Source organism: Pinus tabuliformis, chromosome 3_1 (assembly GCF_031772625.1).
Source record: "Pinus tabuliformis cultivar Carrire ecotype Pingquan chromosome 3_1, CPIR1, whole genome shotgun sequence".
NCBI lineage: Eukaryota > Viridiplantae > Streptophyta > Pinopsida > Pinales > Pinaceae > Pinus > Pinus tabuliformis.
In genome coordinates this window covers 670,796,069-670,868,157 of record NC_142301.1, presented here as the reverse complement: position 1 = coordinate 670,868,157, position 72,089 = coordinate 670,796,069, and positions in this window count along the sequence as shown.

Below are 72,089 nucleotides of genomic sequence, written 5' to 3'. Positions count from 1 at the left end.
ACAACAATTGGAAGAAAAAGGAGAAAGAGGGCTTTGTTACAATGTGGAAAGCAAAATTATGCCAACAAGGAAGTCTACCCCTCACAACTATAAGGATGGAAGTGTTTTTTCTCCTAGCTTTCCACAACCTACAATGGTTACAGCACAACAACTGGAAAAAAAACAGAAAAATGGCTTTGTTACAATTGTGATAAAAAATACATTAAAGGTCATAAGTTTCTTGAGAGGAAATTATTTTACATTGATTGTGGAGAGGAGGAAGAAAAGGATCAAGAAATTTCAAAATAAGAGTATATACACTAGGAACCAACCCCAGAGAAAGAAAAAGTGAATCCGACCATATCTTGTAAAGCATTGGAAAGAATTACCACTCCTAAAACTCTCAAGATAGAATGACATATCAAGAAGAAAAAGGTTCAAGAAGTGAAATATCACATCGAGAAAGAAGAAATGAATCCAACCATATCTTGTAATGCATTGAACGAAATTACCACTCCTCAAACTATCAATATAGAAGGACATATCAAGAAGAAAAATGTTCAAGAATTGAAAGATCACATCAAGTCTCAGGAAATAAATCCAACCATATCTTGTAATGCATTGGAAGAAATTATCACTCCTTAAGCTATCAAGATAGAAGGACATATCAAGAAGAAAAAGGTAAGAGTATTGATTGATTCGGGCAGTACCCATAATTTTATTGATTGTAAGGTAGCCAAGGAATTGAATTGCTTCCTATATCCAGCACTGGAGTGTCAAGTGATGGTTGCAAGTGGAGGAACCATAAATTTCTCTAGAAAGTGCCATAATATCAAGCTATCCATGGGAGAATATGTATTGAATAGCCCAATGCTTTCCATTCCAATGGCTACAGTCTTTGGGTATGATAGCTTTTAATTTTCAAGAACTTTTCTTGATTTTTTTTGGGAATGAAAGGAAGTTGAATTGAGGGTTATCGAAGGAAAACCTGAAAAGATAATCAAATTTAATAGCATGAAAAAGCTTCGAAATAAAGAACAATGGGGTGTAATTGCACAATAATGTTCACTAGAGGATCCCACATCGAAATCATGTATTTCTCTAGATCTCCAAAACATTTTAGACAATCATTCCAAGGTATTTGAGACTCCCAAATTCATCCCACCTATTCGTGATCATGATCATGCTATTCATTTGATTCCACGAAGTGTTCCTCCAAACATGAGGCCTTACATGTATCCATATGGCCAAAGGAGTGGGAACTCATTCAAAAGTTTCAGAAGATACCAGTTCAAACATTATTGTGAGAACTTGACAAGGAAGGAAAAATCATATTGGAACCTGAAGCAGTCACCGAACTAAGAAATTGAAAGCTACAAAAAAGATCAATTTGAGAGTATCTCGTCAAGTGGAAGAACTTACCCACTGAATATTCCATATGGGAGGACAAGAATTTATACAGAAGCATCAAGAACTACTCAAGCATTGATGACAACACTTTTTGAAGTAGAGGGGCATGTTAGGTCCCTATACTACTAGTGTAACCCATCATTGTTATTAGTAAAACTCCCTTATTATATTGTTGTGCCCATGTAGTTCCCATATTGTTTTTATTGTGCCCCATAGAAGCCCACTATTGTTATTATTGTGCCCTTACATTATTATTGTTATGTCGGTTATGATTATATTATCACCCCTTAGACTCCTATATATAGAAAGGAGGTCTTGTCATTTGTATCATCCAAGAATTTTTCATTTGTGTAATGTAAAGGAGGTAGCCCGCTCGAAGAGGCTTATTTCTAAGGCATTGATCTATCTTTTCTATCTTTTTGTGAGCTGGTTTCATAATAGTCATCATCATTCCTTGAGAGGAGGACGTCAACGAAGGTTAGAATACCATTACTTTCAAATTCCATGGTGAACTTTATGGAACTATATTGATTGTTAAGATGGAGGAATAACAGTTCCAACTGTTCCTTACCATGGGACCAGATGAAACAAGTGTCATTCGCAAACCTCTTCCACATCTTAGGAAAAAGACGAGAAGAAGCTAAGGCCTTTGATTCAAAATCCTCCATGAATAGATTAGCTACCATATGAGAGAGGGGGGAACCCATGGTGACACTGTAAGTTTTCTCATGGAATTCCCCATCTAATAAAAAGAAAGTAGAAGTCACATAAATACCAACTAAATTAGTCGTATCGAGATCTGTAATGCACTTGGTGACTTCCATGGCCTCGTTGATAGGGGTATTAGTGTAGAGGGAGACCACATCGAAGCTCACAAGATTGTTAGCCCGATCAAGCTTAAAACTCTTTAACTCATTGACAAACGATGCAGAGTCCTTGACGAAGGATTTTGTATGGCCAACAAGGGGCTTAAACTTGTGGGCTAAATATTTAGCAAGAAGATAAGTTGGCTCTTCTATCGTGTTGAAAATGGGTCTCAAAGCAGCCCCTTCCTTATGAATTTTTGGCAAGCCATAGATTCTGGGGGTAAGAGGGAAACTTTCTATAAGCTTATGACTGAACAAGCTAACCAAGGTACTAGCCTTTATAAAAAGAGCCACATGTTTGCAATTCTTCTTCAGGGCATCCTTGTTGAATTTCCTGTAGCTCCTGCTATTATCGGGGCGGTCCAACATCTTACGATGGTAATCATCTTTATCAAGAATAACCATAACACCACTTATGTTGGATTTGAGAACAACAATATTCTTATTATTGTTTAACAATTTGAGAGTGTCAAACTCAAGTCTGTCGATGTTGTTCTTGGGGGTATTTTCTTTTCTAAGAACAATCACACATTCTTGATGAATGATATCTTTAGTGACATCTTGTAAGTACCTAATACCATATTCAATGTCATAGATGATATTTTCGACCGAGATCTTTCTAGAAGCAACAACAAAATTTAAATCTTTATCCAAAAGACTAAAGACACAGGGATCAAAAGAAAAGCTAGAGAGATTGACGACCTTATTACTAGAAGAGAAGCGAGAATTGGAACAAACATTATTATCCAAACCTAGAGCCTTATTACCAATCCAAATTAATATAGTCATTACTTATTAACCTTTGATTTTAATAAATTAATAAATTAATATCATAATTTAAATATATATTTTTTTAAACTAGAAGTTTAATATAGTCGCTACTTAATAAAATTTGTCTTTAATATATTTATAAATTAACATCACAATTTAAATAGTATTGCTCAAATATAGCGGTCCTCTTCATCTGGTCTTGATGATGAACCACACTTATTGGTTCGAAATGTGTCACCAATTTTTTTTATATAATTTCTACCAAAAAAAACCCTTCTTACTATTATTTTCATTAAAATAAAAAATAAAACAAAAAAATTATATATTATGGTAAAACCCTATTATATTATTTTCATTAAAATAAAACAAAAAAAATAGATGACTAGATAAATAACCTATTAAAAATGCATGAATATATAAATATTAATTATTATATATAATCTCAAAATGCACAAAATTATAAATATAAATCCGCAATATTATATTAAACTAAAAAAATTATTAAAAAGTATTTTAAAATTAATCAATAACATATAATATGCTAAATTCATCATTTTCAATATGTATACTTTCATTTTCGATAACATGATTTTTTTCTTGAACATCATTTTATAATTCAATTGAACTCTTCTTTAATTGCAATTTATCCAAAGCTATCTTTTCTAAACATCCCTTTTGATTGTAGTTGAGGCTATTTGGTATTTTTGTCACATTTAGTGCGTTAAAATATCTTTGTTTCATTTTTTTTTGTATTTTATTCGGAAGATTTTTATTAATATTCATAAAATTGCATTGTAATATACCTTTTCAATGGATATGTAATTGTTTTTTGTTTTTCACAGTGGTATGATAATGTTGTAAATAATTATAAAATACAGAAATAACTAATTAAAATAATATGATCACCCAATTGAACATCTTATTTGAGAGAGAGGGAATTGATGGCGTCCACTGCCTGTGTTGTAGAACTCATTGAAGTTCTGAAATATGGCACCTCATTTGCTGTCAGGTAACCTGTGCCTTTGCCATTCTTCCATGGTGCCAAGCTTGGCTCAGCCCTGCGTGTAGATTTGGCCAGATCGCACCGGGTTTCCATGACCACAACGCAGCCTCCCAAAGCCAAATATGGAATGAACGAATTGGGGCTCGAGAGTGCCTTTGTGGGAGATAGGGTTTCAGCTATACCGAAAGCAGGAGAGGGTGCGACGGCTCAGACTAGGCCCAGAGACAAAGAATGCATTGAAGTTCCCAAATATGGCACCTCATTTGCTGTCGGTTGCCGTGCACCTTTTCCTTTCTTCCATGGTGCCAAGCTCGGCTCGGCCCTGCATGTAGATTTGGCCAGATCACATTGGGTCTCCATGACTGCAACACAACCTCCGAAAGCCAAATATGGAATGAATGAACTGGGGCTCGAGAGGGCCTTTGCATGAGCTAGGGTTTCGACTAAAGCTAAAACAGGAGAGGGTGTGACAGCTTAGACCAGGCCTGGAGACAAAGGTAAGGGGCAGCTCAGTCAAGCAAGAGGGAGGATTGTTGTCAACACTAGTGTAGATTTGGCAGAGCTAAACAGGCCCTCCCAGGGCTCAAGGACAAGAGGGATTGATGGACAATGTGGTGAATGGGGCGACCATGGGCTCTCCCTGACCTCCATTCTAGTATCTTCCCAACAAAGCAACCGGTGCAAGTCAGTCGGAACCAGATCTCACCCATTCTTGGTGTTTTCATTCCCTGAGGGAAAGCACTGGGAATACAAAGTTGTGCGGTGAATCTGAGGAGAATGGGAAAATTTTCACTCAGATAGAACCAGAACCTGAATCACTGGTAAACCCTCTTCCCTTTCAATTTTTTATTAAAACCCCTTCTGGGGGGACACATCTAACTTGGGTGCAGGTTACCAAAACTATAGAGAATCTGAAGCGCAGCATCCTCCGGCACGTTGGTTATCCTAAAGGATCACAGGTCTTGATCTTTGGAGGTAGAGTACTCCAAGACAACAAACTTCTTATGATCTACAAAATTTTACCAGAGTCTACCATTACTCTCAATCTAAGGCTTAGGGGAGGTGTGACAGACCAATGCAAAACAAATCCTTCAGGTAGTGGCATAGGCTGCAACACAACAAAAATCCTAGAAATGCATCAAAAGCAAAAAAGCGAAGGGTTATCTTTCAAGAACATTCTTGAAGGAAAGAAAACAACAACAACATCAACAAATCAAGCTGGCACAGAACCTGCCCCATACATTGTGGATCTGTTGGATACCTATACTAATAGGTTTCATATTTCATGATTGGCCAAGGAAAGTCCAAATATGCTCTGCTTTGGTATAACAAAGATCCCATATTTCCCAGAGAACAAGAGGTGTGTAATCTGTTTCAAATATTGAGGACCTTATTTCAATTTTGTGGATGATTCAACAGTTTAAACTGGATCATGCCATGTTTCAATTTTGAGTTATAGAATAGAGAAAGAAGTCTGTCCAAACTGTTTAATCTTGGCAGACAAGTAGTTTAGGTAGAGAAGTAAAGGTTCCCAACAGCTTAATCTGGGACCTTGGAAGAGATAAGGGTAGAAGTAGATAGAAAAGAATAAAGAAAAAGCCAAAGAAAAGAAAAGGCAAGTAAGGGTTTGCAAGCCTAAATGCACCCTCCAAGGAGAAACAAAAAATGTTAGGAAAGTAGCTGGGTAAGCACTTGTGGTTGCAGAAAAGGTATTTTCACCATTTCACACATGTCAAGAGGTGTTTTGCCAAGGCAAAAATCTATCAATGTACAAAGTGGTGAATTCCATCAAATTACAGCAAGGAGCATGACTAACCTCCCTCTCCCCCTTCATTCCATTACTAACATTCCCTTTCTTTAGCTGAGATTTATGAAGAGAGATCATGGTTTTATGATGGTTCTTGTTCTTTCAGAAGCCACATTTCTTGTCTAAGATCTTTTCATTTTGATCTACTTTCAAAACTAAATCAACTTTACATAAACTCAGTAAAATCCCCTTCATTTGCTCCCCTCATTCATATTAACCTCTAATTCTACTATATAGCTCCCTTATCTTACCCTTCCCCTAATAATACTAACACTATGGTGTATAAAGCCCCAAAATCTTATAAATACCCCTTCCTTTGGCATTATAGCCATATGTTCTTCAAAAGGGACCAAAATGACCTCTGGTCACTTTGGTGAACCTGTCCCACCCCACTCCCCCTTGCTACAAACCAACTTGCTCTTCAAACCACCATTTGCATTGAAAAACCCTTGTAAACCCTCTTTTACCCCTAAAAAACCTTTGCAAAAATTACCCAAAGTCAAAAACCCGCCTCTGGCGCATTTCCAAAGGGTTAGCGCGTAGTTTGATTTTATGGAAAACATTGAAAAACCATTTAAAAAACCCACAACCCAAAGTTTTGCCAGCGCATATAACCCGAGCATGTTGTTGCTCCGCCCACCGTCGGATCAAGTCCCAATGATCCGACGATCCGCGATGATATCGGAGGGGCTCCCATGCTGGTCTTTTACCGCCCGAGAAAGTGACGTTGCGTCACGTCACGGGCAGGCCACGCGTCAAACGTTAAGGACTCTCGGAGCCGGGTCTGACAGTTCTGAGACCGTACCTAAACCGCCCCGAGAGACCGTAGCGGCCAGCCCTAACCGTAACCGCTACGGTCCTAACCGCCACCTGTTTCCCATCAATGCATCGCCACGTCATGTCCGCTTGTCCTCGCCCCTGTTATTCGTCCACCTGGCCGCTGACATGGCTACCACCTCATCGCCCCCATGGACCAACAGTGTATTGACACGTCACCCGATGACGTCAGCTGACGTCACCTCACCTTGACCCACCAATGACGTCATGCTGACGTCATCACTAAACAGCGCCAAAATCATAAAAAAAAGCCCATATTAAGCCAAAAAAACGTCTATTTTTCCATTGTTTGCGCATTTCTCCACTGTTTTCTCTGCATGAGCGTTTACGTCCTAAAACTCTGCCAACCTGCTCAATTGACCAAGGCGACCTCCAGAGCTCCAACCGTGCATGCCTATGCGACCTCTGTTCGTCAATTAACAGGTATTTATCGTTTTCTGCCCTCCATACGCCTGTTATTGAAATTGAAGTTACTCAGAAGGCTAAGGAGACCTTAAAAATTATATTTTCACCGGCCATTTCCCTCTGCACGTCCACATTCGCAATTGTGAAGCCCAAAGACACCAGCCGAGCCTTAATAAGCTGTAATTTCGCTCAAAAACAACATTCACTGCGTATTCCCGGCTAATTTCTTGTTAAGCTCAATTCACCCGCTGAAAGAGGACACAGTGAGACCATAGAGAAGCCCTGCTCCTGAAACAAACAGTATTTCAACTACTGTTGTGTAATTTCCTCCTCTGGTTTCTGAGAAACAAACTGTTTTTACAGAAAAACACTTCTATTCTGTGTTGCTTCCATTTAACTATCTACCTACAATTGTTGAACTTTGAAGAAGGCCATGGAGACTCCTATTGCTCTAAATATCAAGCCCCTCAATGCTCCTCACCAGGAATTAGCATGGAAAGCCCTGGGAGACATGGACTATCAAATGCTGGACTGGTTCCTTATGGGATCCAAATACAATATCCAGATGATGAACGAGTTGAAAGCCCAGCACATGAGTGGGGCAGACATCCTGGGAATTTGGGACTCAAACTTGCCCATCTACAACCTCCCCCAAGTAAATCCTATGCCAGAGTTGATCTACAGCTGCCAGGAATGCTATGACCCAAACCAAAGAGCTGTCATCAGCCCCACAGGCTCAGTCTTGTTCCACATCACCTCAGAGAGTATTAATGAGATGTTGCACTTCCATACTGCCAAGCAATTGACCCCCCTCCATATGCAGGATTTGATAAACAAAGGGAGCAAGCTGTCAGGTGACCAAATCATTAAGATTAATCAGCTGTTTGTAAGGCCAGGCTCTGACACCATCAGAACTCCTCCTATTGGGTATCACTACTTGAATGATTTGGGCAGGATGTTAGTGGATTTAATCAGTTATGTCCTAGGATTCAGGGGGATGGAGGATGTGGATGATAGCCTAATGGCAATGTTGTCTATATTCTCTCCTGGTAAACCCCCAGCTGTACATTATGACTATGCAACCTACATTGCAGATAAAATCCATGAGCAGTTTATGAACTTGAAGAGGGAAAGACTATTCAGGTATACTTCATATATATACCATCTATTCTTGTTCTATCTGCCAGCCACCTTCTCTTTTCCTTTGAAGCAACTCAATGCCCAGGGAAGTCCAAGGTCAGTTGTGTTCTGGACTTTTGTTTTTCATCATACCTCTGTATCACCTTACACATACACTGAGTTTATTGACTTATTCATTTATCCAGTCATGACAGTATTGCATGGTACTCCTCCTCCTAGACTAACTGATGACATGAGAAGAATTCTCCATTTGAATAAATCCTACAGCATTGGTAACTGGTACCTCTACCAGAACCACACAGTCATCAGAATATATGGCTGTGAGTTGACCCCTTTTAGGTTGCCAAGGTATGTCCCCATGAGGCTTTTTGCCTTGGAATATTTCAGACAGTTTGGGAACTCAGACTACCTCCATTTTCAGAGCAAGAACAAGAAGTCACAGCTAAAGGTGAGGAGCCAGCTGGGTCCTTTCCTATATAATAGAAAAGAGGAGGGGTGGAAAGAGGCAGACAGTATCCTGGAGGGCCTCAAACTGCAAACCAGCTTTGAATGGATACCCTATGACCCCAATCATTCTGTCTCCCTCAGGAGGATAAAATTTAAATTGGGTAGCTATGCACACAAGAGACAACCTGAGATTGAACAGTATGCCAATGCATCAAGTTGGGAAGAGGGTACCCTAGAGGAGGAAGTTACTAATGAAGAGCTACTAGAAAGAGAGGCTAGAAACATTCAAAAGGAAGCTGACTTAGAAACTTGTGGACAGGTTCCCCTCTCATACAAAAAGCAGCTTGGAGCAACTACTACATCATCAACAACACAGCAGCAAGCTGCCGGGAAAACACCACAAACAGCCAGTCAAGATAAAGGGAAGCAGGTGGAGCAGCCAACCCCATTGACAGAAGAACAAGTGGATACATTGCTACAGCAGCTAGAAGAGATGGAGCAGCAGGAACAAGAGCAGCAACAAGAAGAGGTACAATATAGTGAACAGCAGCCCTTGCAGCAAGAAAAAGTGATTGAGGCTCCAAGCTCCACTGAGCAACAGGCTCAGACAATAGTGCCTCCTAGGGCAGAGACTACTGTTGATACCTCGGTCCTCCAAACCCCACAAAAGGAGGACTTAACCAGGAAAAGAGATAGAGAGACTCCCCTGACTTCATCCATCAATCGGGGAGAGAAAAGACAAAGACTAAATGACTTTCCGGAGGATGACATAGCAGTGAGGCAAGCAATGGGCATGGGCCCACCCAGCCGAGAAGTGTCAGCCAGTTCATTCCAGCATGAACATGATAGAGCTATGGGAGGAGAGGTCAGCTCCTCCAGCCAGCACAGAGAAGGACAGTCAAGCATCAAACAACAATTTATTGACATTAAGAGGAGAAGTGATCCTATTAAAGTACAGCTGTACAATCATTTGCTGAACCTGGCTCCTACCAATCAGCAAAGACTCATGTCTGCCTTTGATGTAAGTGAAGGCAAGATGATCATGAGTCACTTCATGCCCACAACACTGCATCCTCAATCTACCTCGGATTATCTAAGAACCAACATGGAGGTTATGGCTAAAGACATACACCCTATGGATAAGATCGAACTGCATAAACAAACTGGTGAAATGGTGTATGCCTCCTTGGCAGATGAAACATTGGAAAATTATAAATTGAAGAGCAGCCTGGATAATACAGCCTCTCAGCTAGAATTGGAGAGAGCATCATCACAAGCCAAGGACAACAGGATCAAGTCCTTGGAAGAGGTAATTATAGAAATAGGACATGATCCTAAAGATGTTAAAGGCATCCAAGAACTCTTGAAGCTAAGGGATGCAGACATGGCGGCCTTAAGAAAGAAAATCAAGCTCCCAGCTACCATCCATCCTCAAACAGATGAAGTTGCCCAGCAAAGGCAGGAAAAGGATGCTACAGACCTACTGATATCCCTGTACAAGGAGCTGGTTCGGACTCAAGACCAGCTAGGACAATCAGAAGCTGCAAAGGCAGCATTACAGACAGCTTTGAAACAAAAAGAAGAGGGCCAACCCTCCCAGCCTCCTCCGGTGATAATCAACCTTGAGGAAGTCCAGCCAACAACTACTCCTCCTCCTCAACAGACAGGGCCTACAGCACCATCTACAGCAACAACTACACCAACAACAGAGCAGACTCCTACTCTGGATATGCAGAAGCTGCAGGCTGAAATCCAAGTCCTTGAATCCCAAATGAAAGAGCTTGATGAAGTCAAAAAATCTTTGGCCAAGGTGAATGAAAAATTTGACAAAAGCAAGCAGAATGAGGCAGCAAAGGAAAGAGAGGTAAAAGCTCTAAAAAAGAGAATAGCTGAACTAGAAAAAGAGCTTGCACTAGAAAAAGTAACAGCAGAATTGAAAGCAGTCCTCTGGGGCAACATTGGTCGATCCATCACCAATCAGTGGCAGTATATTGAGACTATGGATGAGCAAATAGCACTCATCACGAAGGCAAACAGGGAGGTACAGAGAGCAAGAGCAAGCCTTGGCCACATGCCAGATGCGGCCAGCAGAATGATCAATATTTTAAATAACAAGACAAGCTCTCAGCTGGCCACAATAGGAATTACCAACAGGACTGAAACAATCTCAGTAGTTAAAAGAGTCTTGACACTAAGAAGCCTAATTGGAACGCTGGAGAGGAGAACACAGGATATGCAGACCGAGATCAACAAATTCCTGGACAGATTTGTGGCATTACAAAACAGAGGCCTCCCCAGCATATTAAGCAGTGTAGGAAGGCTGCTTACCCTGGAAAATTACATCAAAAGGGTTGATGCGCATGCTGCAGCACAAATAGCAAAACAACCCAGTACCTCAGCTGAAACAGGGCTAGCAACAGGGCAGAATTTGTATGATAGGGTGGATAACCTGTTCTTTATTATGAATGAAATTGATCACCTGTTTGATACCCCACCAAATTTCTTTAAGTATACAGAGGCAGATGAAACTTTGGGGGCAATCGTAAGACACCAATTGCCCACACAGGAAGACTGGAGGAATTTGACACAGGTAATCTTATCAGGCCCGAACCTGTAGGGTTGGTTTTTTCTCCAGTTTATGGGCAGTCATGCACAGGCTGAACTTTGATAGATAAAATCTACAAGGAAGAGACAGATGCTGAGCCAATTCAGCAGAGCTATTTACTCACCACAGCAGCAGTCACAATCACAGGTGACAAACCCAGAATACAGTGTACAAGCCATAAAGTCGGGTTCTCCAGCATTTAATCAAAGTATCTCAACCGACTCAGCAGATCCCAAAGGCCAAAATATCTTCTGACAGAACATTAAGATGCCTTTATTTTGTATTCAATGCTGTAATAAATTTCTGATAATAATATCTCAAAAGTTGGTGAGAATATTAAGTTTGAGATAACTTAGAACTCAGATATTTTGTAAAGAATCGCAAGTATATATTCACCCCTCGCAGAAGCTGAAGGGGTTGTTGTTATTTTCATTTTGGGCATCTCATTTGCTGTAAAACTCTCAGAGAAATAATACAAAGGGTGAATGGAATTTCCGAAGCTTGGTGTACCTTGATGCATTGTGATGAATGGTGGATGTTGCAGGATTCCAGAGTGTTTCATAAAACAATAAGTCTTTCTTAAATCTCTGTGTTACATGTTTTCGAGTCTTTTGTTCTCTTTTATTGTCTAAATGTTTTACACTTAATAGCAAAGTAGAAGAATAGTTCCAGGATTTAATCACTGATTACCCTGAACTCAATCTGAGCTATTATCCATGTTTTCTTCAGATACAGTGAATGAAGTGTAATTCTTAATTGCTGCACTTTAAAACTATATCTTTTACAGTGATAGACATCCCCAGGGATTCCAGTTTTGCTCCTGAGGCATCTATCTATTTCTCATACCTAGTTTGGTGGAAATACTCGAATACTTTAGTGAAAATTCTTAATTGCTTTCACTGGTTTTTTCACCTGTTCGTGTTATAAAACAAAAATTTTGTTGTATGAAGTATCCAAATGGCCCTGTAAGTTTCACCAGTTCACCTCAAGGTTTCTAGACACCTATACAGCCATAGACTCCATTGCCCAATGATATTTGACTCTTTGAATACTACATCATAAGACCTAAAAGAAACTCTTCAACCAAAACATAAACAAAACCTGTGCATAATAGCTAGCCTAAAACCCTATCATAAACAGTTACAAATCATAAAGAGAGAGCCCTCTCTGATCACAGTTTGGCTAGAGACAGTGATCCAAAGATTGGTTAGTGGTTACCCCGGCCGTATTCCCTTGGGAGTCATAGGGAACAACCTGGGTGCTAACAGGATCAACTTAGTTTCACCCCATAATTAAATACGGATACTCCAAAAATAGATGAGTACTGTTCTACAATGGAAAAACAAGCGATAATATGCAAATTCAACTATTTTTGGCCCAAATCTATGGACCTTTTCCATTGGGTCTTTAGAACATGGACTAATACATGTGACATTTCTCTTTGTTCCAAAGGATTCTTCATTATTAAATTTCGTACATTAGAGGAAAGGGACATCATTATGAGGGGAGGACCATGGTTCATGGGATCCACGGGTCTCTTCATTACTCCATGTTTTCTAGATTTTGATCCAAATATAATGGTTGTATCTCGGATGTTGGTTTTTGTCGCCTACACAACCTACTACTACATTTTTGGAGCCATGGAGTCATGTCTAGTATAGGCAACACCATTAGGCATTTCATTAAAATGGACACAAAAAGAATGGAGGAAGGAAAATACACATTTTCATGCATTGGTGTGGAAGTAGATCTCAACAAAGGAAGCTAGACCAAAATCATCTCAATTATAAACAGCGATGCTCGATAAAGATACTAGATTACGAAAATATTGCATTCATATGCAGAATTCGCCGCCAAACAGGACATCTTCAAAATACGTTCCCAGAAGCTAAAAAAGATGTGCGTAGGACAAAGAAAGTAGGAAAATAGCCCAAGGGATGGAAATTCCCCCCACTAGACCCTGATGTCCTTGATGTGGAGGAAGAAGAGGAAAAGGAACACCCCATTCCCAAAGAGAACAACCCGACATTCAAGGAACCAGAAACAGAGGAATTTGTATCACATGATCTGATGGACACTTTGTCGGGGAAGATCCTAGATACAATGGATACTAATGGTGCCAAATGACATCGTACTTCAAATCACTCAGATTCAGGAAAGGAAAATCCTCGCCCTATGGAGGACACTTCTCTAGCGCTTGTTTCGTCCTTGCTGACTCAAGGCAAGTGGCAAAAGGTCGAGAAGAAAAAGGGGAGAAAAATTTAATTTCTCCCCAATTGTACATTATTTCCTTTCTGTTTATTTCTATCTTTTGAACAGCAGTCTTTGACTTGCTTTTTGGATATGTGCTTCAGCATCTACAAAATGTAATTTTGTTATTATTAATAAAATTACGATTTTTCGTAAGGGAAAAAAAATTTAAAATAATATAAGTATAAACTAATAATAATGAGCATGGAAGAACATTAAACAATGTTTTGATGTTTAATATAGAATAGCACTTACCTACGCCATTAAATAGATGTAAAAAATCAATATCTCTTGGTTGACCATGTAGGTATAAAATATTTAATTACTTTTGTAAATATTTATATTTTTTATTCAAATCACATTTTTAATAAATTTATGATTAATTAGATACACAAGGACATGTGAATATGTTTATTGTTGATTGTGCTACTGCAAACCAATCATATTCTTAATAGATAATCTTTCTAATCACAAAATTTTAAATTAGTAACTAAATATATCGATTTCCAAAATTTTCCTCAATAAAAATAGTATCAAAATCATCTCATATTTTTCAACACATAAAATATAAAATATATGCTATTAATATTATTCTTAAATAGACAATAATTGAAGTTATATATATTAGGTTTGTATTAGTAAGTGTTCAAATTTGAAATTATGTTTCAGGAAAAATTGCATAAAAATTTATAGTTTACATATGTCAATGCTAAATTAATATCTTTCAATAAGTAATTTAAATTCTATAGTCTTATTTTGGAAGGAACTAAAAAGTCTAAATGTGAAGTGGATAAATCATTTGCTTGATCGAGCACAAACTTGAACAAATTTTCAAATACTTTATTTTTAGATAGCATTGTACAAAAATAAAAAATAAAAAATCATTACATAAATATCTAAAAATGATGCATGAATACTACAACCATATCCATAATTTATAACATGAAATATGTGAGACAATTATATTGTGTAAAAATTGCAATAAAACTTTATACAATAAAAAAATCAATAACCCATTTATAAGTAATTAAAATTTTCTTTTACCTTTAAATGGTAAAAGATAAACTATATATTTCTTCTTACGAAAGCTTTTGTTTAAATTTACCCTTGAAGGTTGCTAGCACAAATGATATGAATATTAATAGCACCAATCATATTTATAACTCTAAATAAAAAAATACAAGTTGTTGTGGTCGTGACATTGGGAATTTTAGGAATTTCATAACCATTTTATTGAATCCTTGGTCAGTATGATGGCTATTATCACTGCTATTTGGATATTGTAACAATGAAGGATATTTGAAACAAGTGAGAGGCACTCCCTTCTCGGACAATATTTGTAATGCTTTCAGTGACCTAATATTATTTGACATTGGATGGTGCACCATTCATTCTAAATGCAATGTTTTTGGGTATCATCAATTTTTTTTCTTTCCTAGTTAAGACTAACCTAAGTACCGACAGGGGATTTGAGCTAGTGACCTATCTCAAGGAGTGTCTTAATAGCACACCCATTCACCGTCAATCCAAAGCCCCGTGGGCGGTATCATCAAGTTTATTATCTCCTATAAGTTATTTATTTTATTTTTAAATTTGAATATATATATATATATATATATATATATATATATATATATATATATATATATATATATAATTTATTTATTTAATTTATTTTGGAAAAAACATAAATAAATTTACTTTAATAAATAAAAATTGATTATCATATAACTAAAGACAATAAATATAAAAAACTAATAAATGTTTTTTAATACAACAAATAAAAACATCATTCTTACTATCTTCAATCACAGTGGTAACCATTATCTCCTATATTTTTATATAAACCTTTTAATTAGATACATAAAAACAAATAATAATAATAATTATATATATATATATATATATATATATATTTTGGCTGGTTAGAAAATATTATATAAAAAAATAGAAAATGAAAAATATAAAAAATTTGTAGTAAGACAAAATATTTAAAATGTAATGTGTAAAAAGTGTGTCTTAATTTAGTTTCTTTAGATGTTATAGTTATATATATATATATATATATATATATATATATATATATATATAACATCTAAAGAAACTAAATTAAGACACACTTTTTACACATTACATTTTAAATATTTTGTCTTACTACAAATTTTTTATATTTTTCATTTTCTATTTTTTTATATAATATTTTCTAACCAGCCAAAATATCTTCAATGAAATCCCATGCATATATAGTTATAAATTCAATATAAATATAAGAATATATCACTTCATATGATTTTTTTCACTTTTCACAAACTTTCTTTATCGATTGAGGAGCCTATTTCTATACAACATTGCTCATAAGAAATTGAATCAAATTTCAAATTTTACCTATCATATGAGCATCTTATAATCTCTATTTATCTTAGAATACCTATTGGCATTGATGTGTTCTGTAGTGTTGCAGATGTGTGGCAGATTGTCATTGATATCAACTTGGTTGATTGGGCTCTAGGTGAGTTGGTTATGCATGTGTATGTGTGGTTGTAGGTGGCTTGTGTATGGATGAGTTGTAGATGGTCCTTAGCATGTCTACTTGGTTGGACTAGCTTAGAGATGGTTCTAATCTTGTCTAATAGCTTGGAGATGATGGTTGAGGTGTAGATGGTCCTTAGTTGGATGATGGTGCATTGCACTAGCTTGGAGGTTCGATGATGGTGTGATGCACTAGCTTACAGGCCTTCCCGTGATGATGGTCTTCATGGTCATGTTGCTACATATAGATATTTGTGGCTACTATAGAGTCTAAAGTTGAGTAGCCTTGATGTTTAGGTCTCCTTGGTCTTCTTGGTCCCCATGTTCCTGGATTAGGTCTCATATGATGATCATGTTATGCTTTGGTCTTGAAGAGGATATACATGTGTTTGTAGATGATTAAGATGGTTTCGTAGATGTTGGAGGATGTCTCATAGATATGGGGGCTACATACTTATGGTAGAGATGTTTGTGGAGAAGTTTGATGGCTCACTTGTTTAGTATGGTTGATGGTTGACATCCTAGTCAACCTTGTTTCAGTTGGGATGATGATGGAGTTATTGTAGTGACTTGGTGAAGTGTTGTAGAGGTTTCAGAGATATCTAGAGGTCCCACTAAGGATTTTCAATCTCTGAAATAAGTTTCAGTAGTTTTTGAGACGTGTTGACACAGTTTTGACCATCCTCTTCCCTAGTCACATGCTTGCTGAGTCAAGGGAGTGGTTTTAGAGCCATAGTCTCATGGAGAGAAACCTGTGGGAATGAATATAGCTCTAGGAGGCTAAATTTGAATGTATACTAGTGCTAAGGGAGTGACTATGGGTTTTGACGGGAAAAGCTCTGCATTCCTAGCATTGCTCAACCTATTTTGGGGTTGTGGAAATGTTACTGATTGAGAATTTTTGAAATATGGTCGAAAAACATTCATGGGCCCTCTAGAAATTGATCAAGGTTGAATATATAAAAGGGCTAGTGGATATAGTGATTAAGTTGGTCAATATTCCTTCCGCAACCAAATTTGAAGCATGTGAACAGATTTACTAAAGCATGTGAAAATGTTAAATAGAAGAGGGCATTGAATTCATTGAGTTTATTGCTTGGAGAATGAGTGAGGATGTTATAGTGAGAGAATTTTGAGTGAGTACGATATGTTATAATTGTTCACATATTCTATGTAGAGATAGATCATATATTTGTGAGTAGAAATTAGAGTTTGAGTTGAGAAGAAGACTCATACTTTGTGTGTAGTTTGTGGCAGAAAATGTGCATTTGGTTGTGTGGTTGAGATAGGTGTTTGATGTGTTGAAGTTGTGAAGAAGTTTTCTTAACTAGGAAGATATTTGTGATTGAAAATTGATGATTAGAATGCTAAAGTTTTTGGGTTGTTCATGTTGAGTATATTCAGAACCCAATTTGAAAATATATGAAAGGTGGTTCGCTTGGAGGAACTGAAGGCATGGAGGCTTCAATAATGATAGTGATTTGCTTAGTTTGGTAGTTGGAAGAGTTTTATCCATCTAATAGGATTTGGATAGTACAATTGTGGTTGAGCGAGCATCCTTGGTCATGGGAGCTTCTAGCAGACTGTAGTCCATAGATCCATGAGAGAAACAAATTTCTAAAATTGATAGTGCCATCATACTGTAGAGAATTCCAAGTCTTCCGGCTATCGGTATAGCTAATCCATGTAACAATTTGCTTAGAATAATAATAAAAAGAATTTAACAATGCATCGATATCAAAGTGGTTTTCTCCCGAAAGGGTTTCCACTAGAAATACTTGTGTGCTCATGTGTGCATTCTTGTGTTGATGTTTCTCGTGGTTACCTCTCATGGTTATTGTGACTTAAGTATATTGTTTCTTACATGTTTTGATGATCTAATGTTGTGCATGTGCATGGATAATTGAAGTTTGGGAAAAACATTTCTAATATGGTGAAAATTGATACAAGGCCATCACTACTGATTCACCCCCCTCTCACTAGTGAATATATTTCCAACAATTGGTATCAGGGCTAGTGCTCTTCAGTGAAGCTTGACTGCATGGAGAGTAGATTATGGATCATGTCTAGAAACAAAAGGAGGATTTCTCAAAAGGAAAAGAATTCATAGAAGGAATAAAATTGATCCATTGCAAAAGAAGCAACAATTTCTAAAATTTCAGTTAAATTAGATGCCTCATGAGGTAATATGTTGGAAGAATTTTTAAATTATAATTTTGATGATTCTTTTGAGTTCAATAGTTATGATTAGAAATATATTGCTCACATTAAGGCTTAATATGAATCGATAATGACTGTAATTAAGGAATTAGCTATTGAAGTATGAAATCTAACCACAACATGTAAAGATCAGAAAAGACTTTTGCATATTTATGGTTAGAAGGAAAATTGCCTAAGAGAAGAGATCAATGGATTGAAAACTCGACTTGGGGAGGAAAAGAAGATTAAGGAAGAAATAACAAAGCAATATCGAAATAAGGAGGAGGAATGTGAGAGATTGGAAGTAGAATTGGTTTCACTAACAAATTATTTAGAGAAGAAAAACACTTCCTCACCTATCAAATCATATTGCAGCATGCACAATGAAGAAACAAGTTTAATTGCACCTACTAGAATAACCGATATAGCAATAGAGGAAGTAGAAAGAAAAAGAGCCATCAACACAACCAACAAGCAAAGATGGAGCACAAGAATAATAATCAAAAAAGGCCATAGGAGTTGAATAAAATAAATGGATGCTACAATTGTCGAGTAAATGGATATCATGCAGAAATTTGTGACAAAGAGATAAAATCTTCTCACCCAACAAGAGGAGCTAAATGAAGATTAAAAGGGAGAAAGTTCTATAGTTATTGAAAACATAGACATATGGCAGCAAATTGCAAAAGTGATGAGATCATGCCTTCTCATCAAAAGAAGAAGCCAAAGGAGAAGCAACCTCAAGCATGCATGCAAAGAAGTTCAGCTAAAATTATGTATAATAGTCATTTCTATGGTTATTGCTACTCATTCAATGGTTTTGGCCACAAAGCTATTGACTGCAGGTTGCAAACAATGATGAATAAAGGAAGATGAAAAGATTCAAATATTTTCTTCCATTTCATGGTCATATTAGATGCTACATATGTGATAATCCTAGTCATATGGCTAAGGATTTCAAAACTCCAAGACACTTGAGGCCACCAAATCTAAGAGTGAAGAATATGCAAAGTAGGCCAAACATGAGGACAGTTGGACATCTGCATTGAATAGAGAAACCACTCAAAGTTTGGAGGAAGAAGGATCAACAAGAATCGACAAGAAGAAGATGAGGTTTGGATGGCCTCATGTGAACTATGGTGCATCTTGTTTTTGCATGTAGAATCAATTATGATATTCCCATAGCTAGTGAAGTGTGTGTGAATAGTTTTATCTGTTGAGAAGTTTTTGTTGGTGATGCTTATGTTTTCTTGATGATGGATTGTAGCTACTAATGTTGTATTTTCTAATATGTGATCATGAGGAGAGATGGTACATGATTAGGGGGGAAGCTTATATGCTTCCAATATTTCGATGGGATTATGGGTTCTTGGTGGAGTTGTCTATGCATCTTATGTTATGTGCTCATCTATTAAAAATGTTTATGTTTGATCATATATGTTGTCTATATGGTTTGACATGCATTCAACATGTATTATGCATATTGGTTTGATGATTTTATGCATGTGGTGGTGCCATGGAGATTAGTATGATGATGATATTTTTCATGTGATGTTTCTATGGAGTAGTATGATGGTGGATGATGTTTATAGTTGTTGATGTGATGTTTCTGTTGTCATTACATCATTTTCCTCATTATTGCTATCAGCTCTTTCTTATCTTGATGAGGTTCATGCTCCAAATGATGATTATTGTTGCTCCCATAGAGAGATGATATATTTGACAACTTGATGTGATATGTAGTTGCTTTATGGTGTTGCATATATATGATAATTAATGGGACACTATGTATTATTGTATTTTGATGGTTCTGATGTTGATATCTAAATCCATCGTCACTGACTTGGGGAGGTTGATACATGTCACTTATGTGATTTTTATTGACATTATCCTGTTGCCATAGAGAGGACATGTGGCTCGCCATATGCTTTATGTTCTTGCATTATGACATTGTATTATAACATTATATTAGACATGCATTGATGAGAGGATTTTTATGATAGTAGTTTATGTAAAAGTCTCATTCTTATATGTGTCATCCATAGATTTTTGATCCATGATTAGCCTATGCTGCAATATGAGTTATGAGAGTTGGTTTAGATATGTATTGGATGCTAGTAGTGTTGGTAAAACCATGTATTTCATGCAATATTTTTTTGTACACTCTCATACTTATCATGGTGGGACGTTCTTGAGTCATGTATGCATTGAGAGAGAGTCATGTGAGTTATTGTTCATCCATGTATGGGATCATTGATATACTTTTACAGTCATGCATTATCATTCTGGTAGCCATGTAGTAGGCCTATGAAGCCGTGTACTTTGTTGGATATCTTTTGGTCATAGTCTTTGGTCCACATGGAGTAGCCTCATCATGTGACAAGGAGGCATTAGCAGTGATACATATCAGTTTAAATTTAGTCTTGGAGATGTCTTGCATCCAATGTAGTATGCTTGGTGCTAGTGTTGTCACCTATCACCATGATGTTTTGCTACCATGTTCCCTTCAGAGAAATGTTTCTTCTGGAAAGTTATTATTGTTGTTGATGTATGGGTTTGTATGCTACTGGAGAGTACATTGTGGAGAGGATGTATTTGATGTTGTTGCTTCAAAGTAGGTTGGATGTTTGGATGATGTTGTTATGGGGCCGATCAATGTTGTTGTTGCTAGCAGATCACATTATGCGTCTACTACTATGTGTTGATGATATGATCTATTGTCGTCATTATGACATGGATTATGTCGTTGCTGCTTTAGGGGAGAAAGCACATGTTTCAGGTTTTGATGCTACTGAGTGAGAGAGTTTATTGGTTTTGTTGGTAGGAGATGTATATTGTTGCTCTAGTGTGTTGATGTTTGGACATAGCTTGTGTCTAGGGGGTGTTTAGCGACACATATTTTCTGGGGGGTTGTTGTCGTATTTCAATATTACACTCCATTTTTTATCATCTGCATATGATTGTGAGTGGAGTTTCTATTCTCGTTGATGGAGCCCGTTGCATGTCAAGGAGTATATAGAATTCTTCCTTGATATGTTTAGCCCTTTTCCATTATTGTCAAAGGGGGAGAATATAATGATAATTCTCAGTTGATTATTTCATCTCGCAGGTTGAAATCAATGCCAAAGGGGGAGATTGTTAGTAGTGATGTGTGATGCAGTGTTGTAGATGTGTAGTTGACTGTCATTGATGTCAACCTGGTTGTTGGGGATGTAAGTGAATTGGTTAAAAATATGTATTTGTGGATGTAGGTGGATTGTGTATGGATGAGTTGCAGATGGTCCTTAGCATGTCTACTTTCTTGGACTAGCTTGGAGATGGTCCTTCACTTTTATACTAGCTTGGACTAGCTTGGAGATGAGGATTGAGGTGTAGATGGTCCTTGGTTGGATGATGGTAATTGCACTAGATTTGAGGTTGGATGATAGTGTGCTTCACTAGCTTGGATGCCTTCCCATGGTGATGGTATTCATGGTCATGTTGCTGCATATAAATATTGGTGGCTTCTACAAAGTCTAGAGTTAACAAGCCTTGATGTTTAGGTCTCCTTTGTCTCCTTGGTCTCCATGTTCTTGGATCATGTCTCCTATGATTATCATCTCATACTTTTGGATTCGACATGATATACATGTGTTTGTAGATGATTTATATGGTTGTGAAAATGTTGGATGATGTCTCACAGGTGTGGGAGCTGCATACAGATAGAAGAGATGTTTTAGGAGAAGTTTGATGGTTAAGTTGCTTAGTGTGGTTGATGGTTGGTATCTTAGTCAACCTAGTTTGATTTGGGATGATTATGGAGTTATTGTAGTGACTTGGTGAAGTTTTGTAGAGGTGTCAGAGATATCAAGAGGTCCTACTCAGGCTTTTAAATCTCTAGAAGAAGTTTTAGTAGTTTGTTACATGATTTGAGTGAGGTTTGACCATCCTCTACCCCAGTCACATGCTTGTTGAGTCAAAGGTGGAATTTTAGAGCTATAGTCTAATGGAGAAAAACATATGGGAGTGACTATATCTTTCAAAGGCTAAATTAACATGTAGAGTAGTGATAAGGGAGTGACTATGGGTTCTGACTATAAAATATTCACATTTCTCGTCCCGCTCAACCTATTTTGGTATTGTGGCGATGTTATTGATCGATAATTTTTGGCATATGGTCAGAAAAAGTTTGTGGTCCCTCTAGAAGTTGATCAAGGTTGAAAATATCAAAGGGATATTAGAGTTAGTGATTTATTTGGTCAATATGCATTCCTCAACCAAATCTAAAGAATTTGAACAAATTTCTTGAATATTCCATAACCTATCGCATTTACGGAGGTAATCATCTTAGAAAATGTTAATTAAAAGAAGGTATTGAGCTCATTGGGTTAGTTGCTAGGAGAGTGAGTGAGCATGATATAGTGAGAGAATTGTTAGTGAGTAGAGTATGTAGCAGATACTCACATATTGTATGCAGAGATAGATCAGAGATTTGTGAGCCAAAATAAAATATTGAGTTGAGCATAAGACTCACACTTTGTGTGTAGTTTGCAGAAGAACATTCGTAGTTGGTTGTGTGGTTGAGAGAGGTGCTTGATTTTTTGAAGCTGTGAAGAAATTATTTTCACCAGGAAAAGATTAATGATTCAGAATTGATGAGTAAAATGCTAGATTTGTTGGGTTGCTCGTGTTGAGGGAATTTAGAACCCAATTTGAAAATATATGAAGGGCGGTTTACATGGAGGAAGTGAAGGCATGGAGGCTTCAATAATGACAATGATTTGGAAAATTCAATAGTAGGAAGAGTTTTCACCATCAAATAGGAGTTGTACATTCCAATGGTGGTTGAGCAAGGATCGTTAGTCATGAGAGATTTCAGTAGATGTTAGTCCATAGATCTGCAAGGGAAACAAATATCTAAAATTGATAGTTTTGTCATACTTTGGAGAAAGCCAAGTGTTCCGTTTATCACTGTAGCTAATTCATGTAACAATTTGTTCAACAAAATAATAAAATGAATTGAGTAGCACAATAGTAGAAGTGCTCTTTTCCCCCAAAAGGGTTTCCACCAAAAATACTTGTGGCCCTATGTGTGCATGTTTGTTTTGATGTTTCTTGTGGTTATCTCTTCTGGTCATTGTGATTTAAGTATATTGTTTCTTACATGTTTTGATGATCTAATTCTATTCAAGTGTATGGACACTTGAAGTTTGAAAAAAATTATCTATATTTGGTGAAAATTGATACAAGGCCATCACCACTGATTCATCCCCCATCTCAGTAGGGAATATATTTCCAACAATACGATTTCAGTAAATTTACTTATTATGCTAGAGCTGATATACATACATGCATATATATAAAATAAAATATAAATTAATGTCAAATAATTTCACCTAATAATGATCTATATGGCACATCTTAATTATAAACGAAATTTTGATAAACGTAAATTTATATATTGGATAAATGTAAAGCACAAAACCATAGCTATAACCAAACCACTTGTAATAATTTTTTTTACAAAACTGTTGTAACATAAACAAATCCAGCCACTAGAAATGAATAGACTATATTTATAAATAATATTTAATTTATTAGAATTAAAAAATACAATAGTTTAATAACATTTTTAAAATTAAAAAATAACTAATATTAATGAAGGGTAATTATATTTAACCATAAAAATTTAACATAATAATAATTTTATGATGATGATGATGATGGTGATGGTGATGGTGGTTAACATCCATTGAGACCAAATTGGTCTATCGGACCTATAAATTTCTTAGTACTTAATTGTCTCGCTTCTCATCTTTCTTGACAAGATTGGTGTTGTAGCTTTGTTTTTTTCTCTACGGTCTTCCAACTTCCTTTATCTTGCATCTCCTTCATCTCTTATGGTTCTTGGGACATTGGTGTCTTAGCTTCGTGATGTGTTGTGTTCGTCCTTTTGAAGATAGTCGGAGAAGAACTTTGGTCTGGGAGATCTGCTTTGCTGTTAAATGAAGATTTATTTTGTGTGGTATTCAAATCCTCATAATTGTTGATGATTGAGGAGTTGTCGAGTTCACCTTTTTGCTGTTGGGTGGGGCTTTCCCCCTGCTTGTCTTCAGTGTTGTTTCTTTCTTGCCCGATTTCTTGTGATTCAGAGTTTTCTGGAGAGTATTTTTCCTTGATGACAGTGTAATGTTCTTTTTGTGCTCCTTCCCACCATGTAAATCTGTGGTGATTCACTCTAGTAGAAGTTTTCTGGGAGGATTTTGGGCAATTTTTGGCTAGATGGCCTATCTCAAAGCAGGATCGACATCTGAAGAGGGCACTTTCATAATTGAGTTTCTGGTTCCACACATAGTCTTTGCTTGTTAGGTTTATTTCAGCTGGGAATCCAGAGCTGAAGTCCATTTCCACACAGATGCATGCATAGGTGGTTTTGGCATATTCCTCTGTTCCTCGGCACCTGTAGTAGAATTTTCCAATTGCATTTCCAATTGATTTTAGCGAGGAGAAATTCCAAATATGCAAGGGTAGGTTTGGCAATCTCATCCAAACTAGTGCTGAGGTTATGACTATTGTTGAGGGATTGAATGATGGGTTCAATGGCTTTATGAATAGGCGTGATTTTGCCCAAAACCAAGGGTCTGAATCTAGAATGCATTGTCTGCTTTCAGGGTTTTCAAAATCTACTATAAAGAAATCCCTAGCACAGGGGTAGATATTAATTTCATGAGAAATGACAAGCTTCCATACCTCTGAGATCCAACTATGGAGAGCTGTCAACCGGAGCCAAAAACCATTGAACTCATAGCTTAGGGCACTTTTAGAAAACTTCAAAGCCTCATTGAGTGAGGCATGGACCACGTGGACAGTGGGAGCCAGGGCTTCACTAACGATATGGGCAGGAGCTTGCCCCACAGAGGCAGACGAAACTGAGCCAGTAGCTATCTTCGCGAAGTTGGGAGCCATGTGGATCAAGGCCGACCAATGGTTCCCAATCTTATGTATGTTGTTGCAGAAGAATGAAAAATCCATGCAGGAGAATGCAATTTAAAGAAAAAGAGATTTGATTTGTAAAAATTTCTCACACCCAAGCACTAGAAGTTCAATTTCTTTCACGACAGAGCAGGAGCCACCTCCTGCAAATAGCAAGTTGCTGCGACAGTAATTTCAGAAAATAAAATAAAAACCCTACAGATCTGAAAACCCATACACGGTCAACCCAAAGTGCAAGGGTTCAAGTTGTACGCCCTGCTCTTGCATTGATCTTTAGATAAAAGACATATTCAGAACCCTAGCAGGCACCTGATCTGGAAGATGTAAGGGCTCGAGGTTCGATCTTAAACTGATCCTGCAGAAAATGGTAAAATATTTCACTCTTTGCACTCAAGAAAAGGAAATAAAGATAAAAGTAGGAGAAACCCTGAGCAGCAGTAGGAGAAACCATCTGATAACCGAGATCAGTCTGGTGAAAATACTCGATTACTCCACAGAGAAATGTTGCCTCTCATTCGATCCTCAAAAAGCAGTGATTTTCCTACACCAACCAACAGACTTCTCCTTCTCAGCAGCGACAGATCCAACGAAGAGGCACCAACACACTTTATCACAACGCTCCAGCAAATGGCATCCAAATGGCAATGAGACAAGGCCGTACCAATGTGACGGCAGATCAAGTCATGACAAATGAAGTCTCAAACAGGCAATACACACCACGCTTCCACTATGCAAATCCACACTAGGCTATTGAATAAGAGTCAAGGAGAGCAAATGAGCGAGTCGGGAGAGCCCGTTCAGAAATTATGTATTAAAATTATTAATCTATAATATAAGTATATATATTAATGATTTAATAGATTGAAATAGAAATCTGATTTATATGAGAGACCTATTAAACACTTTTACAATAATTATAATAAATAATATATGAGTAACCTAACTTAGATATAAAAATGAAATATAATTTTTCATGAAAGAATGTGTTTTTTTGTCATTTAAAACACATTATTGAATACATAAATAGATTCACTACAAAAACTATTCGGGCACTGGAAATCTATAGATTAAACAACTTAAACATGATTTTTTGAAAATCTCTATTGGATTTTGTTTAAAATTATTGAGAAAAAATATCGTGAGCATGCCATTTCGTGTATAGGTTAGATTATGCCAATAGTATATATGAACATTTCCATCTCAATTTCTAAATGGAATTCAAAAATTATAAATATATAAATCAAGAATTAAACACTATAATAAATAAATGGATTAATAATTAAGGATTATGACATTATTTATCAAGAATATTAATTCAATTCGGGTAGTCTAATTAATAGATGAAGTGGCTGTTTCCAGAGAATTTTTTTGTCAAGTTTATTCAAAATTCAATACAAGTTTATAAAAAACCATATGTTTAAGTTGTTTAATTTGCAAGGATCAAGTTCCTCATGGGTCTTTAAGGGCACATAATCTGCATTAAAAGTGTATTTTAAAGAAGAAGAGATCATAATTTGATCTATTAGTATGGTAGACATGTTGTAATGTAACGTAATATCTAGTAAAAAATTGACTTTATCAAACTAAAATAAAAATACATAATAGATTAAAATAATTAATAATTAAACCGTTATATATCCATCTTAACTCTATATCTACAAAGTAATGAAAGAGCTCAAATCTGGAAGATGCTTGGTAAATCCAGAGTTAAGATAGATCTAAGTTGATGGATCTATTAATACAACATAAATAATATGTTTTAGTGTTTTAGAAAGATAATTAATAAGATAGTTTTACATCCCTACTAAGAATCTCCATCAATTTATGAAGAACTAGGTCGTCAATCACATGTACATCTAAATTATACCCACTATTTTCAAGTTGCAAATATGCAAATGGTGTGGTTGTTTTGTGGTTGCCTAATTTAATAGTTTACTTTAGCTTCATTTTCTTTTTTAATTTCTTTGTTATTTAATTTAAATATATAATAATTATCAACTAAATTATTTTTTCAACTAATTTCAAATACTATTTTAATTTGTTTTTTATCAAAAAATTACGTGGCTTATACAAACTTTAACATTGGGAATTTAATTTATGTTATTTTTTATTATTATTTAAATTTATTTATTTGTAAAGTGATTGGTTGAGGTCTTATTATGTGTGTTGTTGAGTGACTTCTATTTTACTATTAGTTACTATTTTTTTTGTTTTTAGTTTTATTTCATCTTTATTTGACTTTTTTATTTCGATTTTTTTATTTTGATTATTTTGTTATTTCCATTTTCATGAATTATAATTTTTTCTCTGCATAATTAAAAAAATTATCCAATATTTTTTATTTTTATTACTTTTTAATTTGAGTTATATTCTTTTTTGTCTTTTTCTTTGGAATTTTTTTCTTTTCTTTTTTTTTTCTTTTTGTATTTTCAATTCTAATTCCATTAGTCATACTTTTTTTTGTTGTTGTTAATTTTTAATTTAACTTTAGTTTTTTCCCTTCACATTTTTATAATTTTATTTCCATGGATGTAATAACTATTTCTATTACCTATTTCTTATTCCACTAAAATTCTACCATGCATCCTCGACAACATTTGCTATTGTTTCCTTTTCCCTTTCGTATTTCTATTTCCTCTTATGCTTTGTTGTTGTTTCCATGTTTCTTGAAATCCCCAGGTTTACAACACACTAGACCGCTATAAAATGAAACTAAATTTACTTACATTTGTCCTATAATGCTCAAAGTTGAGAAAATGACATAAAACCATATTATATCATCACAACATAGAAATTTAATTAACTTATTTCAAATTTAGATATTGGATTTTGGTTAGGCATTTTTTATTCCATTTATTATTAAATAAATTCTCCACAAAATATGTTGACCAGTTTTATATCAGGGAGTAGGATCAATTTAGTTAACTGAATATTTTCTTTGAAAAACCTACCCCAATCTTATCTATGGAATCATCTATGGATTTTTTGATGATTTTATTGGTAATTTTCCTTTCCTTAATTCTATTGAAATTTAAGGATAAATGCTATCTTTCATTTGTGCTTGTTTAGCAAGTATAAATCTATGTCTCATTTATATTTTTTTTACAATATTTTCGGGATGGTGATTTAATTGAACTTCTTATACAACTAATCATCAGGATTAGGTTTGTATTATGGTAGGTGGTTATTAGAGTCCAAGAAGAGCTGGATTAGGTTTGTGTTATGGTGAGTGATTATTAGAGTCCAAGAAGACCCAGAAACTGATTCAATGGTTTTGTATATGTAATTATATGTACACAATGTACACCATTTATTGACATCAATTCTTAATATACGTTTTAGTTGGCTTCCAATCTTGTTTTCTTGCAGTGGTATTAGAGTGAAGATTTATTCCCTTATAGATTCACTTGAGCCACTGGTGTTGTGGCCATTCTAGGCATTCAACGCTACTTCTTTCTTGGACATTGGTGCTCTTATTCATATTTTGAAAATTTGTTGAAGGAGAAATTTATGTAGAGGTCGAGCATGCATGAATTCGTTCCAGAGGGAGTTCTAGTTTAAGAAGAGAAGTGCGTTTATGTGATTTGTTGTATGTTCATTCAAAATTTTCATACGATTGATGTGTGAGGGTCGGAAGATGAAAAAGCATGCGTATATGAGTATTAGCAAGATGAATTGGAAATTTAGAATGGATCCAAATATTGATAACTAAGCGATATAAAGGATTGGAAACAGAGGATCAAGCATTGATTGGCCGAGAACTAGTTCTTGGTGGAGTGTGAATGCAATCCATGTTAAGGGTTTCTAGATATCAATTTTACAATGGTTCACAGTTTTCATATTTGAGGTATGATTCACAATTTGCCTCATCATAAATTCAATAGTTTCTCCTCCTCCCTCCTTTATCCAATACCATGGTTTGTCGACCAGCTGGGTTGTGTCTCCATGGTATGTTTCCTTTCCTCTAACCATGGCTTATTATGTCTGTGAGATTTATAACATTCAAGATGTATTACATTATTATGCACGTTGGGATTCCTTCAAAGCTATAGTTTCTGGATGTGGAATGTAGTAGTGACTTCACTTGGGTCCAGCATGATTCTCCACACACAAGTTGTCCCAAGAAATTCCCTATCAAGTCAATTGTGAGTGTTTTTTTTATTTTTTCTTTCTTTTTATTTAATTTTTTTTCTTTCTTTCTTCTAGCTATTACTTCATCGTAGGTGTATTCGAAAACCTAAAGTTAATAAATGCAAAGACCTGTGTGTTGGTAGACTCTCTTGCATGTAGGATAATTTAGTGGAAACAGTTAAAGTTGGATGAAAACGTGCGAGGAGTTACATAATAGTTTTTTTTTCTCGAAACTGTACATGCCCCATTGATTTCTGCAGCATTTCTGCATTTTCTTAACCGCCTGCATTAAAAATATAACCCCCATAAGTGATCGAACGCAACACAAAAATTTAGATCTTCTGGAATCGCTTTTATAAAATCACTTGCTTCCCTCTCTTCCTGTCACCAAGTTGTTTCATTGTTTGACTACTAAGAATTCAGAGAGTCATACTATGCATCTTTTCTGTTCCAATTCAATTTATCTTTGTAACATTTCTAGTCAGTAATTTTCTTCAGAAACATTTAATTCCAAAGGCCAAATTTCTTCCTATAATGATTGCTCAGAAGATGATATTTTGGCTATTTTGGAATAAGTGATGCAACTCGATGTCAACTTGATGGAAGAAATTAACCAATCACCTTGTTGATTAGGGATTTCACATCGTTCCCTTCTCCATTTTTCATGATAGTAAGTTGAAGAACCTGAGTTTTGCTTCTCGGCCTTATCACTTATCTTGCAAATTGTTAGTATCATCTTTGGAGGAAGTTTCAATTGTTATCATGAAGGATGATTGTGTGTACTGGTACATCTAAAATCTTTCATAGATAACAAGACTCTGCTCAATAGCATCTCTCCAAGCGATATGTATAGTACCTTTCCTTATGTGGAAATTGAGGTTTTGGATCATAATTTATCTACCTTTCAGTTTTTTTTTCTATAACATTAGTTAGTTGGCTACCCTGGTGGATGTAAATTTTGACGACTTTTTTTATTATTTCAAATTTTCACCTTAAAAGTTAGCTTCAAAGAATATAAATGAAACCAGCAAAAACAATATTTTATTTCTATGATGGCTGGTAACATAGGGAGTGGAGTAGTATTTTGGTGTTTCTTGATATTTTGGTGTTGCTTGATATCTCTAAAAAGTTTAATAGCTTGAAGTAGTCAACATCAATATGGTTTCCATCAAGTCCAAAGGGGGAGATTGACATTATGATATAGGTGTTGTCGTTGATGGAAACTCACTCACACGTCAATTCAGATTTGAGAAAGGGAAACTCACATTGTAACATGTCAATTCATGGGTAACAGGGCATTGGTACAGAAGAACAAGAAGTTGGAACAAAGCTCTATTGATCATAATCAAGAAGCTTAAGGAAAAGGTTGTTGTAAGCTAGTTTAAGCTGTATATGCAGGGTCACCTTGACAAAGCAGTGTATACATGTAGATTAATAGAACAAAAAGAGCGTATATGTATGCACACACTTTCACAAGAAGAAAAGTGCATATGGGTTGGAAAATCAAGGAAATTCAATATTAAAGAATACCAAGGGTCAATACTGTGGTATTAGCCCACAATATTGAGTGGATTAATGAGTATTTGACCCTGTCCAAGAATAGCATAAGTTTTATCTCTTAGGTTTCTATGATCTTCATAGTTGTGTAGATCATCTTCTGGATTCATTGCATTAGGTTACTTGTTGATCGACGTTTCGAACCATCAATGGTGGTTCATCTTCAGGATGTAAAAGAATTAGTGGAAAACTGTTCTTATTATTCAGTTTAATAAATAGATGTAAGAGATGGATTACCGACAGATATTAGGGATTATTAATTTATTAATTTATTATTGAATTTATAATCTATAATTTCAATTATATTTTTATTTTAATTGTTTAATTTTATATTTTGTTGTTTTAGTTATGTTTTAGTTATTAAAAGGTTTTGATATTTATATGATTCATAAACAGTTAATTGAAATTTATATGATTCATAAATGGTTAATTTTGAAATTTGTTTAATGTTAAATTGTTGTTAAAATTGAATTCTAAAATCTTGTTAAATTGTATCTTATTAAGGTTATAATTTATTTTAATTATAATGGATTAAAACAGCATAAGTTCTAAGTGTTGTTTCGGTCTGAGGTATTGACAAAGGAAAAAATCTATATAAGGAGGAGAAGATCAAAGAGCAAGGTGTGCAAGTAAAATGCTTTCTCAGGAATACTTCTATCTAAAGTATATTTTATGTTGCAGGGGTTATCATTATGATATAATCTGAAATATTGTGTGCACCATGAATTCAATGTTGGATAAGGATCATGAGACCTAAAATGACTTATCATTGAATGATTTGATATTGATTGGGCTAGATCTGATCGCTTACACATGTTTTATTCTTTAAATGTAATGATTTGGGTATGTCTGAAATTTTGATTAGCAATGAAGTTGTAAGTTAGTATTCATAGATCTATACACTCCTTTGCCTTGGTGAAGGCACGTATACAAGTTGGTTTGAAACTTCCAAGTACCGTATACAAAAGAAATGCCTATTATTCAGAAATTATTGATCTATGTGATCAGTACTAGTGGTTTACTGCTATCTGTTAATGATGTCTTCCTAGATCTGAAAGTAGAACTGAATGCATAAGGATATTGAGTGTGATTGATTGATTGATTAAGTGAGAAGGGTGATATTTACTACTTACTCTCTAGATCTCTGTAATTTGAAAGTAGATGTTCAAAATACTATTGGTTGGTATAGATTTGATTCAAAAGTCTTCATGATTCAATAATTTTAGACGTATAGATAGGTTTGGTTAAAGGAAGTAGTGTATACACGCAGTTTGGGTTCATTAATGTAGCATATACATTTTGAAGTATGATTTTTGAGGTTGCAACTTGTTTTGAATGATGATGCAGGTTTATGGGTTCAACACAGTGTTCTAGTAATAGTGATCTGACTCTTTCAGATTGACTAATTGTTGGTTGATGCGGTTATTATTATAGAGTTTTAGCTTCAATGTTTCTGATGGGTCTATGTGAAAATTTGATGAAATGAGGCCTTCATATTGTGTTGTTGTGTACCAGTAGTATCCAATCTGAAAATTTATGAAACGTGGTCCCTAGAGGAAGAGAGAAGGTTGTAGACCTCTGTAGGCCATTGCATACGTATTAGTAAACATATCGAATAGTACAAGAGCTAGGGGGTTGTAGCTCCCTTCAAGTAGAAGCTAGAGAGTGAGAGAAGGTTGTAGCCTTCTACAGGTGGGTGCCTACGTACTCGTATGAGTCTACACTAGTACAAGATTGTAAACAAATTTTCTTTATATTAAAAAGAAGACAGTTACAACAACAGTAGGTAGCTTTTCTCCTGCATTAGGCTTCCACCTTAAATCTTGGTGCTCATGTGTGTTGCTTATGTGTGGTGGTTTATTATGTTATTACTTCACATAGTTACTGTATAATAAAGTATTGATGCACTGATTATAGATCAACACATGATGAATTAAGTAAATCATAAGTGATTTGGGTATACGTTGGTTTCTTTAATCACAGTTGCGTGCACATGCAAGTTCACTTCACTGAAGTAGCATATATAAATTTGATTGGGAACTGAAAAATTATTGAACTGTAAATATTGGTTCACCCCCCCCTCTCAGTATTATTTCCAATAATTGGTATCAAAGCTAGGTCATTTAGAGGAAGCTTAATCGCTTGAAGGAAGATCTGTCAAGATGAACAATCATGAAGGCATGGGATCTATCAAGCCACCAATACTCAATGGGAACAACTTAGTGTAGTGGAAAATAAGAATGAGAGCCTATCTTCAGTTGCTTGGAGCCAATGTTTGGGAAATTTTGGAAGGAGGATACCAATTTCCAGCAACAATACCTACAGATACGACATGTAAGAAGTTATACGAAACCAATGCCAAAGTAGTCAATACTTTATTGGGAAGTCTGTTAGAATCAAAATTCGTCAAAATCAAGTAGCTCAAGAAAACCAAAGAGGTATCGGACAAAATCATTCACAGCTATGAAGGAGACTTCCACGTAAAATGTGCTAAGCTCCAAACTCTCAAAATTCAGTATGAAGCTATCAAGATGCATAGTGATGAAAGTATTGTTAGTTTCTTTTTACGTGTAGGTGAGATTGTTAGTTGTATGATGAATCTGGGTAAAGAGATAAAGGAGGCTATTTTAAGAGAGAAACTTTTGAGATATTTGTCTTGTAAATTTGAATCAAAAGTATTTTGCATAGAATAAAAGTAGGATCTTCAATCTATTATTATCGTTAAACTTCATGGAATTATAATTGTCGTTGAAATGAGGAAAGGAGGTCCATGAGATATGAGAGAAGTTGATTTCAAAGCTTCAGCAAAGGGAGAAGAAAAGGTAGAGCTCTATGAATCAATATATATTTCAGAAGAAGAAGATGAGGTAAACTTTGTCAAGAATCTTCAATGGGGTTCTGGAAGATTTAGAGGTAAGATACCATTCAAATGATTTGCTTCTGGTAGAGTTGGCCATTATGATGCAAATTTTCCTCATAAAGATAATCATGAAAAAGGAAAGGAGTCTGCAAAAGGCAATAGAAAACAAGTTTTTAATAAAAGAAGTTACTATAATCATTAAGATAGTGATGGATTATCTAATAGCGATGAAGATGAAACTGAAAAATATTATAAAATACTCATGGCTTATAACAATGGTGATTTTTTGGATGCCTTGGAAGAAGAAGAGTTCGTTGAAGAAATCACGAAACTAAAAATATGTTTGGAAGAAAAGAATATGATCATAGACACGTTGACACATCATGTTAGGTCCCTATAATACTAGTGATTACCCCATTATTATTGTAGTTGTATCCATTATTAATATTGTTGTGCCCCTATTGTCCCCATATTGCTATTACTATGTTGAATCCCTCAATTGTTATTTTTGTGCCTTTATATTATTATTGTTAGGTCAGTTGGGTTATATTGTGACTCCTTAGACTCCTATATATAGAAAGGAGGTTTTGTCATTTTAATCATGAGAGAATCATTCATTTGTGTAATGTAAAGGAGGTTTCCCCATTGGAGAGGCTGAATTATAAGGCACTGATCTATCTTTTCTATCTTTTTGTGAGCTGGTTTCATAACAATTAGTATCAGAGCTTTGGATTCTAGGGTTTCGCTGCTCCAAATAGGTCATCGTGGAATTTTCGCTATAACTTTTTTTCTGCGACGTCTCAGAAGTGAAAGGAAAAACCCATTTGAAACGAAATCATACTCAACCTCATATCTAAATTTCAGATATTTTTTCACTATATTTGCGGAGATATGATCTGAGGAAGTTGGTCTTTTTGCAAACTCCTAAATTACATTCCAAACAGGTCACCTATGGAATATCTTCATAACTTTCTCTCTGAGCATCGGATTGAAATTTTGTAAGAAGGTGCAGAAAGAGGACGGATTGTAGTTTCTTGTGTATATTTTTCAGAGCCAAAGGTTAAAACAAGGACATGTGGCATGTCGTACATGTTCGCTCTACTGAACTAGTCTATAATCAAGTCACTATGGGAGATTTGGGATAACTCTTCCTTCGAGAATCCAATTTGGATCAGACTAGTGGCATTGGAAAGAGGACGAAGAGGGCTACTGCAGCTCACAAATTTAGAACTGGATTATCTGAAATTATAGAGATACATCAAAGGCAATATCGAGCTCCTACAAAGTGAAAAAAGGTGTGTATATTTTTTTAAATTTTTGCTTAAGCTTGGTTTGAATTTTTTTTTTAAGGAATTCAAAGGGCATAACAAAGAATTATTATCGGTAACTGATGCCCCGAGGAAAGAAAATGAAAACACCTAGTAAGCAACCTAAAATCTCTAGCATAACTTATGAAGAAGAGGAAGAAATGCAACACGATATATCAAAATTATGAGACCAAGTGCAACAAATGTCACTCACACAAAAATTAACAGAATCTAAGATGGATGGTGTAAAGAAAGATGTAGAAGCTAAGATGAATGACATGAAAGCTAATATGGATGATTTGAAGATAGATTTGAAGACAGATTTGAAGACAGGCATGGCAGATTTGAAGACAAATTTGACAAATTTTCTACAAGAAATACTTACTAATGGTGAAAGGGTAGTAAAGGAAACTCATGATGCAAACAAAAGAAATGTTAATCATGATTTCATAGACTCTAATGTTGGATCGAAGACCCACCATATTCCAAAAATCAATATGAGGAATTTTGATGGCAAGGATCCCGCAGCATGGATATTATAGATGGAGGAATTTTTTGATCTCAATAATGTGCAAAACACACAAAAGGTACGTATTGCAACTTTATATTTGGAACCAAATCAGTTTGTATGGTATCAATGGCTTTGCTCTCGTAAACAAATTATCACTTGGGCAATTTTTACGAAAGAATTAATAGCACATTATGAGGATACAAAAAGCAACACTTTTTTTAGCCAATTGATAAGTCTCAAACAAAGGGGTTCAACAATGGAGCACATTAAAGAGTTCCAAAAATTGAACATAAGGGTAAAAAATATTCCAGAGGATCATAGGATTGATGTGTTCATAGGGACTTTAAAGGATAATATCCAACATGATGTTTGCCTTTGGGAACCTGATTCATTAGAGAAGGCATTCAGGTTAGCAAGAAAAATGGAAAGAAAAATTATGGCAACCAGGAAGCATACCACTCACAACTATAAAGATGGAAGTGTTGTCGCCCCTAGTCTTCAACAACCTATAAGGTTGACACTACAAAAATTGGAAGAAAAAAGAGCAAAAGGGCTTTATTACAGTTGTGATAGCAAATACACTAAAGGTCATAAGTGTGTGGAGAAGAAATTATTCTACATAGATTGTGAAGAGGAATAAGAAAAGGAGCAAGAAAGGTCAAAAGAAGATGATATACTCCAGGAACAAAGCCTAGATAAAGAAGAAATGGATCTGAGCATATCTTCTAATACATTGGCTGGAATTACCACTCCTCAAACCATCAAGATAGAAGGACAAATCAAGAAGAAAAAGTTAATAGTGTTGATTTATTGAGGAAGTACCCACAATTTTATTCATTATAAGATAGCAAAAGAATTGAATTGCTTCCTATATCCAGCATTAGAGTGTCAAGTAATGGCTGCAAATGCAGGAATGATAAATTGGTCTGGAAAGTGCCATAATATTAAGCTATCCATGGGAGAATATGTATTGACTAGCCCAATGCTTTCCATTGCAATGGGAGGTGCTGATGTTGTACTAGGAGTCCAATGGCTACAATCCTTGGGTACAATAGCTTTTAATTTTCAAGAACTTTTCAGGAAATTTTCTGCGGAAGGAAAGGACGTTGAATTAAGGGGTATTGTAGGGAAACCAAGAAAGATAATCAGCTCTAATGGTATGACAAAGCTTCTAAAAAAGGAACAAAGAGGTGTAATTGCACAATTATGTTCGCTAGATGTTTCCACATCGAAATCATCTATTTCTCCAGATCTCCAAAAACTCTTGGACAATCTTTCCAAGGTATTTGAGACTCCCAAAGGTCTCCCACCTATTTGTAATCATGATCATGCTATTCATCTGATTCCAGGAGGTGTTCCTCCAAACATCAGGCCGTACAAATATCTTTATGCCCCAAAGAGTGAAATTGAACGTATGGTTGCAGAAATGTTAGAGGCCGGTATAATTCAACCTACTCAAAGTTCTTTCTCTCCTCTAGTAGTATTGGTTCACAAGAAGGATGGATCATGGCACATGTGTCTGGATTATAGGGATCTCAAGAAGCTCACTATTAAAGATAAGTTTCCCATTCCTCTCATTGATGAATTACTGGATTAATTACATGGATCAATTTACTTCACCAAGTTGGATCTTCGTTCAGGATATCATCAAATCAGAATGAGGACTGAAGACATTCCGAAAACAACAATTAGAAAGCATGAGGGTCATTATGAATTTTTGGTCATGCCTTTTGGCCTTACCAATGCACCTTCTACATTTCAAGGTTTGATGAATTCCATTTTCAAACCCTTCCTTAGAAAATTTGTGTTAGTATTTTTTAATGATAAACTAATCTACAACAAGTCTTGGAAGGATCATGTTGAACATGTTGACAGGGTGCTACAACTATTGGAGGAGAAACAATTATATGCGAAAAGATCCAAATGTTTCTTTGGAGTACAAGAGGTGGAATATCTGGGTCATATTGTATCTCATGAAGGAGTTAAGGTAGACCATAGCAAAATTAAAGCCATTAAGGAATGGACAATCCCCACATCCATAAAGCATCTGCGAGGATTTCTCAAGTTCACAAGGTATTATCACAAGTTTGTTAAGAATTATGGGAGAATAGTAGCACCTCTAACAACATTATTGAAGAAAGATGCATTTTCATGGACTCCAGAAGCAACAAAGGCCTTCGAACATCTTAAATAGGCAATGTGCCAGGCACTGGTCTTAGCTACACTGGACTTCACAAAAACCTTTATTGTGGAATGTGATGCTTCAGGAAATGGAATTGGTGTTGTTTTAATGCAAAATTAAAGTGCAAAATTAAAGACCCATTGCTTTTGAAAGTCGTCTAATCAAGGGAAAGTTTTTACAAAAAGCTATTTATGAGAAGGAAATGTTGGCAATACTACATGCACTTAAGAAATGACGACCCTACATAATGGGAAGACACTTCAAGGTAAAAATGAATCATGATAGCCTTAAATACTTTTTAGAACAAAGATTATGCTCTGAATGGCAACAAAAGTGGGTCACAAAGATGTTGGGTTATGACTTTGAAATCGTCTACGAAAAAGGGAAGCAAAATGTGGTGGTAGATGCACTCTCAAGAAAGGTTGAGGATGTGGAAGCATTGTTGTGCGCCATTTCTATTATCCAACTAGATTGGATAAACGAAGCAAGGGAGGAATGGAAGAATGATGAAGAAGTGTGGGCACTTAATCGAAAGTTACAACAAGGTTCCAATACATTTGACACATTTAGCTGGAAAAATGATTCGTTATGGTACAAAGATCGCTTATACCTCTGTAAGAATTCCAAAATCAAACAAAAGATTCTTATGGAATTGCACACTTCTCCCATAGGAGGGTACTCGGGATTTTTAAAAACATACCACAGGGTTAAGAAGGAATTTTCTGGGATGGCCTTAAATCGGATATTCAAAATTTTGTGGCGGAATGTTTGGTTTGCCAACAAAATAAAGTGGAAGCAATTAAGACCTCGAGTCTATTACAACCTTTATCCATTCCAAGCCAACGTTGGGAGGAGGTTTCAATGGATTTTATCACAAGTTTACCCAAGTCTGAGGGAAAGAGTGTCATCATGGTGGTAGTTGACAGACTTACCAAGTATGCACATTTTTGTGCATTATCACATCCATTTAAAGCCAGTAGAGTTTCTACTGCATTTATGGAAACAATTCAAAAGCTACATGGAAACCCAAAGATTATTGTAAGTGATAGAGATCCCATTTTCACTGGAAATTTTTGGATAGAATTATTTTCTTGTCTCAGTACTCAATTATTTCATAGCTCATATTATCATCCCCAATCTGATGGGTGAATTGAGATAGTAAACAAATTTTTGGAAGGATATCTTTGTTGCTTTGTATCTAATAAACAGACACAATTAGTCAAATGGTTGCCTCTAGTGGAATGGTGGTATAACAGTTCCTTCCATACAAAAAAAAATGACCCCATTTATCTCACTTTATGGATATCAGCCACCATCCATCACATCATATTTAAGAGAAAATTCTAAGGTTCACGAAGTGGAACATCACATCGAGTATCAACAACAAGTCCTCCAACTCTTAAAGGATAACCTCGTGTTGGCACATAATAGAATGAAACAACAGGGAGATCAACATCGCAGTGAAAGAAGTTTTAATGTAGGTGATTGGGTATTCCTACGGCTACAACCATATAAACAAATATCCCTCAAGCAAGCTAAGAAGGATAATAAATTATCACCAAAGTATTACGGTCCATACAAGGTGTTGCAAAAGATTGGTACTATGGCATACAATTTGGAGCTTCATGTAGCTTCTCGAGCGCACCTAGTTTTCCATGTTTCATGTTTAAAGAAGGTTATAGGAAACAAGCTCCCAGTTCAAACAATATTTCCAGAACTTGACGAGGAAGGAAAAATTATATTGGAACCGGAAGAAGTCACAAAAACAAGAACTCAACAACTATGAAATCGATCAATTTTGGAGTATCTCATCAAGTGGAAGAACTTATCCGTTGAAGATTCCACATGGGAGGATGAGAATTTTATAAAAAAGAATCCAGAACTACTCAAGCAATGAGAACAACACTTTTTTGAAGAACAAGGGCATGTTAGGTCCCTATAATACTAGTGATTACCCCATTACTATTGTAGTTGTATCCCTTATTAATATTGTTGTGCCCCTATTGTTCCCATATTATTATTACTGTGCCCCATAGAATCCCTCTATTGTTATTTTTGTGTCTTTATATTATTATTGTTAGGTCAGCTGGGTTACATTGTGACTACTTAGACTCCTATATATAGAAAGGAGGTTTTGTTATTTGAATCATGAGAGAATCATTCATTTGTGTAATGAAAAGGAGGTTTCCCCCTCTAAGAGGCTGAATTCTAAGGCGTTGATCTATCTTTTCTATCTTTTTGTGAGATGGTTTCACAACACATCAACTCACTGAAAGAGAAAAGAACAATGAAAAACTAGAATGTGAAGTTGTGGGTCTATGAAAGGAACTTGACAAGACAAAATCTCGTAATCTTAGATTTGCTAAAGGATCAGAAACTTTAAACGAAATCATCAAGTTTCATCGTTATCCTCTTATAAAGATTGATCTTGGATATACTAAAGAATCATACCAATAACAAAATCCATCACCCTCAACTAGAAGCTATCTTGATCCAACAAAGACCAGTGAATAGTATGTCAATCATCAGCAAAAGCCTAAAATTACTCATAAGGTAAATCATGCTCAATTTACTCCAAGGATGAACATCAATACATACATCAACCAAAAGCTAAGCAATACCAAAAGATTCTATGATCACAAAAACTTTTTTAATGGACAATGCTTTTCATATGATAACTTTGGGCATAATGCTGCTCAATGTGTTCCTTACAAAACTATCATGACTAGAGAAGCACAAAATCAAAGTAGCATAACAGAAATCAAGAAAAGTTATTATAATAATTTTTCTCCTCTTGAAGATGAAATTGAATGTTCATTTTGTAATAACTTTGGTCATCAAGAATCTGAATGCAAGAGAAAATTTTGGCCAACACTTCAGAAGCAAAAAAATTCATCAAATTCCAAGGTATGGAGAAAGAAGGAATTTTAATCAGAAAGATTTGGCATAGCTCTATTTGTAGAAGGACAATAAAATCGGTGGTACATTGACAGCGGATTCTCTAACCACATGACAAGTGATAAAGAGAAACTCCATTCATAGAAAGCTTTAGAAAAGGAAAAGAATGTCTCCTTTGCAAATGACACACCAGCTATCATTAAAGGTAAAGGCTCGGTTTATTTGAAAGAAAAGGCTAAACCAGGAAATGTCATGTATGTTGATGGCCTAAAACATAACTTGTTGAGTGTGAGTAAAATGTGTGATCATGGAAATGAAGTTATGTTTTGATCAAACAAATGTGTGGTTCGTGAGCTTGATACAAGAAAGACCGTAATCAAAGGCACACGAACTCCAAGAAATCTATATATACTAAAAGGAGGACAAAAAGAATGCTATCTAATCAAAATAGATGAAAACTAGTTATGTCACAAAAGGTTGGGGCATCTAAGATTTTCTCAAATAAGAAAAGCATGCAGGCTCAAGATGATTCGTGATATTCTAGATATCGACATCCCAGAAAATACCATTTGCAAACCAATTCAAGTCAATAGAAAAATTAGAACTCATTTCAATGAAAAACAAGGATCAATAGGTGAGCCTCTTGAACTCATCCATACTGATTTGTGTGGACCAACAAGGAAAAAGTCACCTTGTGGAGAATAATACTTTATTTTATTCATTGATGATTTTTCTAGAATGTGTTGGATAGGTCTACTAAAGCATAAATATGAAGCATTTGAAAAGTTTAAAGCCTTTAAAGCTTTAGTTGAAAATGAATCAGATTGAAAAATCAAATTTCTCATATCTGATTTAGTGGGAGAATTCATATCAGATGAATTTTTTTATTTTTGGGAACAACATGGAATAAAAAGTTATTTCTTTGTTTGAAGAACTCCTCAACAAAATGGCGTAGTGGAAAGAATGAACAAAAAACTTCAACAAATGGCTCGAGCTATGCTTGGTGAATCTAGAACTCCTACCACCTTCTAGGGTGAAGCTGCATTTATTGTCCTGACTATTCTCAACAAAGCTAATGTTCGAGTAAATAGTGATCAAACTCCATATGAACTTTGTTATGATAAGCCTCCTACTATAAAACACTTAAGAATTTTTGGAAGAAAATGTTTCATAAAAAATACTAATGAAAAACTTGGTAATTTTTAACCTAGAGTAGATGAAGGAATTCTTCTTGGTTATTCATCTAGAAGTAAAGGATACAAATGTTATAACAAGAGACTTCAAAAAACTGTTGAATGCATTGATGCAGTAATTGATGAAGCATGCAGAAATCCAGAATAGATAAAGTCAACAAAGGATGATGATAATGAGGAAGACGATGAATGCTTTCCCGTAACAAATCAAAATGATATAGAGGAAGAAACCAATGAAGAATAAGAAGAAGATACAAATGATAGGGAAAAGACTCCATCCAGGTGCATTCAAAAGAATCATCTAGAATCTCAAATTCTAGGAGAAAAGGGTTCTGGAGTATAGACAAGAAAAACACTTTTAGGAAATTCCAGTTATCTAGCATTAATATCCTCCATAGAACCACAAAATGTTAGTGAAGCTAGAGAAGATGAATGTTGGGTTAAAGAAATGAATGAAGAACTTGACCAAATTGAAAATAATGATACTTGGGAACTAGTTCCTAGATCTCTTGATAAAAATGTTATAAGAGCAAAATGGATATTCAAGAATAAATTGAATGAAAATGGAGAGGCTATTAGAAACAAAACATCTCTGATTTGTAAAGGGTATGCTCAACAAGAAGGTATAGACTTTGAAGAAAAATTTGTACATGTTGCCAAACTTGAAGCCATAATAATGTTTCTTTCTCTTTCAAGCTTTCAAAAATTCAAAGTGTATCAAATGGATGTAAAATATGCATTTGTTAATGGAGAATTAGAAGAAGAAGTTTATATTGATGAACCAGAAGGATTATTTCTAGGAAATGATGTAAAGCTTGTGTGCAAGCTCAAAAAGGTTGTTTATGGACTAAAACAAGCTCCAAGGGCTTGCTATTATTGCCTTGACAAATATCTACAACAATAAGGCTTCACAAAAGGATCTGGAGACAACTACTTATACACCAAGATTGAGAATGATAAACTACTAATTATTGTTGCTTATGTTGATGATATCATCTTTGGCAGCAATGAAGAATCTATGAGTTAGAACTTTGCTTCGTTTATGCAACAAGAATTAGAAATGTCCTTACTTGGTGAGCTTACTTATTTTCTTGGTTTACAAGTACAACAACCAAAAGATGCTATTTTTCTTTCACAAACTAAATATCTTAAGAAGATTCTGAAGAAGTATGGAATGGAAGATTCTAAACCAGTATGTACTCCAATGGTAGCAAGATGTAGTCTAAGTTCTTACGATGAATCACGTACAGTGAATCAACCAGCATAAATATCTATGATTGAAAGTCTTCCATATCTAACAAGTACCAGACTTGATATCATGCATGCAGTAGGAATTGTTGGAAGGTTCCAAGCAAATCCAAAGGAATCACATATTCAGGTTTTAAAAAGAATATTCAAATATCTTCAAAGAACTAAATACTTTGGTCTATGGTATCCTAAACATACAGATCTTACTCTGCATGCATATAGATGCAGATTGGGTAGGAAATGTCGATGACCGAAAAAGAACTAGTGGAGGTGGATACTTTATGGGATCATGGTTAATATCTTGGTTCAGTAAGAAACAAAGTTTGATTGCCTTATCTACAAATGAAGCAGAATATGTGGCTGTTGCATCTTGATACACACAACTACTCTGGATGATGCAAACATTACAAGACATTCAAATCACATGTTCTCCACCCCTCTCCATTTATGTGATAATACAAGTGCCATAAATATTTTGAAAATTCCAGTCATGTACCCCAAGACCAAGCACATACCCATTAAGTACCATATTCTACGAGAACATGTGCTTGAACAAAAAGTTAAATTGGAGTATGTTACCTCCAAAGAAAAGGTTGTTGATATATTTACCAAACCACTTCCTAGAGGAACATTTGAATATCTCAATAAAATGTTGGGAGTGGTTTCTACACCATCCTGCTGTTAAATCCAGTTTTCAGAAGAAGGTTCCTATATGCGGGTTTCATAAAGGATATTCGCATATATACACGAGTTTCTGTGGTTGCAGGAGCATATATGTTTTTCTGATAGAAAAACAGTGGGTTATGCTCTGACATGGGTGCTTAGTGTGATATTGATGATTACAATCTGTTGATATGCTTTCTTCATTGATTTTTATTTGACTGATGAAGATGCCTTAATGAATGATTTGTTGACAATGCACAGGTGGTACAGGTTCAGGGGGAGCATTAGCATTCACAAACATTTTGAATTGTTGGCTTTATGATTGTTGATTTCAACTATGGTTTCAGATATTCATTATTGCATAGATCATGTAAAGATGTAGGGTCTAATGTGTCTCCTTTTGTCATATTATATTTCTGAATGAGTCCTATTGGACATATGATGTAATTTCTATCCCCACTATGCATGGGAAGGATGATGTAGTAATTACTATTATAAACAATTGGTATATCCTCACTTGGTTGGGTGGATGAGTCAAATTTGGTGTATCCCCACTTTCTTGGGTGATTGATGTATGTATGATTCATTGATGATAAGAAGGACATACTCACATGGTTGAGTTATAGAGTCATGTTATTCTTTTGAACAAATATCTTTACAGACTCTACATCTACTCAGGGGGAGCATAGATGATAGTGTATCTCAAGAGGGGGAAATATCTTGATCCGCCCTTTTCCCTTGATGTCAAAGGGGGACAGTATTTTGGTTTTGCTTGATATCTCTAATAGGTTCAACAACTTGAAGTAATCAAAACCAATATGGTTTCCATCAAGTCCAAAGCGGTAGATTGGCATTATGACACAGGTGTTCTCCTTGATGGCAACTCACTCACATGTCAGTTCAGATTTGATAAAGGGAAACTCACATTGTAATGGGTCAATTCAAAGGTAACAGGGCATTGGTATAGAAGAACAGGAAGTTGGAACAAAGGTCTACTGATCAGAATGAATAAGTTAAAGGAAAAGGATGTTGTAAGGTAGTTTAAGTTGTATATGTAGGTTCACCTTGTCAAAGCAACTTATACAAACATATTAATGGAACAAAATGAGTGTATATGTATGCGTGCACTTTCACAAGAAGAAAAGTGCGTATGGGTTGGAAAATCAAGGAAATTAAAGATTAATGAATACCAAGGGTCAATACCATGGTATTAGCACACAATACTGAGTGGAGTAATGACTATTTGATCCCATCCAAGAATACTTCTGGTTCTAAGTGTTGTTCTTATCCAAAGTATTGAGAAAGGCCAAAAACTATATAAGGAGGAGAAGATCAAATGGCCATGTGTGCAAGTAAAAGGGTTTCTTAGAAATACTTCTATCTGAAGTATATTTTATGTTATAGGGGTTATGATTATGATATAATCTAAAATATTTTCTACGCCTTGAATTCAATGTTAGATCAAGATCATGATACCTAGAATGACTTATCATTGAATGATCTGATATTGATTGGGCTAGATCTAATTGCTTACACATGTTTTGCTCTTTAAATGTCATGATCTGGGTATGTATGAAATCTGGAATAGTAGCAAAGTTGTAAGTTAGTATTTGCAGATCTATACGTTCGCCTTGGTGAAGGTGCGTATACACGGCAGTTCGAAGCTTTCAAGTAGCATATACAAAAGAAAAGCTTGTTATTTAGAAATGACTGATCTATCTGATTACTACTACTACTTTAGTGTTGTTTTTCAATGATGTCTTCTCAGATCTGAAAATAGAACTGAATGCATAAGGAGATTGAGTCTCATTGATTGATTGATTAAGTAAGAAGGGAGATCTTTATTGCTAACCATCTAGATCTCTGTAATTTTACTGTAGATGTTCAGAATATTATTGGTTGGTACAGATTTGATTGAGAAGTCTTTATGATTGAGTAGTTTTGGAGGTATACATAGGTTTGGTTCATTAAAGTAGTGTATGGATTTTGAAGTATTATTTTTTAGCTTGCAGCTGGTTCTGATGTAGTTCTCTGGGTTCAGCACATTGTTCTGGTGATAGTGATCTGACTATTCAGATTGATTGATTCTTGGTTGATGCAATTATTATGATAGAGTTTGGGCTTCAAAGTTTTTGATGGGTTGAGTATGAAATTTGATGAAACGAGACCTTAATAATATGTTGTTGTGTACCAGGAGCACCCAGTCTAAAAATTTATGAAATTCGGTCCCTGGACAAATAGAGAAGGTCATATCCCTCTATAGGTTGGACCCTACATATTAGTAAACATATTGGCTAGTACAAGAGCTAGGGGGTTGTAGCTCCCTTCGTTTAGAAGTTGGAGAATGAGAGAAGGTTGTCACTTTCTGTAGGTGCGTTCCTGTGTACTGGTATGAGTTTGCACGAGTACAAGATTGTAAACATATTTTCTTTATATTAATTATAAGACATCGATGACAACAATAGGTGGTTTTTATCTTGCATTGGGTTTCCACCTTAAATCTTTGTGTTCATGTGCGTTTCTCATGTGTGATTTTTTATTATGTCATTACTGCACATAGTTACTATATAATAAAGTACTGATGCACTGATTAGAGATAAACACATGACGAATTAACTAAATCATAAATTCTCTGGGTACACACTGGTTTCTTTAATCACAGTTGCATGCACACACAAGTTCACTTCACTGAAGTAGCTTATATAAATCTGATTGGGAAATGAAAAATTATTGAGTAGTAAATACTTATTCACCCCCCCTCTCAGTATTAGTTCCAACAAAGCGGAGGCACCTAATGTCCCAGGACTTACTGAATTTATAAAAGGAATATTAATGTATGTTTTGTATGGTCCTGATTTTATCTATCAAATTTTGGTAATTAATGAAGAAAATAATTTTCTTAGGGGAGAAGACAACCACTAGTTTTAATCTTTGATACTAAAATTTCACCACAACAAAAGAATTAATTTTTAATTCAGTTCTTCTTCGATCTTAGTTATGTTTCAAGTTTTCACATCATAGATTTGATGGTGGAGTTCACGATGGTTAACAATTTCTTCACTTCCACTAATGTACAATTGTTGGTTACCCTTATTCTAAAGAATCTTGCTGACTATGAGAAATATGTTGTGATTTTGTTTTTCTAATATCAATATTACACAATGTGGATGATGTCTGTGATTATTGTATCATGCATTGGTTAACGTTTGTTGTTTTGAGCACCTGTTATTGGTGAGCTTTTATATCTTGAAATTTTATTTGTAAAAAAGTGCATTTTCGGTTGAACCTGACACTCGAGATTCGGTAAAATAGCTCAAATTAAAAATGTATTAGAAAACAATCTCATTAGTTTTACTATTGATGAAACTGTAAATATCAACAAAGTAAGTCTTGTTGATATTAGAGTCTATTTACATAATCCATTGGATACAATTGAATTTCTTCAGATTGAGTCTCAAGTACAACGAGACAATCCTAATTCCAAACAGTAGTCAAAGAGTAATGAAGCCACATCAGGAGCACATTTGGGTGCAACGGAAATTCATCTTCAAGAAAGTGTATGCGATAATTTATTTTCATACATATGTGAATTCTATCATTCCCAAAACCTTTATAAGATTGTGGGAGGAAATTACGCATAACAAACACATATTTGGTTTGGGGTATGACAAGGATGTCCTAGATGTACCTTTTCATATTGTTTTTTTTTTGACAAATTCAGTTGCTATTATAAATCTAAAAAAAAAGAGGGAGACTGAGCTCCTGAAATACATGCTGAGGTGCCAAGAAGAGCTAGGGAAGGAGTTACAGCTTAAGCAAAATTCCTCCTTAATCCTACCTTTTGGGCTTCTAAAAATAGAAGACCAAAGGTAAATCCTAACAAACTGAAGTAATAAATAAGAACATTTACAAAGCATATCAATCTATATTACTGTGGCTGATGTGTCGAGCAGTGGACTCTTTAGGTTTGTCTTCGGCGCCGACTTGCTTCAAGCTTGACGAACTTGTTGAAGCTGCGTTTTTCTTTTCTGCTATTCCTTTTTTGTTGTATTTTCTGTTGTTCCATTTCTGTTGTTCCTTTTTCGTTGTTCCTTTTCTGTCGTTCCTTCAGGAAAAGGGAACAACAGAAACCATAGGTGTTGTTCCTTTATATCGGTAGAAGAAAAAACCAACGGGAGGAAAGCTCTAGAAGACCTGAGGACAGAATGAGAAGGGGATGAGAGGAGTGCAAATAAATAAGATGGGAGGCGCAGAGGATTAAGTAGGGAGGAGGAGTCACGGGAGGGAGACAGCGAGTGCAGAAGAGGAGTCATGAATTGAGATAAACCAACTGGTTTCATGTTTGCAAAAGAGGGGAATGTATTTTCTAAGAGAAGGAAGATCATCGAGTAGATAGAGTCTTGGACATGGATCATGAGGATCTTGAACTAGTTCCAAGTGTCAGGGATTTATTATTTGAGGACTTGAAAAGAACATAGGAGGTTCGGTGTTATGGTAGATTTTGATGAGATTCCTCATTATTGCAACGTAGGCTACCCAATGCTTTATTGCATGCCCTGTTGGCAAGAAGGTCGGCATCCTTGTTGAATGTACAAAGGATGTGATGGAAGGTCAGAGTGATGAAGGACTGGCTCAAATATTTGCACCTGCTAATGGACTGATGGAGAAGGACGTTGGGCAAATCTTTGTTTTGGACCATGAGACCAATAACAACTGCTGAATCTCCAAAGATGTGAGTTGTGTCTATACCGATCTTGCTGAGCTGAATGAGGCCTTGATACAGGGCTAAAGCCTCAGCACTGTTGTTGGAAAGGTGCCCGAGCCCCCATTCATATGAGACCATACAATCTCCATTGGCATTGCAAATTACTCCACCTACTCCAGCAATCCGAGGGTTCGATTTCAAGGCACCGTCGAAAAAAAGATAATAAGCGTTGAAGTTTTTAAGCCATGTAGCAAATTATTCTTCCTTAAGACGGATTTTCCAACTGTAATACATTTTACTTTACCTACTGCTGTTGGTGGCCTCAACCTAATTACTATTATTTCTATTCAGTATATAGCCAATGAAAATTTTCTCTTCCAGATTAAGATCAATGTTGTCTATGCTTCTACAGTTTTTGACTGAAATAGTTTCCAAAGCAAGAGTCCTCGCTTTGTTGCATAGATTCCTAGTGATTGTGTCGTTGTCTTTAAAAACTTTACGGTTTCTGGCGAGCCAGATAGACCATAAAATAGTTAGGGGTAGGGCGTCCTAGACCCTTTTTACTATGTTGTGTTTTATTTGCTTGCAAGGGTAATTTTTTCTCCATTGTTGAATAACCTCTCCTACGGAGTCCTGATCACTCCAAGGGATGTGATTGTTATGGGATATACTTCTCTAGTAGACTTTAGCAAAAGGGCAGGCAATAAAAAGATGTTGTATAGATTCTTCGTAAGATTGACAGTTAGGACAACATGAAGGACCAATAATACCCCACTTCCAAAGGTTATCAACAGTGAGTATTTTCCCTTTCAGAAGGGTCCACAGAAAGAATTTAATTTTGGGCAGAGCTTCAAATTTCCAAACCATTTTCCAATGGTTCCAAGTGGACATGGGGTAATGGCTGTGGCAAATGTACTAGTGAGCAAATTGAACAATATACTTTGATCCTGATAGGTCCCAGTGAAAGCCATCAGGTTCATTCATTTTAATTGGAGCTATACCGTGCAAATGGTATTAAAGAGCTTGAGGACTAGCCATGAGATGAATAGGAATGGCTGGGAATGTCCATCCTGACCATAAATTGAAGTGGTTGTCCCACAGAGAGATTTTCTCTAGGTGGTGAATTCCTATAGTATTAAAATAGGTGAGAATGGGAATGACTCTAGCATGGCTGTTTAATCGCTACCTGCCCATTATTTTGTCTGATACAATATTGATATTAGCACCTCCTTTGGGAACTTTGGAGATATTCTAGATCGTGAGAGGAATTGCTTTTTTACATAGACGCCAGATTTTGGAAGAGTCTCTCGTAGGAAGATCCTGATGAAGGAGCCACTGCCTTGGGAAATTTAGGTATTTGACCTCCAACACTCATTTCCACCAGGTTGAGAGACCAGTGATAAGCTTCCAGACAATCTTGCCTCCAAAGACAAGGTTAAGAAATTTGGGGGATCTAATCCCAAGACCACCTCTGCCTTGAGATTGGATGACCTACTTCTAGCTAACTAAATTGAATTTCTTTTTCTCATTTTTCCCTCCTTGCTAGAGGAATTGGTGGAGGATGACTTCCATTTTGTAGTGGAAAGAGGCTGGTGCTTGAAGAAGAGAAAATTTATATAGAGGTAGGGAGGAGATACCTGATTTGAGAAGGATGAGGCGGCCAGCTGGCTTGAGCCATATGGAACCCCAACGCTGCACCTTTCTCTTCATCTTGTCAATAATTGTGTCCCAAAATTCAGCCTTCAAGGGACCTATACTTATTGATAGGTCTAGGCAAGTGAAATGTGACCATTCATAATTGCAGGAGACCCTAAGGATAGTGGCTATGTTGTGCAAAACCTGTGCTGAAGTGTTCCATCCATAAATACAACTTTTTTGCTGATTGACTTGACCACCCGAATACCTCATGTATTTGTCCAGTAGAAACTTAAATCACCAGGCTATTATCGTGGATGCCCCTCTAAGTAAAAGGGTGTCATCAGCGAATTGAGAGTGGTTAATGTTCTTTACACCATTCCCAAATTTTATTCTAGTGATGAGACCAACTCTCCGCTTGAAGTCCAACACTTTGCTGAAGGATTCAACCATCAGAATGAAGAGGTAAGGTGAAAGAGGGAAACCTTGCCTAAGACCCCACAAAGATTGAAAAGCAGTTCCAGGTCATCCATTAACAAGAGGAGAGATCCAGGGCCCGAAAATGAAAGCTTTGATGAGATTTAAAAAGGCAGCATCAAATCCCATCTTTTCTAAAACAACTAAAAGATAGGTGTGCCTTACTCTGTCAAAGGCATTGGCTAAATCAAGTTTAAGGAAAAATCCTTTCCCATTCCTAATTTGGCTTGAATGAACAACTTCTTGGATCAGGAGTATAGAGTTTGTAATTTGTCTATTGGCCAAAAAACCCCCTTGGTTTTTACAAATGAGAGGAGGGAGAAAGGATTTGAGGTGAGAAGCAAGAATTTTTGTTAGAATCTTGTAGGATGAGTTGCAAAGGGAGATGGGATGGAATCGACTAAAAGAAGAAGGTTGGTTTTCTTTGGGAATGAGGGATAAATGTGTGGCATTGGTGTAACCACCGATTTTGGCTTTCCGCTGGACCCATTTGAGAATTTTAATAAGATCTCTTTTTATAATTCCCTAGAAAGCTTGATAAAAGCAAATGGGGAAGCCATCAGGTCCTGGTGCTTTATCCGACTGAAGAGCCCATATGGTTTTCCTAACTTCCTCCTCATCAATATCCTTATTCAAGGTAGCATTCATTTCCTTGTTGATTCTTTTGGGAAGGAATTGTAGCAGGTCATCGTAATCCTCTTCATCTGTTGTTTCAGTTAGAATGTCCCAATAGTGGTTGGTAGTAGCCTGTGTGATGGCTTCTTGGGTGGTTTGAAGGTTACCTTCAACGTCCAAGATTGAGCTAACGGTATTGCTTACTCTCTGCACAGTAGTCTGTTTTTGAAAGAAAGTTGTATTCTAGTCCCCTCCTTGCTGCCAGAGTTGCCTTGATTTGATCCTCCATTTAGATTCCTCCTCTATATTTACATGGCAAAGCCGAGAATATAGTTCGCTTTCTAGCACTTTGCTCTCTTAGGTGAGGCCCTGCTCTTCTATTTCCTTTTGGATGCTATTTAGAGTATTTTTGATCTCCTTGCTTATGTTTTTAGGCTCCTTATAACTAATTTTCACCCATTCTTTTATCGCGTGTTTGGTGTTTCTAAGCTTGGATTCCCAAATGAATCCGGGAGATCCTTCTACATTCCGCCTCCACGATTTCTCCACAATATCTTTAACTGTTGTAATACCATTCCAAAGCGAGCTATACTTAAACGGGATGGGTCTGAGAGGGCAATGCTTTTCTAGATTAAGAGAAATTGGATAATGGTTGGAAGCTGAACAGGGAATAATATTAGCGTACCGAACAGTGAAGGAAGAGAGAAGCATGACTTTAATGAGAATTCTGTCTAGTCTCTCCATTATGTTGCCTGTACCTAGCTTGCAGTTTCTCCAAATGTATCTCCTATTTTTTGGAATGATATTGACTATATCGTGGTCATGCATAATGTCTTATAGTTGAGTTCTGAAAGGATCCAGGGAGAAAATACCTCCTCTTTTCTCATTAGCATGGAGAACAAGATTTAGATCTTCTCCTAGTATGACATTGGTATTCTCCTCTACGTTCATGTTGACTTTGATTTCCTCCCAACAACACTCCTTATCCCTAAAGTGGTTAGGCGCATAAATGTTGTATATAACTAGAATCTATTGATCTTCTTTGTTTTCTAACATTGTTTGGATCCAATGCTGGTTAATAGTTTCTAACTTATAATTCCAAATGTTTTGATTCCAGATTGTAGTGATTCCTCTAGAAGCTCCCCTGGATTCACTGATGCTTCCATTGTACTGCTTGTTCTGTTCAATGATTTTAATATATCCTCTAGGCTTTTCTTTGTTTCCTGTAACAAAAAGATCCCTGGTTTTTCACAATAAATAAGATCTTTCAGGGCTGCAACTTTGGAGTGGTGCCCTATACCCCTGCAATTCTAAGATAGGATTTTCATCATTGGGAGAGTGGTGTACGGAGAGGAGCTTTCCCCCCTTGATCCTTATGAGATTTCTCCTTATCATGCTATCCTAAGATGTAAGATTCAATAGGGATTTGAGTGCCCATTGCTATATCCTTTTGGGCATTCTCATGTCGGTGTTGTTTTACAAATTTTCTGCCTGGGCCAGGTTTCTTAAGAGAGTCCCTAGAGGCTCCATGGTCTTTGGATGAGCTCCTGGTGAGTCTGGAGGGGGGGGGGGGGGGGGGTTCAAGGGAAGATTGGGAAGGGATAACCAGAGGAGGGGAAGGATCAGAGGCAGCTGAATGAATCATGGGAAGATGCGAGGGTTCCAAGGGTGGAGCATCGGATAAAACCGAGAAGAGATTGGAGGTAGAAGGGGGCAGGGGAGGGGAGAGAGAAGGAAGGGAGGATGAGGAGGGGCGGGCAATCTTAGAGGCAGGGGGTTCAGATTTTGGCGGTGCTTTAGCTGAGGGAGCCGACTTCTTTTTTTTTTTTACTGTTTCCCATTGTTCTTCTTGTGGGTCATTTCCAACATTAGCAAGAGAGGGACAACGATTGGAAAATTTGCCATATTCGAGACATACCTTACATTTGAATGGTATTTGCTCATAATCAAGCTGTGGAATATGGCTCCAATCGTCCACTTTGAGTTTGATGGCTTCCGGTAGGCCTTTGCTGAGATCCACTTCCACACAAATGCGTGCGCATGCTTGCATATTATCCTTTCGCTTGCTGCGATCTATGTACTTGCCTACAACATTTCCAATTGCACAAACCAAGTCATCTCCCTAGTAGTGAAGAGGGAGATGAGGGAGTCTGGCCTAGATAGGGACAACATTGGGACATCCAGTTCTGGATTAAAATCTGGGGTCCATTTGTTTAAGTATAGTCCTCTGGAGTCCATGAAGTAAGGCCCATTCCCGAAGATTAAATCCTTGTCTTCTTTAGATTCAAAGTGGAAGGTAAAGAACCCCTTTCCACAGAATCTGATGGAGATTTTACCTTGTATTTTGTCGAACCAATTTCTTTCAACCGAACGTTGCACAGTTCTAGGAGATGGTGAGAGGCCCATGAACTGGCCGATGAGACCTTTTTCTGCAAGAGAGAGGGCTGCCATGTGAGGAATGGCTGGAGGTAGATTAACTTCTTAGAGAATGTCCAGATTTTTGACAAACTTTGATACTGCCAAGCGAGGCCGTTGTGGTGGGAGAGATTTGACGAGAGCAAAGAAAGCATGCTAGGGATCGCCCCCCTCGAGTGAGCAATCCATAGGGGCCATGGGAGCTGAAGAAGATCAAGAGAGCATGTAGCAGGGTTAAGGCAGCAGTTAGCATGCAGCCAGCCTAGTCCATGGATTGCGGTTTTTGATTCTTGAGGTGCTAGGAACTATACGATAATTCTTGTAAGCCCGTACCTTTTCATATTTTTTATTTTTCTAAACCTATACAATTTTGTAGTGTTGGATTTTTGGATGGTGTTTTTACAGAACAAATTGATTGATGTCAACAATGTAATAGATTTGGACATGTGAAATTTGAGTGTTTTTATCTTCACCCTTTTGAGCATGGTTTAAAGCGAAATCACCATTCAAATAGATGTTCTAGAAATAATACTACTGCGAGAGACAAACTAAATTTTGGATGGATTGCTTGTTTGGATTGGTCAAAAATAGCCAAGAAGATTTAGAAGTCATACTGCAGGATACATTCAAGAGTGTTGACCATCCTTACAGTGATGAAGAATACTAAATCTTCTCACCGTGTATTCGATAAGGGGGAATTGTTGATGGTCTGCTACAAGTTCAAATATTTGTCAAGTGAGCCTCGATCAGAGATCCATAAGTGATCCAAAGCCAAAACCTGTACCAGTTAGTGTCAGAGTTGTATCCATAGATAATACATTTTTTGTGGAATGAGTTATTTCTGAATGAACACTTCAAGATTCAGAATTGTTCGAAGAACTACAATAACGGTTCTAGTGTTGGAATTTTTTGATTGGTCTGAAAACTATTATGAAGGTTCCAGATGTTGGTATCATTTGTGGTCTTCTATTAAAAATAACCATTTTCAATTTGTGGTTATCATTGAAAACCATTTCTTAGAGACATCCATCTATTGGTTGAGATGCACTTGTGCATTTTGAGCTCTCATTCTTGGAGTTTGATACATCCCTTCATATTAAAGGGGAAATGTTCGATAAGTAATCCTTGGGATTAGGTTTGTGTAATGGTGAGTGGTTATTAGATTCCTATAAGACCCAGAAACATATTCAATGGTTGCTTGTATGTATTTATATGTAAATTATGTAAACCATTCATTAACATCAATTCTTAATATACATTTGAGTTGGTTTCCAATCTTGTTTTCTTACATAAATTTTGAACTAAGCCTATGGTTTATTTTCAATTGTGTTCATTTTGTAAGTACATAAACTTCTTTTTTTATATATTTTTTCAATTCTAAACTTTCACTATGGTTCAAAAAGCATATGCTTTTGTTTATATTAATGTCTAGGTTTATTTTTAAATATAATTGTTTATTTATGTAGTTGAGCATATTAGTATTGATTTTATAATCCATTTCACTCAATAAAAGTTGTTTTGCATTGATCATATTGATATCTCATTTTCTACTACATTTCACCCATTAAAACTTATTTTTTGTATACAATGTTTCTCGTTTAATCTTATAGTATAGGATAAGTATACATTACAAAAATTATGATTTCCTTTATAGTTAGAATTATTATATTATAATTGAATAATGGAAATAACAGTTTGAGCTATAACAATCAAAATTGTGTTCCATATTCCTTGTCTTCTTTGGCACAAGCACAATTACACTAATCTCTATATCAATCATGTACAATGCCTGTGAAAATTATAAGAGACAAATGTTTATGCAAAACTAGCTTCCTCAAATTCACATCCGATTCAATTGAAATTATGTTTCTCCATATCAATTTGAATGAAATATTTCCAAAGAAATATAGCTATAGAGCTTCATCACAACCAATGATGTGGGGTGCTCACCAAAAAGCACCATTTTAGCGAAAGAATTTCACTTTTATGTCTATTTTTTTATCAAGTTTATCAGCTTGTAGCTTGTTAGTAATCCAAAATCCAATTTAACTATATTTAAACTAAGTGATAGGTAATAGCTACTATGTAACACTTGTTATGATAACGCGATTCTTTAGAATAATAATTTATGTTATTCCTTTACAAAGAAGACATGGCATTAAGATTTCTATATTGCCACTCAAACTTATTTATTATATTTATATTAAATTATGACTTCTTGATGAACATGAACAACATTAAATCTCTAGTTTCTATTATTTATAGGTAAACTCTCCTTTAAATAAAGAAATAAATGTTTATGGAAATTAGAAATAAACACAAGCATGTTGCTTTTGTTTTTATTATTCATAGGTAGATTCTCATTTAAATAAAAGAATAAATGTTTATGGAAATTAGAAATAAATACAGATTTATATATATATATATATATATATATATATATATATATATATATAAAAGGAGATGTGAGAAAATATTGTTTTCATTAATTGATGAATTATTTTTATTATTTGGTTCGGCGAAAAATATAAAAAGTAAATTTTCTAATCTTATTTTATTATTACATTTTTATTTTCTTTTTATTATTTATCAAATTCTACTTTTACAACGTTTCATATATTCTTTTTCTTATAGCTTACCTCTTGTATTTTTATAATATAAAAAATCAATAATAAGATTCATGATTGTCCTCCCTAAAATAAATTACCATGAAAGTAGTGTAAAGAATTAAAGAAAACTAAAAGATAGCATTTTTTTCAGGTAAATTATTTTTTAAACATGCATATAGTTGAGAAGATTTTTTTGGCAAAAATCACATCATGATACATTTGTCCACACGTTTCGAACCAACAAGTGTTGTCCATCATCAGGACAAGTTGAAGAACCATACCATGGCAGCAAATTAAGTAGAAAGAGTAGATCATCCAATGGCTATATTGGACCAGGAAACAACTATATTCGACCAGGAAACCACTAAGTTTGACCAGGAAACTATACTTGGACCGAGGGATAGGGATAGGGAAATTCAAATGTTAGTTTGATTAATTTTATTATTCTATATTATTAAAATTAATTGTTTTTGAGAGTAAAATAACAATGGTTAAATAGAAGAATAGAAACTAATATTATTAAATAAATCAAGAATGTTTATTAAAGGTTCACTTAATTGGTTAGTTAGAGTAAAAATTATTAGATCCTAATATATTTATATTCAAGGGACCATCGTTCTTTGAATTTTTCTTTATTAAGTTGAAGCCTATTTAATTATTACATTATATTAATAATTAACTAAATCTTAATTTAACTTAATATAATTAAGGAGTATAAAATAATATATTTATTATTAATGTTAAAGTTATATAAATATAAATTAATATTAGAGGAAATAATAATAAAGATTAGAAAGGAGATTTTTAAATAAAATTTAACCTACTTTGACTTAATATTAAAAGGAAGGCTCTAACAAAGATGAAAAGGGGCAATATCTTAAAACATATTATTTTAAGGCTATTAAGGTTATTAGGGTTATATTCAATTAAATTTTTAATTGTGTATATTTAATGGGAGTAAACTAATTATTATTACAGTTATAACTATAGATCAAAAGTATCTCACTACTTTAACTATCTCAAAGAAGAAAATTTATATAGCCAAGGTTAGAACAAACTCTCATGAGCTCCATAGTGAAACGGGTCATTGGGAAGTTCCTAAAACACCATGGATGGAAAGGTTCTTTCATCTCTATGAGAATGCGAACATTGAGGATGAAAATCACTTCCTCTTAGAGTTCCCCACTACAACCACATTAGATCTCAGTTTCAAAATCTTTGTTGCAATAATAACCTTCCTAGCTTTTTACGTTGTCAAAATTACAGTGAGCTCGGGAGGCTTCTCTCCAAGGTTTTTGAGCATAGGAATAAAATCTTAAATCAAACTAAATAATTTGTTTCTTTAGGTCCGATACACCAAAGTTTGGTCTTAGTGGAGATTAACCATCATCATCATCATCATCATATTAATTAAATCAAGATTGTTTATTTGAGTGAGCCCTTAATAAACAATCTTGATTTAATTAATATATAATTGTAATAATAATTAGTTTACTCTCACTAAATATAAACAATTAAAAATTTAATGAAATATAACCCTATTAACCTTAATAACCTTAAAATAATATTTTTTAAGATATTGCCTCTTTCCATCTTTGTTAGACCCTTCCTTTTAATATTAAGTCAAAGTAGGTTAACTTTTATTTAAAAATCTCCTTTTTAATCTTTCTTATTATTTCCTTTAATATTAATAATATTAATTTATATTTATATAACTTTAATATTACTAATATATATATATTATTTTATACTCCTTAATTATATTAAGTTAAATTAAGATTTAGTTAATTATTAATATAATGTAATAATTAAATAGGCTTCAACATAATAAATAAAAATTCAAGTAACGATGGTCCCTTGAGTATAAATATATTAGTATCTAATAATTTTTACTCTAACTAACCAATTAAGCGAACCTTTAATAAACATTCTTGATTTATTTAATAATATTAGTTTATATTCTTCTATTTAACCATTGTTAGTTTACTCTCATAAACAAATAAATTTAATAATATAGAATAATAAAATTAACCAAACTAACTTTTGAATTTCCCTATCCATATCCCTGTGTCCAAGTACACTTTCCTCATCAAACTTAGCAATTCCCTCATCAAATATAGTCGTTTCGTGGTCCAGTTGGATGATGTTCTCTCTCTATTTAATCTGCTGCCATGGTACAATGAACCACACTTGTTGGTTCAAAAAACCTCAACATATGTATCATGATGTGATTTTAGCCGAAAATTATTCTCAATATTGATATGGATCATAGGATCCTCAAGTCAATCTCAATAAATGCATATAGTTTTGTAAATTTTTGTAGGCACCCATACTTTAGAACATGTCTAACTTTAATAACTTAAATTTTTTCGGGCTTTACACTTTAAATGTACATAATTCTATAAATGCTTCTTGTATGATATAATTTTTTATTCTGAAGCCATATCTAATTTTCACATGAGCATGATTTTGTTTAAGAGTCTCTATGTCCAAGATCACACATATCTTGGAACAAACTAATTAGTTAAACACAATACAAAAAATATTTTATATTTTACTACTATGTTTGTACTTCCGTCTAGACTTTCATTCTCTACCATTCTTAATAATTGATGACAGCTTTATCGATAGATCTTTAACAAAAGTGTTTGTTTTGGGTTAATTAAGGAGTCCTCAGCCATAGTTTTGGAAGCTATTATCTTAAAACTTTATCCTTTGACATTCATAAATGACCTTCTTAATACCATTTTTCATAAATCGAAAATATAAAATTTAATTTATTATATTATTAATATTGATAATGATAATAAAATAGATCAACTCTATACATGGTTAAGATTCGAACTTTTCTCTCTGCAACTGGAGTTAGTGTTGAAGGTGGCACTAGGGTTTTGGCTTTGGGAACCATGGTGGGACGTGTAGGGGGGAGCGTGGCTCCCTCCTACAGTCAGGTTGTTACAAGCAAAAATAAGGAAGCAGGAAAGCAACACTTTAAAAAACCTCTAGAAAAGGCAGCAGAAGTAAGAGGAAAAGGAATATTGGAAGGAAACAGACTTTAGGAACAAGAAGGGGATAAACCGGAAACAAACAAGGAGAGGGATAATGTAGGAAGCTATGGAAAACATTTTTCCATAAGGACAATGGGGGTCTGCAAACCCAAGTCGAGTACCATTCCATGGGTCATATTGAGCGATCATGTGGTTCAAGCACATAGGGATCACATGATAGAACATGTGATCATATGCAAATTTATGGGGTTATGGCCTACGAAGATGGTGCTACATATCTGGATAAGGAGTCCTTGGAAGCCAAAGGGGGAAATACACCTACATCTGGGTTCTAAGGGATTCTTTACAGTTGTATTCACGAGCCTAGAGGATAAGGATAGAGTGCTCGAAGGAGGTCCTTATTTCTATGTTGTGACAAGACTCTACATGAGGCCATGGATGATGAAGTTTGTCCCGGAGCGGAAAACCTTTACATCGGTACTGGTATGGATTAGTTTACTTCATTCCTCTAGATTATTGGCTACCAGAATCTCAGAAAACAATAGGAAATAAGATAGGGCATTTTCTAAATATTTCAGAGGTGACTTTGAAAGGAAAATACAACTCCTTTTCCCAGATTTGTGTGGAAATGGACTTATCTGGAGCTCTTTCGGAAGCAATAATTCTGGAGGTGTATGATGAGGAATGGGTGTAGACTGTGGAATATGATCACATCCCATTTAGGTGTCACAAATGACATGAACATGGGTATTTATTTAGAGACTTCCCAGCAAATAATATGGAAGGAAATGCAAAAGATGCCAAGGATAAGAATCATGAGGGTTTCACCAAGGTTGGGAACAAAGGTAAAGGTGGTAAACGTCCGCAAAAGAAGATGAATGAGGATAGACAGTCAAGACACAATCAGTTCAAAACCTTAGAGGAAGAAGAGGTGAACCAGGAAACAATCCAAGATATGGAGAACATAAACAATGAAAAGGAAAAGGAAGACGACATGGAGTGCATCACGGTAGATAACCAGCAAAAGAATGAACCACCGAGTTGTATGGAGATTAGCAAGGACTAGGAGATGACTCCAAGTGAAGTGGGAATGGAGGACTATGAACTACAGGAGATTGCAGGTAAAGAAAACCTAAATCTAGAACAATTTCTGGAACAAGGGACGACTATAGGAGTGGACTCCCTGCCAAAAGAGGACTATGATAGGGTACAACAACTCTTTCTATGGAGATCACAAGCGAAGGGAGTTGGAGTCAAAATAAATCATGAAAGTTAAGAGCACCGTGGAGTCATAATGATGGAAAATGTATAGGCACAATCGTTAAAGAACTCAGGAAGGAAAAGAGGAAGGAAAAGACATAATGAGCTGCTCAACAAGTGTGGGAAGCTACTAATTAACTCAGGTAAGATGAAATATCTTACATCTACTCCTTTACTAACCTTTCTTAATGAAGCTCACAACCTGGAATCTCAGAGGCATAGGAAATAAAAGGAAACAAAGGACTCTCAGTTATAGAATTAAGGAAGAAAAACCAGATATGATCTTTATTCAGGAGACAAAATGTTTGATGGAAAAGATTAGAGAAATTCATAATAAATGGCTAATCAGATATGAGTACCTATAAGTTAAAGCAAACAACTTGGCGGGAGGGTTTCTCACGCCATGGGATCCACAGAAATTCAGGATCCTGGACGCTGAAGCATCGAGGAACTATCTTTCTATGGTTTGTGAACCTATAGGTGATAAAGAACTATACATGATTACAAATGTTTATGGACCACAGAAGAAAGTAGACAAACTCAAGCTTCTCATCTTCCTTGAGGATCTCAGAGCAGGATACCCCAATTTGCCCTGGATTATTGCAGGAGATTTCAATATGATAAGATCTCTCTCAGAGAAAAAGGAGGTATTAGACAGCTAGGAAGAGACTCCTTGCCTTTCCAGAATTTTATAATGAACATGGGGCTAGTGGACACTGAAACTATAAATGGAACCTTCACCTGGAACAACAAGAGGGGACGAGCTTCTCAAGTTGCTTCTGAACTTGATAGATTCATTATTTCAGAGGAATTCCTTCTCACAGGCCTAGCCATGAAAGCTTCTATTCTACCCTTTGGAGGATCGGATCACTGGCTTGTACAGTTGGAAGCCACTTTTATGGGCACACCCAAAAAGACCTTTCAGGTTAGACAATGCCTGGCTATCTCACCATGAATTCAATAGTAATATTGGAAAATGGTGGACAATAGATATGAACATCCAAGGCACTAAAATGTTCATGCTCCATCAGAGACTCAGATACATCAATCCAAACTCAAAGAATGGAACAAAAAGGAATTGGTGATATCTTCAAAGCCAAAAAAGAAGTGGAGTAGAAGCTATAAGAGATTAATCAGATAAACATCATAGAGGGATTTACCGAGGAGCGGCCAAAGCTTATTGACTCTTTGCAGGAAGAATGGGAAGAGTGATGCTTGCAAGAGGAAATCTTTTGGAGGTAGAAATCAAGGATAGAGTGGATTAGGGAGTGAGAAAGGAATACAATTTTTTTTTATAAATCCACCATGGCTTATAAGGCACATAATAGAATCACCAAGCTCAAATATTCTCAAGGAACAGAGCTTATCTCTCACAATGATATGGAATCAGTCCTTGTACAACACTTCCTCAATATAGCAAAGGAACGCTTGGAAGATAAATCTAGGTTCATTGAACAATTCACTCAATACATCCCTCAACTAGTCACCAAAGAAGATAACCACAATCTTAATAGGCCAGTGTCGGAAGAGGAAGTCAGCGGAGTGATCAATGAAATGAAAAATGGAAAAGCCCCAGGCCCTGATGGGTTCAATGTGGATTTTTTGAAAGCCTACTAGGAAATAGTCAAACAGGATATCCTTGAGGTTGTGGAAGACTCAAGAAAATCTAAAAAGGTTCTAAAGGCTCTTAATGCTTCCTTCATAACTTTGATCCCAAAATAGGAAAATGCCATGAATCCAGATGGTTTTAGACCCATAGCCTTATGTAATGTGGTGTACGAAATCATTTTCAAAGTGATAGCCAATAGACTCAAGCCCCTTCTACCATCTCTAATCTCGGAGGAGCAAACGGGCTATGTGAAAGGAAGACAAATTCTCAACAACATTATCCAAGCACATGAGGTGGTACACTCTCAAAAGCAACAAACAATCTAGCATGATCATTCAGTTGGACCTAACGAAAGCCTATGAAAAGCTAAGTTGGTCTTACATAAGAGCAATTCTAAGGGCCTATGGCTTCGACCCAAATTGGATAAGTTGGGTTATGGCACTTGTCACCATGACCAGTTTCTTTATACTGCTCAATGGAACTCCATCAAGAACCTTCACACCATCTAGAGGCCTCAGATAGGGAGATCCACTCTCTCCTTTCCTCTTTCTTCTCATGATGGGAGGGCTAGGTAGAGTGTTCAAAGTGGCAAATGCTGAAGGATGTATCCAGGGTATTAAACTCATCGAAGATCGGGCGACAAATACTCATCAACAATTTGTGGATGATATGATTCTTAAGGGTATACCCACAGTCAGGGAAGCCAGAGAGATCAAACACATCTTGATTGACTTTGCTAAGGCAGCAAACACAGAGGTAAGCCTCAAAAAATCAAAAGTTTTTTTTCTTTAATACCAATATTGCTATTCAGAGAAATATTACTAGAATCCTTGGGTTTCAAAGGGAACAACTACCTTCTAAGTATCTTGGCATACCTCTTACTGATAAACCTTTGAGCAAGAGTGTGTGGGAGCCAACTATTAACAAACTTCAGGACAAGGTCAGGAAATGGACACACAGGTCACTAAATTTGGCAGGACGCCTGGTGCTCACACAAGCAGTCTTGCAGGCTATTCCCATTTTCATGTTCTCATCTCTTCCTGCTCCTAAAGGAATTATGCAATAGATTAGGAGTATACAAAGGGATTTTTTGTGGGGTAGAGGTGAAGAGAAAAAGAAGTGGGCTTTAGTAGCTTGGGACAATATTTGCAAGCCCAAAAACCATGGTGGCTTGGGGCTTCATGACCCTGAAACCCTTAGTAGAGTTTCGGGAGCCAAACTTTGGTGGAGATGGATTAAGGAATCGGAAGCTCGTTTGGCTAAGCCGTGGAAACAAAAATATGCCAAGTATTGGCAGGAAAAGGATCACATTAGAATTTCATGGCAAATTAGGGGCTCTCATATTTAGAATCTGGCTAGGTAGAATAAAAGAATTATTCAGCAACATATCTTCTAGGAAATTCGAGCAAGGAACGTAGCAAGATTTTGGGAGGAAAATTGACAATAGGAGCCCAAACTATATAAGGATGAATTAGCAACTCTCAAGAGAGACACAGATAACAAAGGGCTGATTATGGTCAAAGATTTCTGGGACTAGGATACAGATAATGGAAAATGGAGGATTTGGAAGGATCTGGGCGACAGTGATGATAGACCTTTGAAGGTCCTAGCAAGAATCCTCGCTGAGGAGCTAGAGCATAGAAGGATTCTAGTTTCCTCCTTACCTGACCAATTAAGATGGGGAAAGAACAACAAAGGTAATTTTAACCTCAAAGAAGCTAAATGGGAAGTAACAGGATTTAACTATTAGAATCCTGATCTAGTCTAGAAGAAACTATTGCAAAGCCCCCACTGGATGAAAATAAAGTTATTCATCTGGTTAGTGCATCAAAGGAAAATCTTAACCTAGGAGAATCTAAAAAAAAAGGATTTATTGGCTCCTCCCAATGCTATCTCTGTGGCTGTCAAGAGGAGATGATGGATTACCTTCTGAACCTATGTCCTTTCAAATCAATTGTCTGGGACTAGGCGACCTCAATCTTTAGGAAAATAGACAGGGATGATCTTAGCATTTCCAATACTTTGAAGAACTAGTGGGTAAAATTCTTAGGAAATGAAATTATTAATAAAGCCTGGATTCTGGTACCAGGATTTGTTATCTGGAATGTTTGGAAAGAACACAACATTCCGATCTTCAAAGACAGAGCAAGAGAGCCCAAACACATAATTGCCTAAATTTTGAGGCACCTCAAACACAAAATAAGGAGCCTGCTTGGGAATCTTCCTAAGGATCCTCCTCTACCCTAAGAGGTTAGCATTCTTATGCAGTTGGGTCTCCAATCCATAAACGCACAGGGCTTATTCAAGGGTGTCAGCCAAATTAATGCAAATATTAATATTTGAATGCCTCCACCTCATGGATTTCTAAAGATTAATATAGACGGAGCTTGTAAAGGCAATCCAGGGTTAGTTGGCTTTGGAGGGGTTATAAGAGATGAAAAGGGTCAAATAAAGAAAAATCTTACATGGCTACTTAGGCAAGGCTGCTAACAACATGGCAGAGCTCATGGCACTAGAACAAGGCTTGGAAATTTTGTTAGCTTCTAATTTGCACAATGTCATCATAGAAGCAGATTCAGAATTGATTATTAGAGTGGCCAAGAAAATATGTAATGGTACTTCTCCAGATAAAGTTTCAAAGCACTGGAGGCTTCTGCAAGTCTTTCACTGTATCCACTACCACTTGCAAACCTTAAAAATGGTCAACTTTGTCCATGTGAAGAGGAAAGCCAATATATAGTGGATCGCTTGGTGAATGAGGGAGTCGCCAACATTGAAAGGGATTCTTGGTATGAATGGGATCTTGTACCCTTAGGAAAATTGAGGGAGGACTGTCTCTATCAGGCGGAAAAAGATATAGATCTATGGATTCATAGGAAGGACTGAGATGGTACAGAAGATAAGAGGAAGGATAGGGTACCCGAAATAGTCAGCCCTCTTGGGGTATGGGTTGCAATCCACAGCTCAGTATTCCTTCAGACCCCCTATTGAAGTACTATAGGTTGGGTGTTGGCATTATGATACAGGTATGACACAAGTGTAGTCCTTGATGCAAACTCTCTCAGATGAAAGGTCATAGTATAACAGGTAAACAACAAGAATGAAGAAAAGAAATGTATACGCAGGTTCACTATACACCAAGTCGCGTATACACGCAGGTTCACCATATACAAAGTCACGTATATGAAAAAGTATACGCAGGTTCACTATATACCAAGTCGCATATACACGCAGGTTCACTATATACAAATCCGCGTATAATGTACACACACACTTTCACAGAAGGAAAGGCACATACATGTCCGAAAACTAAGTTTTGGTCCCTGGTATTTGGACAATGGTATTTTGGTATCGGTCCATGGTATTTGGTTCAAGGTATTGACCCCAGGTATTGGGTCCAAGGTATTGGTCCTACGTGGTTTTGGACCATGGTATTGAAAGAGGCCTAAAACTATATAAGGAGAAGAAGTTCATTAGGCGAAAGGGTGAGTGTGCACGTGATGAATATTTGATGAAGTGTGAGATCTAGTATGCTGGTTATGGGTTTGTGATGCTTTGCTTGATCTGAACCATGGATGTACCTATGCGGTTGATGATGGATAATGGACCGGGATCATAATGCTTGGAATGTATTATCATTATGTGGTTTGATCATGGATAGAATAGATCTGAATTATTGATGCATGTTTTATTGTATAAATGTTCTGATTTGGTTATGACTAATGTCTGGAGTAGCTGCAAAGTTATGAGTAAATATTTGCAGATATATACATGGGTTCACTTTGGTAAAAGTGTTTATACACACTAGTTCAGCTCACCAGAGTAGCGTATACAGTATGAAGTATGATATTTGAAGTTTCAGTTGGATCTGGTTGTTGTTGCAGAGTTCTGTGGTTTGCTCTGTGTTCTGGTGATTGTGTTTTGTTGATAGGGATTTAGTGATTTAGTATTGGGTGATTCAGAGATTCATGATTGGTTGATGAAATAGTTGTATTACAGTGGTGATTAATTTTGTGCGCTAATGTTGTTGATGGGCCCAGTATGAAAATTGGATAAAATGTGGCCTTCAGATTATGGTGTTGTGCTTCAGGAGTATCCAGTATGAAAAATTATGAAACATGGTCGCTGGAGGAAGAGAGAAGGTCGTAGCCTTCTGTAGGCCGATGCCTACATACTGGTAAACATATCGGCTAGTAAAAGAGCCAGGTGGTTTGAGCTCCCTTCCAGTAGCATCTGGAAAACGAGTGAAGTTTGGAGCCTTCAGTAGGTTGGCGCCTACGTACTAGTAAACATATCGGCTAGTACAAGAGCTGGGGGGTTGTAGCTCCCTTCCAGTAGTAGCTGGAGAACGAGAGAAGGTTGTAGCCTTCTACAAGTGGGTGCCTCTATACTATTATGAGTCTGCACCAATACAATATTGTAAACAGGTTTTTCTTATATTAAAGGAAGATGACAGCGGGTGGTTTTTGTCCCGCATTGGGTTTCCACCTTATATCATGGTGTTCATGTGTGTTTCTTATGTGTGATGATCTGTTCTATTTTTACTACACCTGGTTACTGTTTATATCATTAATAAATTTCAGATGCACTGATTAAAGATAAACATATGATGAATTAACTGAATCATAAGTTTACTGGATATACGATAGTTTCATTAATCACAGTTGCGTGTACACGCAAGTTCCCTTAACTGAAGTAGCGTATATGAATTTGATTATGGAAATGAAAAAGTTAGTGATTTGCTAATACTAATTCACCCCCCCTCCAAGTATTATTTCCAACAATTGGTATCAGAGCAGGTCCTTTGGAAGAAGCTTGATCACTTGAAGGAGATCTGTAGAACAATGGGAAAGAAAGCGCGTTAGAAGAAGAAAACAGCTCAAAGGAATATTGACAGCCTGCCATTAGGTGGAAGCAAGTATTTAGATTCTGAATCACCTCAGATTCAATATGAACAAGCAAATGAAGCATCAGATAAAATCATAGATCAACAAGATCTATTTAACAACAGGGAGAGTGCCCGTAAAGAAGAAGTCATCAAATTAAAAGCTTAGGTGGAGTGTGCCTTCAGAGTACATCAAATGCTGCAGGAGCAGAATGAAGAACAAGAAAATGAAATTCTCAAACTAAGGCAACAAGGGGAAGAAGGAAGAAAGTCTGAAGAAATCTTGAAGAAACAATATCTGGAAAAGGAAGAACAACATCTGATTGAGGTAAATATCTTGAAAGGTAAATTAGAAGAAAAAGATAAACTATTATGATTTCAAGATAGTACTAAGATGTTGGATGATATTCTTAGTAGTCAAAGGTCGCCTACTATCAAAACTGGTCTTGTTTTTGTCGAATCTATTGAAGGTGAATCTAGCTCACAAGGTGAGATAAGGAACTCTAATGAAAAATCTGAAATGGTCAACAAGGAGATGAGAGGTCAACCTTGTCAACAACCAAAGAAATAAAGTCTTCAAAGAAAATCCTTTACTCCTAATTGTTGAAGTGATAGGTAGTTATTTCCTCTGGTGAATAATGTTTCATGTTTTATATGTCATAATTTTGGGCATGTTGCAGCCAGATGTAGAATTAGAATGGTTCAAGACCGTCACACAGAAAGATCATCATGTTCTAGGTACTTTAAGGGATGTTGTTTTGTTTGCAATATGTTTGGTCACAAAGCCATTGACTGTTATAGAAGGAATATGAAACATATGAGATGTTATGGATGTAACAAGCTTGTACATATAGCAAAGGAATGGAGGAGAAGATTTTGGGCACCATACCAAAAGGAGAAAACATCATCACAGTCGAAGATATGGAAGAAAAAGGAAGTACAGTCAGAAAGATGTGGCGTAGTGGAGTATACAGACATGACAAACTCAAAGGGAGCTGAAGGTGTGGAACCTTAGTATTCTAAATCTCATATGCAAGTTCCATAAAGACAAGTCGTGTGTATACGCGAGTTCGAAGCTGCACAGTCTCGTATATGTTGGTTTGAGGAAAAGTAGTAGGACAAAGTCAAGAAAAAGGAGCTGATATGGTTCAGTCAATTATTTGTTATATTTGATGATGGTTACAATTTGCTGATGATGTGTGGAAATAGCTTGGTATTCATAAGATGTTGTTTAGAAGTGTTTTTTATCCTATCCTGATGTATATCTGATTGATGATGCCTTGATACTTCTTGCTGATATATGCATGATCAGATCTGATAGTGAACAGATGGAACAGGTTCAGGGGGAGCATATGCTTCGAACAATGCATGTTGGAATTATGGTTAGAAGTCTTTGGTTATGATGCTGATGTGGCTAAATGATACATGTTCCTACTTATTTTTGGTTGGTCAAGAGAATGGTATTGCAGTTTATAGGTTGTTGATGTTGCTGACAGATGCTTATTGTGTAGATCATATATAGTGTATGATAGTTGCTAATGACTATCATGGTCTTTTTTAGATTGTTGGTCATTGCTATAAAAGTCATGTATACAATTTTCTGTAAAGGTCATGAAAAGACCTAATTTGTAACCCCAATTTTCATGGGAAGGATCATGTAATAATGTCTATTTCAGTCATGTATAAACATTTGGTATATCCCCACTTGGTTGGAAGATTGATGTATGTATGAGTCATAGGAATTTCATACTCACTCAGTTGAGTTGTAGAGTCATGTTATTCTTTTGAAAAATATTTTTGCAGACTCTGCATGTGCTCAGGGGGAGCATGGACGGATTGGTACATCTTGGCATGTACAAAGGGAGAGCTTGATCAGAGATTTCAGCATGTACTCAGGGGGAGTATGGACAACAGAATGTATATCAAGGGAGAGAATATATTGCTCTACCGTTTTCCCTTGATGTCAAATGGGGAGAGTGACTTGGTGTGGTTGTTGCCATCAAGTCTAAAGGGGGAGATTGTTGGCATTATGATACAGGTATGACACAAGTGTTTTCCTTGATGGAAACTCTCTCAGATGAAAGATCACAGTATAGTAGGTAAACAACAAGAATGAAGAAAAGAAAGGTATACGCAGGTTCACTATATATCAAGTCGCGTATACATGCAGGTTCACCATATACAAAGTTGCGTATATGAAAAGGTATACACAGGTTCACTATATACCAAGTGTCATATACACGTAGGTTCACTATATACAAAGGCATGTATAACGTACACACGTACTTTCACAAAAGGAAAGGCGTGTACATGTTGGAAAACTAAGTTTTGGTCCATCGTATTTGGACCATGGTATCTGGTCTGAGGTATTGACCCCAGGTATTGGGTCCAAGGTATCGGTCCTACGTGGTTGTGGACCATGGTATTGAGAGAGGCCTAAACCTATATAAGGAGAAGAAGCTCATTAGGCCAAAGGGAAAGAGTGCAAGTGATGAATATCTGATGAAGTGTGAGATCTAGTATGCTGGTTATGGGTTTGTGATGCTTTGCTTGATCCAAACAAAGGATGCACCTATGTGGTTGATGATGGATACTGGATCGAGATCATAAGGATTTGAATGTATTATCATTATGTGGTTTGATCATAGATAAACTAGATTTGAATTATTGATGCATGTTTTATTGTATAAATGTTATGATCTAGGTATGACTGATGTCTGGAATAGCTGCAAAGTAATGAGTAAATATTTGCAGATATGTATGTGGGTTCACTTTGGTAAAATCACATATACATGCTGGTTTGGCTCATCAGAGTAGCGTATACAGTATGAATTATGATATTTGAAGTTGCAGTTGGATCTGGTTGTTGTTGCAGAGTTCTGTGGTCTGCTCTTTGTTCTGGTGACTGTGTTTTGTTGACAGGGTTTTAGTGATTCAGTATTGGGTGATTTAGAGATTGATGATTGGTTGATGCAATAGTTGTATTGCATTGGTGATTGATTTTGTGCCTAAATGTTGTTGATGGGTCCAGTATGAAAATTGGATGAAACGTGGCCTTTAGATTATGGCGTTGTGCGTCACAAGTATCCAGTATGAAAATTTATGAAACATCGTCCCTGGAGGAAGAGAGAAGGTCGTAGCCTTCTGTATGCTTGTGCCTATGTACTGGTAAACATATTAGCCAGTGCAAGAGCCAGGGGTTGGAGCTCCCTTCCAGTAGCAGTTGGAGAATGAATGAAGGTTGGCGCCTTTAGTAGGCCAGTGCCTATGTACTAGTAAACATATCGGCTAGTACAATAGCTAGGGGGTTTTAGCTCCCTTATAGTAGTAGCTAGAGAATGAGAGAAGGATGTATCCTTCTGCAAGTGGGTGCCTACATACCGATAGGAGTCTGTGCTAGTACAAGATTGTAAACAGGTTTTTCTTATATAAATGGAGGACGACAGCAGGTGGTTTTTGTCTCGCATTGGGTTTCGACCTTATATCATGGTGTTCATGTGTGTTTCTTATGTGTGATGATCTGTTCTATTTTTACTGCACTTAGTTACTGTTTATATGGTTAACGAAGTTCTGATGCATTGATTAAAGATCAACATATGACAAATTAACTGAATAATAAGTTTACTGGATATACGCTAGTTGCATTAATCACAGTTGCATGTACACCTGAGTTCCCTTAACTGAAGTAGCGTATATGAACCTCATTATGGAAATGAAAAATTTAGTGATTTGCTAACACTGATTCACCCCCCCTCTCAGTATTATTTCCAACATCGGGTTGTCCATGGAACAAGATATTAGGTGGAAATATTGATGGTGTTCTGGGATTAACAATTATTTTGGGAGGACGGCACAAGAACCATCCGATGCACGAGATCAACGGCTATAGCTTGGCAAAAGAGCGCAGTATTTATTTTGTGAGGAATTGTTTTCTAAAACCACAAAAGGTTTATCGGGCGGGGTCTAAGTGGTATCAGGATTTTCTGAGGAGGGCTCTGATTCCACTCTTCGTGCGACACGTAGGAGGGAGAGGTAAGAGAATGCTGCTCTCATCGAATGGTTATCCCTCGTGCAACTTGTCCACCCGATATCTTCGTAAACCGTTGGATCATTGGCGAGAGATCAACGGCGTTTGTTTGATTGTGCAAGTTAGCTTGGTGTCTCGGACTCGAATAAAGTTTAGAGGGCTAGAATAAATTTTATGGCGGGTCCATAAGATTTGTCTCGTATAGGTTGGTGTGGACCTGCGTTCAATGTGGGTCAAGTGGATACTAATAGGTCGGCTCGGAGGGTGGGCGACTCTACAAGCTTTATGAAGTTTCTAGTTGATCTTCTCTGTTGGAAGTCTGGTGGACCCTCACTTAAAACTTCTTTTGAGGGCTCGAATTCTTTCAGTACTAGACAGCATGACCAGATTGTCTACTGTTTTCCTGCTTTCTAGAGTTAATGGAGGTAACTCCCAGTTGTTTTTTTGGGACTTCGCATGGTTCTGGATGCGTGGTTCAGTTTTCTAACTGCATAAATGCCTTTTGAATTCTCACGGGGCTACATCTTGTAAATTATGTTTTTTTAACTTAATTCATAAAAAGTCCTACTCTTACCTGATTAAAAAAAAAAGATAATGATAAGAAAACAATTTTTTTATTAAAAAAAAATCTATAAATAAATAATAGAAATAAAATCGTATTGATTTTGATTTTGAACTAAAAATCATATCGTATATTTATTTTTGTTTCAAATTTAAAAAAATGCAATACTATTTTAAAGAAATATAAATTCAATTAAATAAAATTTTATAAAAAAATAATTTAAATAGAAAAAAATGTTAAAAAAAAAACACATATAAATCATAAGAATAGTATATTTTTGGTGAAAAAAATAAAAAGATAAATTAAATTAAGAAAATAGTTGAAAAACAAAAAGCAATTTAAAATATAAAACAAATATTTTTTTTTATTAAAATGCCATTGGCTTTTCGAGTAATGCACGGAGTATTAAAAAAATTGAAGTGAGAGGTAAATTATGGAATTGTGCTTTTCCATTATTACATTTTATTTTCCTCCTTCATTGGCCATACTTTAGGCCATCCCTCCAAGAAACG